This window comes from Panicum virgatum, unplaced genomic scaffold (genome assembly GCF_016808335.1).
Source record: "Panicum virgatum strain AP13 unplaced genomic scaffold, P.virgatum_v5 scaffold_5141, whole genome shotgun sequence".
Classification (NCBI taxonomy): domain Eukaryota; kingdom Viridiplantae; phylum Streptophyta; class Magnoliopsida; order Poales; family Poaceae; genus Panicum; species Panicum virgatum.
The window spans coordinates 1-53,595 of record NW_024376479.1 but is presented as its reverse complement, the minus strand read 5'-3'; the positions used below and the strand labels follow the sequence as shown (position 1 = coordinate 53,595).

The following is a 53,595-nucleotide window of genomic DNA, read 5'->3' as shown; positions in this document are numbered from 1 at the left end:
GAAGTATATTAGTACCAATCGTCAAGAACAAGGGAGATATCAAAAGCTGCACTAACTACTGAGGGATTAAGCTAATGAGCCATATGACGAAGCTATGGGAGAGAGTTATAGAGCATCGTTTGAGAAGATTGACGTGTATTACCATGAACCAATTTGGGTTCATGCCAGGGAGATCAACCATAGAAGCAATTTTTCTTTTAAGACAAGTTATGGAGCGGCATAGGGAGCTAAAGAAGTCCTACACATGGTTTTCATGGACTTAGAGAAGGCTTATGATAAGATACCAAGGAAGGTTATGCGCTGGGCTTTGGAAAATCATAAAGTCCTAACAAAGTATGTGGCCTTCATTAAGGACATTGAAAGTGACCGGACGCCTAAGAGGGGGTGTGAATTAGGTCTTTATCTAAATTTTCGCTCACCTAAGGGCTACTCAAATTCACACCAATGTCACACTAAGCAAAACCTAAACATGATATGAACGGTGCAATGACGGTTTTGCTAAGTGTGTCTACTCTACCAAGAGCATACAAGCAACCTAATAGCAACTCTAGAATATTTCTACTCTAGACAAGCATACAATCAATTGCAAGTATGAGATGAGAGTGCAGAATATAAATGCGTAGAGTAAAGAGAGGGTTTGGAGAAGCAAACTCCCGGAGTAGATGACACGTGGATTTATCCCGTGGTGTCGGGGAGGCAATCAATCTCCCCACTAGTCCAGTTATACAAGTCCCTCTCGAGGGCCCCGTGACTTGAACCTCCAATGGAGATCAAGACAACCTTGTCCTCTCGAGGACAAGGACACCGCATGCGCCCGAGGTGATCCTTAATCAAGGATCAACTTCGCGTCCGGGAACCGCCTAGCCACCCAAAGCCTTGGGCCACGTCTTCCCGGTCAGCTTCCTAATGTAGAGCTTCGGACAAATCGCCGAGGGCCTCCCTCCCTCTCACAAGTATGGTGGCGACCCCTCCTCCCGAAGGACCTCGCAAGATTACAAACACACACTACAAGTCTTCGTGCTCTCGAGCACGGATAAGCTTTGAGACATGCAGGTCTCAGTGGGTGTAAGGGTGTTACAACTCACACTCTAATGCACTAAGGCTCTAGAATGCTAAGGGGGGTTCTTTCCTAGCTTGGATGAGTATTTCAATGTGTAGTAGTGAGCTAGGGGTGCTTGGAACCAAGGAATGAGTGCAACAGCACTTGGGTAAGCTCAGGGGTGTCAAGCACACAATGGAGGCCGACCATGGGGGTATATATAGGCCACACCTCGAAATATAGCCATTGGGGGAAACTACACATTTGCAGTGAACGACGGTCCGTCCGTCGTGTATACAATGGACCGTCCGTCGTGTGTTAGGCACCGCCCCCAAACTAGCCGTTGGAGTCGACCGTTGGACTTGTCAGACGTTCATTGTGAACGGTCCGGACGGACCGTCCGGCGTGTAGAGTTGCTTTGCCCGCTATCTTGAATATCTCTCGCTCCTTGTCGTCCGTCGTGTAGCGACGAACCGTCCGTGGTGTATACGACGGACCGTCCGTCGTGTGTAACTTAGCCGCTCCTTCCTTCCTTCGCATTCTCGGCCGCTGTAGTCCGTTGTGTAGCGACGAACCGTCCGGCGTTGCACGCCGGACCGTCCGTCGTTTGTAGACTTTGTCGCCGGGTTGTTGTCAGATGCCGTGCAGCCGCAGGTCTATGGACGCCAGACCGTCCGCCGTTACACGGGGGACCGTCCGTCGTGTGCATGTTGGTTCTGTAGCTTTGTCCTCTCACCGTATTTTCTTTGCCGTGACTTGGGTCTTTGCTTCGTCTTCACTTGTACCTCTTCTATAGCCTTTGATGCCTTTCATTGAGGTGTTTTGCACACCAAGCCATCATCTTCATCCCTGGGACATAATCACATACAACTTGACACAATCTTAGTCCATTGGTTAATGTTGTTATCAAACCCCAAAACCTTTAAGGTATAATGGTTAGGGGGCCATTTTCCTTACAGACATGTACAACAAGGTTGTGACTAGTGTTCGAAGAAATGACGGTGACACAAGTGACTTCCCAATCAACATAGGACTACATCAAGGATCAGCTTTGAGCCCTTACCTTTTGCCTTGGTGATGGATGAGGTCACAAGGGACATACAAGGAGATATCCCATGGTGCATGTTGTTTGCTGATGATGTAGTACTAGTGGATGAAAGCCAAGCAAGAGTAAATAGGAAACTAGAGTTGTGGCAGCAGACTCTAGAGTCGAAAGGTTTTAGAATTAGTAGGACTAAAACTGAATATATTGAGATGTGACTTCAGTACTGCTAGACAAGAGAAGGAGATATGAGTTTGGAAGGTTAGGTAGTGCCCAAGAAGGATACTTTTCGATACTTGGGATCGATGCTACAAAAAGATGGGGATGTGATGAAGATGTTAGCCATAGAATCAAAGCGGGATGGATGAAATGGCGTCAAGCATCTGGTGTTCTATGTGACAAGAGGGTACCACAAAAGCTAAAAGGCAAGTTCTATAGGATGGCTATTAGACCTGCGATGTTGTACTGTGCAGAGTGTTGGCCCACTAAAAGAAGACATATTCAACAACTAAGTGTTGCGGAGATGCGTATGTTGCGTTGGATTTGTGGGCATACCTGTTTCTAAAGAATCCAACCCGTGCGAGAGCCTGGATCGACGGTCCAGGGCAAGCCTAACTTAAAACATACAAGTTAAAATAATCTCTAGCATTGTGGTGCACGAGAGTGCCACTAGTACACAAACGCACTACAGAGGCGGTCCCAGAGGCCACAGCAGAGGCGGTGGAAAGATCCGCTGCTGCGCTAGTGTTGCTACTAACCCGAAGCTAGTAGCAGCGGTGATTCGAACCGCCTCTGCTATGTACTTAGCAGAGGCGGTGGACTCTGTGCACCGTCTCTGCTATTTGGTCTAGCAGAGGCGGTGGGTTGTACCCACCACCTCTGCTAAGTCTGTAGCAGAGGCAGTGTAATGAATTTTCCACCGCCACTGCTAATGTTTGAATATTGGCGCAACGTTTGAATGTCCTGCTCTATTTATGTTTCCCGCCATTTTAAAAGCATTTGGTTCCCGCTATTTGTGATAGCATTTGCTGTTTGATTTGAAATGCAGGTATTTAGTATTTTCGAAACACATCGACAAAATGGGATCACCGGTATTGTAGCACACCTCGAATATATAATTGAAATGCATTTTCGTTGCTTTTTCTCTAACACATGCGATAATAAAGCTGTGTGACAAAGTTAACACACATTTGTTATCCTATATACATCCAGCTTCACCAGATATACATATATATATACATATATATATATATACCATATATATACACATATATACAAACATACAATATATGCACAGAAGGCTGCACAGATATAATTAATACAAGTTCATTAAAATGAATGGTGCCCCCAGTCGATAAGCCGTTTGAATTTGTCGTCGCGTGTTAGGTATGACTCTGGATCAAAGAACCGACCTTGCCGGTTGCATACCTCGTGCATTGTGAAACGGCAGAGGTCGGCCACGACGTTCATAAGATGCCTTTCAGTTAGGGGCCAACAATACATAGGGATTTTAGGGATCTAATAATTGATAAAGCAAACATTATTAGTGATTTATACATATACGGAAACGTTGTGTATTGCATTATTAATTGAGATGTTTCATGGAGCACTTACGTCTTCAGGGTTCGTTCTATACCTGACTCGCAAATATTTGCAGGCGTAGTATCCACAGTATCCAGACCCTTTAGGTTGCCGGTGGACCTATCACTACTGGAAACCGTTTTTCCCTGTCGGTGATGAAACAATTTCCTTGACGGTTTTTCAAAAACTGACAGGGAAAATATATTATCCCTGTCAGTCCAAGCACTAACCGACAGGAAAATATATATATACTAGCAAGTAAATAAGTATTTTCCTTGTCGGTTTAGGAAACCGACGGAAAAAAAACATAATACCTACAGGAAATAGGTATTTTCCGTGTCGGTTTCAGGATACCGACGCGAAAAAAACAGAACACCGACAGAGAAATTAAGTATTTTCCTTGTCAGTTTCACGACATCGACAGAAAAATAAGAACGCCAACAGGGAAATATGTATTTTCCTTGTCGGTGTTACGTGCACCCACAAAGAAATTATGGCAGCCATAGTGAAATAACAGAGTGAAATTTAGCCGCGACACATTTTTTGTTCATCCGCATCGGAAAAAATAAAACCCCACCAAAACGCTGCCGCCCAAAAATACAAAATTTGTACAAAGTTTATTTTGTACAATATTTATCTTTACTAAATTTATTTATACAGTAAATCATCAATAGTGCAATTAAATTCATAAAAATATTGTATTGTTGACCAAAATTTGCAAATAAGTTATCTAGTTCAATAAATATGCTATACTAAGGTAATCTCAAGCCTCCACATGAAAAGTATAAATTCAACTATGGATCATGTTGAACCTTGGATGATTCTACCGACTTAATAAGTGACCCACGTTATGAGTGGAAGCCATATGAAAGAAACACCGGCAACATATGAAGTTTCTTGTCCAAACTTTTTTAGGGATGCTATATAGACATATGTTGCCCCCTCCACCAAATATATTTATTTTCGAGGCTAATTGTGTATTATTAATTTCTTTTTGCAGTAAATTATTATTAATTTCTTTTTGTAGTAAATTATTAAAAATACAATTAAATTAATAAAATATTATAATATTGACAAAAAATGCAAATAAGTTATCTAGTTCAATAAATATGCTATACTAAGGTAATATCAAGCCTCCACAAGAAAAGGATAAAGTGAACTATGTATCGCGTTGAAACTTAGACGATGAGGCTAACTTCACAAGTGATCCACGTGGCGAGTGGAAGCCATATGAAAGAAACACCGGCAACATATGGACTTTCTTGTCCAAACTTTTTGGGATGCTATATGGACATATGTTACCCCTCCACCAAATATATTTATTTTCCGAGACTATTGTGTATTATTAATTTCTTTTTTAGTAAATCATAAAAAATACAATTAAATTCATAAAATATTGTAGTGTCGACAAAAATGCAAATAAGTTCTCTAGTTCAATAAATATGCTATACTAAGATAATAGCAAGCCCCCACATGAAAAGGATAAAGTGAACTATGTATCACATTGAAACTTAGACGATGAGGCTAACTTCACAAGTGACCCACGTGGTGAGTGGAAGGCATATGAAAGAAACACCGGCAATATGTGGATTTTCTTGTCCAAACTTTTTTGGGGATGCTATATGGACATATGTTACCCCTTCACCAAATATATTTATTTTCTGAGGCTATTTGTGTATTATTAATTTCTTTTTGTAGTAAATCATCAAAAATGCAATTAAATTCATAAAATATTGTAGTGTTGACCAAAAAATGCAAATAAGTTATCTAGTTCAATAAATATGCAATACTAAGGTAATCTCAAGCCCCCACATAAAAAAGATAAAGTGAACTATGGATCACGTTGAAACTTAGACGATGAGGCTAACTTTACAAGTGATCCACGTGGCGAGTGGAAGCCATATGAAAGAAACACCGACAACTTGTGGATTTTTATGTCCAAACTTTTTTGAGGTTGCCACATGGACATATTTTACCCCTCCACCAAATATCTTGATTTCCTAAGGCTATTTGGTTATTATTAATTTCTTTTTGCACTAAATCAACAAAATGTAATTAAATTCATAAAATATTGTAGTGTTGACCAAAAAATGCAAATAAATTACCTAGTTCAATAAACATGCTATACGAAGCGAACCTCAAACCCCCACATGAAGAGGATGAAGTGAACTATGGATCTTGTTGAAAATATTGAAGTGAACTAGGGATGGCAAAAGTTACTTCGCGTGTAACACACATGACGAGTTGAAGGAAACACCGGCAACATGTAGCGTTTCTTGTCCAAACTTTTTTGAGGATGCTACGTGGACATATGTTGCCCCTCCGCCAAATATCTTGATTTTCTGAGGCTATTTGTGTATTGTTAATTTATTTCTGCACTAAATTATAAAAATTCAATTAAATTCATAAAATATTCGGTGTCCACCGCTGCTGCTAATGGAGTGGGTCCGGCCACCCTCACTTACCAGCAGCGGTGAATTTTTCCAACCGTTGCTGCTAAGTGCCTTATACTTATTATATTTATTCTATAATACATTTCTCCAACCTGCAACAAGAATACATTTCTTCTATATTTAATTCTTCTATTTACTCCTTTACTTCTGTTTATTTCTTTTATATTTAGTTCTTCTATTTACCCCTCTACTTTCATATATTCTTGCAATATCATACCTTAAACAACGAGAACACATTTGCCATGCACTCATGTTATAGTCATCTCAATGTGAGCTGAACACAACAAGAAATAATAAAACATAAAAACTGAAATAATGATACATAAAAGCTAACAGCTTACATCTCAGCAAGCATTTTCTCCACAACGATAAAAAAATGTCAACGTACACACAATTTATCCACTAACTTGATGGATTTGCAACCGTCTTTGTAGAACTTGCAGGTGGTGTACACCTCAGCAAGTATTTTCTCTGCCGGTGGGTAGGACTCATATTAGCTGAGATGTACACCACCTGCAAGTTCTATAAAGGAGGGTAGGGCAGCTGCAAGGCAACTGGTTATGGAATAAACCCATTAGGATTTTTCCACAACCTGGAACTCCCACCGGAATAGTTGCATCCGGCGAGAGATTAGGATTTTTCCACAACTTGGAGTTTGCATTACATGCAACCTATCCCAATAAGCAGAAAGGCAAGGAAGGAGGAGAAGAATATGTGAGACATTGTTTCTACTGATGTAGCTTGGCAAGAGGTGGGGGGCACTGGAGGGTATTTATAGGCCCAAGAGGAGCAAAAAAACCAAAACAACTTTCGGTGGAGGGTCACAAGAACACTGTTTAAAAACTGAAATCGATGTTGAAAAAAATATGGGACACTATCAGAATCGGTGAACGTAATCCACCGCTGCTGCTAACATATAGCAGCAGCGGTGGATAAATTGTCCACCGCTGCTGATAAGTGGAGTGGGGCGGGCCGCCCACAGTTATAGCAGCAGTGGTGGACTTTCCAACCGCTGCTGCTTAGTCACACTTAGCAGCCGCGGTGGATAGCGTCAACTGCTGCTGCTAACTTATTTATAATTTATAATTTACTTATTCATATTTTCTTGTTTTATATAATCTTTTATTTACTTCTTTTATACATAATTATCTTATATTTACTTGTTATATCCCTTATTTTATATTTACTCCTTTTCATATTTTCTTGTTTTATATTGTCTTTTATTTACTTCTTTTATACATAATTATCTTATATTGACTTGTTATATCCTTTTTTTTATATTTACTCCTTTAATATTTACTTGTTTTTGAACAACAGAAGACAAATTTTGATCAAACTCAAAATATTTGACGTGCAAAGGTTACAATGTGAAATTAAATAACAGTAGTGCATTAGGCGGTTACAAATCTTGGCTCTCCATCGAGCCGTGACCATGGTTTAACATCCTTTATGCTTGCTTCTACAATCTTGATCTTGGTTGGTAGATCTGTGGAGACCTGCATGTCATCATAGTCATTGAAGGCCTCCACATCGTTCACACCATGAACCCCGATAATAGTCTGTTTGTCCGAGGCAACTATGTGCTTCTCGTTCTTCTGGCTTGGGTCGAGGACATATACAACCTGTGCAACTCATTTGGCGAGTACCCAAGGGTCATCTTTGTAGCCAACTTTGGCCAGGTCAACAATCGTCAGGCCGTAGTTGTCCACCTCTACACCTTGTGGGTGTTTGACCCATTGGCACCTAAACACAGGAATCTGTATGGTCCTTCCATAGTCAAGCTCCCATATGTCCTCTATAAGGCCAAAATATGACCTTGTTTCCCGTTGTGTCATCGTCTATCCAAACTCCACTGTTTTGGCAGACACTTTTCTTATCCTTGGCAGATGTGTAGAATGTATACCCATTAATATCATATGCCTGCCATGTCCTGACCTGTGCAAAAGGACCCAAAGCCAGCCGTTTCAATGTGACTCCCTCAACAGTTGTTCCCTCCTCTATGTTTTGGTCCATGAGCCAGGTGGTGAATCGTTGTTTGTGCTCCTTCATGACCCAAGCCTCTGATCGGCTGTTGCTTTCTGCGCGAACAATATTAAGGGGCTGCTCGATGAACGGAGACATAATCTCCAACTGGTGTAGGACACTGAAATGAGCGCTTGCCACTTTATGGTATGCCCTATCAACAAATGTTTTCCTCCCCCTCGTTCCTTTCCCTTCTAACTTCCCCGTGTGATGAGATGTAATCACGCCAATACCTTTCTTGTCCACCAAGTAATCCTGATAGCATTCTACAATCTCTTTGGTGCAGTAGGCCTCTATCATGAACCCCTCAGGACAAGCACAATTGAGAACATAGCGGTTTAGAGTCGCCATGAAACGCTCGTATGCTCACATTTCATGTAAGTAGGTATGACCAAGTGCACGGATCTGGTCGACCATATGTACCATGAGGTGTCGCATTATGTTGAAAAGTGATGGAGGAAAACGCATCTCTAGCTATGCCATAGTCTCCGTGCAGAACTATTGCAGTGAATCCAATTCATCTAAACGAATTTCCTTTTGCGAGATTTTGCTGAAGAAGTAGACCATCCGAGTTATTACCATACGCACAAATGCAGGCTTGGCAACCCTTATAGCAACCGCGAGGAATACCGTTAGCATCATGTGGCAATCGTGAGCGTTGTATCCGCTTAGCGATAAATCTTTCATGGATACTAGCTTCTTTATTTTAGATGACAGCCCGGTTGGCACTTTTAGACGACTTAGACATAGGCAAAGTTCCCTTTTCTCTCCTAATGTCAGGTTGTAGCTAGCGGCTGGCAGCATAATTTTCCCATTCGCATGTTCCACGAGGTGGAGGTCACTTCTTATTCCCATGTTTACCAGGTCCCAACGTGACCTCAAGCCATCCTTTGTCTTGCCTTTTACATCCATCAACAAATAGATAGTGCTATCGAACACGTTCTTCTTTATGTGCATAGCATCGACGGCATGTGGAACCTCCAAGTCCTTCCAGTATGGCAAATACTTAAAGAACATTGACATCTTCTTGAAAGGCACGCCCTCTATAGGGGCTTTAGTTATCTTGATCTTCTTGCCATAGCTGACGTTAATCTTCCTTACCATATCAAAAACATATTTGTTGTTGTGTCTTCTTATTGGTATTGAACCTGACTCTGCCTTACCATCAAAGAGGGCGTAGAACACCTTCCTGCGGTATTTGTGCCTTTCAACAAGGAACCGGCGGTACTTCAGATACACAAATTTTTTTTGAACCATCCAGGTACACAAACATCGTGCCATCCAGCCATACTAAACATCCCGTCTTTCCTTTGATCTGTCTAGAGATCGAGAACAATGCAGGGTAGTCATTGATGGTAACGATTATAATTCCTCTGCATGTGAAGTGGTCCTTAGCATACTCGTCCCACATTCGCACACCCTCATTCCAAAGCTTCACCATATCAGCCATCAATGGCTCAAGGAAGACATCTATATCAATGCCCGATTGTTTTGGCCCTTGTATCAGAATACACAACATTATTAACTTCCTCTTCTGGCAAAGCCAAATCGGTAGGTTGTATATGGTCAATATAACTGCCCATGCGCTGTGTATGCTGTTTCTTTCCCCAAAAGGATTCATTCCATCTGTCCTTAGTGCAAACCTCACATTCCTTGGGTGTGAAAGCTTACCCTCGTCTTGAATCCGCTCTTCATGCCACCAACACATCAGCTTTCCTTCTCGAGGGTTTGCAAACATACGCCTTAAGCGGTCGATTGGATTGAGGTACCACATAACCAATTTGGGGAATCTCCTCTTGTTCTCGTCTATGCCTAAGCATGTATCTTCTTCGGAAGGTTCAGGCACACCCTTTTTCTTGCTCTTCTTCCTTTTGGAGGATGCTTGATCGTCGTCCTTGTAAATGTCATTCTGCTTGTAACGACTAGTGCCACATGTTGGACATTTCTCTAGTTTCCCAAATGTTTCCCCTCGATATAGTATCCTGTAGTTCGGGCAGGCATGTATTCTCTCAATTCCCATTGTGAATGGGCTAATAATCTTCTTTGCCTGGTACATGTTCTCAGGCACAAAGTTAGGCTTCGGAAGCAACCAGGATAAGAGTTTCATCAGATCGTTGAAGCTAGAGTCAGACCATCCGTACTTGGCCTTCAGAATCAACAGCTCGAGTACAAACCGTAGCTCAGACCAATGAGTTGGACACCCCCTTTCTCGTACATGCTATGGTGTGCTGCATCCTCTACCACCTTGAAATGCTCTAACCCTTTCGCGCTCCCAATAAGGACATCCGCCTTAAAGTGCTTCAGCATTTGTTCCAGCTCATCTGCATCACTATCATCATCACCATATTGGCCTTCTAAACTCCCCGAAGGTATGCTTATGTATCCACCACCGCCGTCATCATTTCCATCAACATGAGAACACGTCATGTGAAGGTCGGCATCGAAGAATGTTTCACTATCATCCGCATCTCCACATCCTATAAACCCGTATGTTCCTTGATCGGTTACTGGTAGTTCCGAAGGAGTGTCATGCTCTCCATGATGGATCCAAGTGGAGTAGTCATCAACAAATCCTTCAATGATCACGTGTGACCTGATGGTGACTGCGTCTGCCCAGACCTTCAGATTTTTACACTTCCTATAAGGGCAACATATACCGGAAACCCCCTTGATCCTCGCATCCATCTTCGCAACATCAATGAATTTATCCAATTCAACACGGAAAGCCCTCTCCGTCCTTTTCATGGTATACATCCACCGACGAGCCATCTACAAATTAAATTTTCACAAAACATTCCGTGGCACATCTTGAGATAATAGACTATTGATCTCGTAACAAACTTACATTATTTGACTGGTACAAATACATGTGCTTATAAAAACATATGTTTAAAAAACTTGAATTTCGTACGTTGTAAACGTACACCTATGTTGCTTGGTTCGATTAAAATATATATAGACGTTAAACACATGCTTGGGTTTTCTTAAGATCCAAAGACAGTACATATATAAGAGTATATCCATATTGGAGGAATACATCTGGCGATTGCAGGTGGCATAGCCAGAAGCAGCAGATCTGAGCTCCTGGTACATGTTTTATCTGTTTTAATCAATGACATCTCAAGTCCTCTGTTCATTTTTTCTTTCTCCAGCAAAGTTGGTCGATTTCTTCTCCCACGATCAATGAATATACACATTCTGCTTTCGCTGCAACTGTTTTGAGCAAACAAAACTGGTGATTGTTCTGCCCATTATCAGGTACTAGGGGCAGGAAACTCAGAAGTCATATATCATAAGTACAATACGTAGCCAGAGGAGAGGACGAATACGTTTGAGCTCAGCTGGTACATCTTCTGTTCTAACCAAGGACAGCTCAAGTCCTCTGTTTAGTTTTTCTTGCTCCATACTCCATTGAGGTTCATCAATTTACAATCAACATTGACACCTTCTGCTCTGAATGCAACTATTTTCAGCAAACAAACACTGATGATTATTGATCTGGTGGCTATTGTCAGGTACTGAAGGCAGGATACTCACAAGTCATACATCACAAGTAGGAAACTTACGTGATAATGCTTGGTTCTTCTAAGCTAGAGGCTATTTATCTTCAGAGACTAATCGACCACATCGTTCTCCCAATTCTCATCTACGGAAGGCTGAAAGCTCAAAAGGCATAAATCATAATTACAGCACAAGATCCTATTCAATTGCTTTGTGAGTTGAAGCTACGGTATGTTAATCTTAAACACCATTACTTTTCTATTTGACATGCTCAAAAGTCCTAAATCTCCTCATACATACATATGTACATATGCATGAGAAAATGCGCGTACACGCATCTGATTCTGTTGCTGCTGACCACGCATCTCTGCAAAACACCAGCCGACCAGCATCTGTCCCATGGACGCACGTCTGTCTCTGCAAAACAAAGCGCGACGCACGCAGCATGCGTTTATCGGTCCCATGTGCTTATTGCATGGCAGCCTGTTGCAATAATTACGTTTTGCGTACAAGCTAAACAAACAGACTTGCCAAGTTTTTAATCTCCTATTGCAGCCATAAAAAGATAGGCAGAAAATCGTGTGACCCATGTATGCTAGCTACAACTAGTCTATATTTCTTCTGTGCATATAGTTGCAAGTAACTCACTTAAAATTAGGCAATACTAGTCCACCAACCCGTGCTCCTCCACGGGCTAGAACTATAACAAATATAAACATTAATTAGGTGGTTGTGGATAAATTTAATACATACAACTAATAAAAATACTTATATTTGTTTTTTTCTTTCTCTGTCATCTGTCCACGCGCTCACATTTTCTAACTGTAATAATGCTTTCTTAGTTTGTATTCTATATTGATTGTGATAAACTAATAATTAATTATATAACTTTTATCATCTACGTTGATAGTTTCTCACCCTTCAAAATGTGTCCTTAACATATTATTTTACGATTTAAAATTTGTCCATAGGAACTAAAAGTTAGGAGATTAATAACATAAGGAAAGTGATCAACATAGGTAACACGTCAATAAGGGGACACATGTGCCTTAACTCAACCTTACTAAATTAAACTGTATGAGAATTTCTAAAACATAAATTATCATGGAACATAGGGAGTACCTTGAAATCTATGTTTAAATATGTCATCTACTTTTTTATCCTTGTTGTGGTGATGTACGAATCCAGATTTCCTTTTAAACTTTTGTTAATTTAGTTACTTTCTATTTATCTATTTTCTAATAATAGCTAATACTGGTAAATGTAGATGTAGTTTTTTAATTTTAAAATGACATAGATGTCTAATTTATATGAATATATTGGGTGTGTAGATTATTTACTATAATATATAATATGGTTTTCTATTTAACTTTATAAGATTATATTAAAGAAATTAAACATGTGTGAAAAATTACATGTAGATTTTAGGGTTGTTTTAAATAATATTTCATATTGTAAGTGGGTAATTCAAATACAATTAAAGGGGTTACCTTAAATCATCTCTTATAATATAGATAATTTGAATATATAAATTTACTGTGCTTCTTTAAGTTCTATTTTATAGGGTTGTTTGTGAATTTGTTTAAAAATAGAATGAATGCAATAATTATTTCTATAGATATATGTTTTTTAAAATATTTAATACTTACTCTATCGGTCTAAAACTATAAACCACAACTAACATTTGATTCAATGTTTGGTTGTCTATTATATTTAATAAAATTGTATGTATAATATTTATTTTGTTGTGTTTTTCGTTCTTTCTAAGTATTTTATGTATTATGTTTATTGAGTATTTTCACTAATTATTTTAATATTACTGGCTAGATGTTGTACCACAACAAAAAAGTAAAACTTTAAATGGTCCTCCAAGATGTATCAATGCATGGATTAATTGAAAGTTAATAATAAGAAGAAATAGAAAAAAAGATTTTTAATGGTCCTCCAAAAAGTATGGATTTATAGGTTGAATACAGTGGGACATAGGTTAATAATAAGAAAAAATAAAAAAATAAATGATCCTCCAATCGATGCATAAATTGATTGAGGTGGGAGGTGGTTTAATAATACGTAAAAATAAAATAAAAAAATTAAATGTTCCTCTGTGAGGAATCGATGCATGGATTGACTGTGGTGGCAGGTGTGTTAATAATAAGGAAAATATATAAAGAGAATTTAAATGATCCTCTATGAGGAATCGATGCATGGATTGATTGCGATGGGAGATGGGTCACCTTTGGCTACTAATAATCATGGATATAATTAGAAGGCCAGATGTTTCTGATTATTGTGGAATTTTCTAGACTTTTTTCTCTTTTTCTAGAGCGCTTCGTAAGCCGTGCATCCTTTTCATCTCCAATTAATAATAGTAAGATGTTCAGTTGCAGTTGTTCTCATCCACAACTACAAACTATTTCAATGTCCCAGTTACAACTAGATCATTAAAACCGTTGCATCTAGGACCGACGAGGCGATTGCAATTACAACTAAGCAATATACTCAGTCGCAATTGGCCAGATCCCGTGCGTGACTGCAACCGCTTCACTGCAGCCAGTAATTACAACTAGGATCTTTAAATCGGTTGCAACTAGGACCAATAAAGCGATTCCAGTTACAACTAGAGAATATGCTCAGTTGCAATTGGCCTGACACCACAATTACAACCGCTTCAATACCCTGGTTACAAATATGATTATTAAGCCTGTTGCGACTTAGCTAGGACCAGTAAGACGAGTGCAATCTGGCTTAGTTAGTTACATGACAGAGAGTAACTAAAAAAGTAATTACTCTCATGCAACTAGCTTACTATCCTAGTATATGTTTTGTTCTAACCAAAGACTACTCAAGTCCTTTGTTTTGTTTTTTTCTTGCTCGATCCATACTCCTGTTAAGTTCGTCAATTACCATCAACATCCACACTTTCTGCTTTCAGTGCAACTGTTTTCAGCAAATAAAAATGTATTATTATCCTGCCTATTGTTAGGTACTGAATCCAGGAACTCAGAAGTCACACATCACAAGTAGGAAATAAACGTAATTAGAGTTGATTCGTCCGAGCTAGAGGCTATGGTATGTTCATCTTGAGGAACTAATCAGCCATCTGTTCGAGATCCTCATCTGCTCCTTTGTGAATCGAGGCTATGGTACGTTAATCTTAAACACTGTTACCTTTCTCTTTTACATGCTCCAAAGTATGAAATCCCCTCGTATATATAATGCTTCTTGTTTCATGTGATAACAGGAACAAGAAGGCTAGACGAGACTGTTTGCGGCCACAGTTGTGCAGCTCAAAGACTAAAAGGCTAAAGAGCTCAGCTTCAGGCTAGCAGTCTACCTGTTTTCCCAGGTCAGACATCAATATCATCAACTACTGTTTCATATAGGTCTATCAGATGGTGCCAGTCATACATCATGTTAGCAAAGTAACAAAGAAACAATCATGCATGAAAAAGTGCCATAGGATTCAGTTAGTTTGGAACATGCATAACCCATAATTTATTGAGAGTACAGCTAGTTTGTGCAGATCATTTTTTTTTGTTTCAAAAGTAGCAGCTCATGTTCAATTTGGTCTGCAGGATTTTTGGGCAAGGAGACACTTTCAAAATAAATGATGGCCAGTATCGAAGGTGCTGCTGTGTCTGCAATTTTGAAAATTTTGGCAAACAAGTTAGCTCCATTGATGATGAAGCAGTACAGCTCTATAGTGGGTGTGACAAAGGATCTCCAGGATCTCAAGGGTCGATTTGAGGATATCAGCTCCTGGCTAGAAAAAGCAGGATGTAAAACTACGGATAATGATCAATTTTTCATCAGACAATTGAAACACGTCGCATACGACGTTGATGATATTGTTGATGAGTTCCATCTAGAGGCTGAGAAGCACGAAGCTGAAGTTGCCAACAATATTGTGTCAAAATGTCTCTGCACAAAACCAAAATCATATCTGTTTCAATTCAAGGCAGCCCTCAAGATCAAGGCTATAAAGAAGAGATTTGATGCAATAGTGAAGCAAAGAACTGACTTCAGTGCAATAGTAAACAGTTTGCCGGAAGGATCATCCTGTTCCACACATGAACAGGACTGCCAGGGCAATTCCAACAGTGCCAAATGTTGCTGTGGCATCAATAATATGTGGAAGTGAGCGAGAAAAGCAGGAAATAATATCTAAACTAGTGGACAAAAATAACCAACAGATAATCAAGATAGTCTCCATAATTGGGCTTGGTGGCTCTAGGAAAACTGCCTTGTCTAACCTTGTTTTCGGTGATGGTAACACCGTAAAGGATCATTTTGAAGTAAGAATATGGGTTCATGTGCCTCAAGAATTTGATGTCTAAGAGCTTATGATGAAGATGTTTGAAGCCATTACTTATCAAAAATCTGAACATCATTCCATACAGAACATAATTCAAACTATAGCAGATACGTTGACTGGAAAGAGGTATTTGCTTGTATTAGATGATGTCTGGACTGTGGGCCGAAGTCAATGGGAAGATTTTATGTTATATATAAAGAGAGGAGCACCTTGAAGTAGTATTTTGTTGACAAGTCGCAATAGAAATGTTGCAGAAGCAGTGGAATCAACAGATCTGTTGAAGTTGTTGTCCTTGTCTAAGGATGATAGCTGGACTGTGTTCACTCAGATCATTGGTGAGGACATAAAAGGTTTGGACTCTGAATTATTGGAAGTTGGGAGAGAGATTGTGAATAAATGTGGTGGGGTTCCACTTGCAATTAAAGTTCTTGCAAATGTCCTTCGTGGCAAGACACGTATAGAACAATGGAAGGCCGTGAGAGACAGTAATCTACTAGATGCTGAGGATAAAGAGCATAGAGTATTAGCAAGCTTGATGTTGAGCTATTCCCATTTACCATCCCATCTGAAACGGTGCTTCACAATATGTTCATTGTTTCCTAAAGGCCTTCCGCTCGATAAACAACAATTGGTTGACCAATGGATTGCTCACAATGTGATTAGTTTGACTCATGGTTACAATTGCTTGGAGGATGTTGGCGACGAGTGCTTCAATTCACTTGTGCAAGTTTCTTTTCTCCAGGATGTGAAGGAATATTTTGGGAGAGTGTGTTGCGAGATGCATGATTTGCTTCATGATCTTGCCAAGTTCATCTTGGATGAGCAAATTTCAACTAATGTGCCAAAGGATGCAACCAGTTCCACAAAATACCACAGATACTTTTCCTTAGTTCAACAGCCAAAAAAACCTTTGCCTAGAATGTTTTTCAAGAATGCACGTGCTATATATGTTGATGGTGGTGATTGTGATGATATAATATTCAACAAGGCCAAGAATGCAAAGCACTTGTGCAGTATCATTGCAAACAATAATCTATCGACAACAGTGCTCACTGCCATATTTCAGACAAAACATTTGAAATATCTTGAGATGTCAAGATTGCAATGTGAATCACTCCCTGAAACTATGTCAGATATTTGGAGCCTGCAAGCTCTGCATCTAGAATGTAGTAGCCTTCTCGAGTTGCCCAAATCTATTGGTAAGCTGCAAAAGTTAAGAACACTGAACCTATCATGGTGTATGAAGCTAAAGTTTTTACCAGATTCAATTGGTGACTGTAATATGCTTTCAAGCATTTATCTTTGCCAGTACATGGAGCTTGCAGCCTTGCCAAATTCTATTGGTAGAAATAAAAAGCTAAGAGTTCTTAAACTAGATCATACCAAGATTAAGGAGCTACCTGTAGTTATAACAAAATTGAGAAATCTACAATGTTTGAGTCTACGTAATTGTTATAGGCTGGTAGAGTTGCCCAAAGGCATCGGAAATTTGGATAAGCTTCAAGTTTTGAACCTAGAATATTGTGTGCAGCTGGTAGAGCTACCTAAAGACATTAACAACTTGGAGAAGCTTCATGTTTTGAACTTGGAAAATTGTGGGGAACTGGTAAATCTACCTGAAGGCACTAGCAAGTTGGAGAAGCTTTAAGTTTTGAACCTCGAAGGCTGTAGGAAGCTGGTAGAGCTGCCTGATGGCATTGTCAAGTTTGAGAGGCTTCAAGTTTTGAACCTGAAAGATTGTGAAGAATTGAGAGGGATGCCTGTAGGCATTGGACAATTCAGCAGTCAACTACAAAAGTTGCCCTTATTTGTTGTGGTAACGGTGAAAAGTTTGCTGGAATATCAGAGCTCGCAAATGTAGGTAGGAATAGTGAAGGTCTAATTATCAGAGGTATTTCACATGTGTTGGAGAAAGATGATGCACATAAGGCATGCTTGAAAGAGAAGACAAATTTACAGAGGTTGAACCTAGAATGGAAGATGCATCAGAAAGGTGAGGTGAACACTGAGTTTTTCTTTAATGAAAAGGTGGACACTATGTTGGAGGAGGCTGTACTTGATGGCCTAGAACCGCCAGCTGGGATTAAAGAGCTAGAAATTTGTGGGTACTCAGGCGAGAAATATGCATGGTGGATGCATAATCAGGTTGTTGGTACTGAAGTAAAGGGGCAAGCTTGCTTCCAATTTTTGAGGGCGATGAAGCTATCTGATTTCCAAGGATTGAAGCATCTACAAGGGCTTGTGGAACTTCCTTGTCTGGAGGAGCTTGAGCTGCACAAGATGCCTTCTCTTGAGAGCATAAGCTGTGGCCCATTTCCTTCACTGGTGAAGTTATTAATGGATGATCTACCTAGATTGGAAGAAGTGTGGTTGGTAGCAGAGAGGACCATGTCTGATGGAGAAGAGGGAGGAAACTGCAGCAATTGTGCACCTCACTCGGGACAGGTCCGAGTTGGTAATTGCTTGACATGTCTGAATATATCAAATTGTCTTACATTGAAGATCAAGACATTCCTACCTTTGTCTTGTCACCTGAAGCATTGGAAGTTCTCCGAGTGTGCTGGGAAGTGGATCACAGAATCTAATTACCACAGCCAATTCCATTTCGAGAGGTCCAATTCATACTTCTATCATAGCCACCTACAAAACACCGGACGTGAGTGGGAGGTGGTGCAACACATGACAGCATGGGAATTATTGAAGACTTTTCTCATTGATAATGCGCTAGGGGAGCTTCGATATCCACAAGAGCTAAACATTCTGAACTGCTGTCGCCTTAGTAGCCTTCCTCAAGCAATGGGGCAACTCACATCCCTCCAGGTGCTACGGATAGGAATGTGCGACGGACTTAAGCAGTTGCCGGAATGCTTGGGCGAGCTCTGTTCTCTTCGAACTCTACATGTTGAATGGCTGCCCAAAATAAAGAGCCTTCCCCAATCGCTGCAGCATCAGCATCTCACATCACTTGAGGATCTCAGGATTCATGCATGTCATGCACTTCATGAGCTGCCTGAATGGCTGGGAGATCTCTGTGCTCTATGCAAACTCCACATTTCTGGGTTGGATGGGCTGGCTTGCTTTCCCGAATCCATGTGCCGGCTCACGTCCCTTAAAGAGCTATGCATCGACAGCTGCCCACTCATCACATCCTTTCCGCAGGGGATGGAAAGCCTGGCCTCCCTTGAAAAGCTATGCATCTCTAGGTTAGGAGGAATCGGATCCTTGCCAGAGGGCATAAAAGGTTTCACCGCTCTGAAGAAATTGGAGATCATTGACTATCAGGGAATAAAATCCTTGCCAGAGGGTATAAAATGCCTCACCACTCTGAAGAAATTGGTGATCAAGAAGCGTCCTGATCTGGCGAGGCGCTATGAGGAAGGAAAGGGGAAGGACTGGCACCCCATTTCGCACATCCCTGATGTGCGGATTGATTGAGGTGTGTCATGGGCCCTTTTTTTCTACTCCCTCCGAATTTAAATATTTGTCGCGGTTGACTTTTTTTGCAACTTTGAATCATCCGTCTTATATATATATATATATATATATATATATATATATATATATATAGTATCACTATTTAGCTCCTGGGGTGTTGAATAACTATTCAACGCACCATCCAACAGATTCAACCACCCGCAACCGTAAAATCCTCCCGCAGCAGTAAAATTGCCTCTCATCTTATCTTCTGCATGTCCACCGCCCCACAACCGGAAAATCTTTAAACAGGATTGTAAAACTCTAACTAGTTGTCATGCACGTGCGGCATGCACATGTAAGAAAATTATTTGAATATATGACAATGCATATGCTATATAAGTATCAAGACAATAAAAAATGTACATAATATTGAATCATTGATAATCAAACTGGTTTCTAAAACTGTCAACAAAAGTGGCCAATAACAGCTAATTTGAGTTGGAGAAAAGATATGCTTTCTTGCGGTCAAGGTCATTATCACAATCCACATTTCATTTATACATCAGGGTAGAACCTATTCTCACAGTCCACATTTCATTTACATCTCGCAGCACCTATTCATTAACAGTTACCTGCATGCTTTACGGCCACTAACTTAGATACCTAGTCTCCTACCATATTCCCATTGTAATCTTCATGCATTCACGTAATTTAGTGTGGTGCTTGAATGATCCTCCGTTCACTGCTGCTCAACGTCGCAATATATCCCAAGCTTCTCCAGGACCCGTGCAAGCCCTGCGGCAGCTATTCAATTTGGCACCCTGTAGACAAAAATAACAGTCGCATTTAGGCATAATATCATGAACTATTTATGTGGAGGCAATTACAATTCACAGCATATAAATTGGCAATATAGCTACTGGACTGGGTTCTTGAGATAACAATTATCACAAAAGGCCCTGTTTGCATACTAATAAAAGAGGACACAAAAATTGAACCAGGCTACACCAAATTTAGCAAATGGTAAATCATAACAGTTTGATTTCCTGATGGCCATAGACCGTAGGGGGTAATCCACATTTCTTATTTTGCAATTGTTTTAAACGGCACTACTTTTAAAGGACAGAGTTAACATTGCAGAGTTGTAAAGATATGCATCTATTCTGTATATAGATTTGAAATGATCTGAAATAACACAACAATCTGAGAAGAGGAACAATAACAAAAGATATACCTTGCGGCAAAGATTTTAGTTCTAACATACTCACTGAAGATGAGGAACTACAGAACCTTATGGTTTGACATGCAAATCATTCCAAATTGGGAATTACTTCCAACAGGTTCTAGGAACACTCCTTCTGTCTTAATTGCAAATTTGGCACAGAGTGAAAGGAACCCCCACTGTAATGGAATGGCAAACAATAAAAATATCCGTGATATCAAGAACCTCTTTAAACTACAAGGCCAACTTCAGAGCAATTTCAGTCAGACTTATTTCGACCTTCTCGATTCATCCTCAAATGCAGCGATCGTGACAAGAGTTAGTTACCTTACAAGATGTGGTAGTGCAATGACTGAAACAACAGGTATCGATCTTCCTGATGCCAACAGTGTGCCGCAGGTTTCAACTGGGTGCCAAGTGCCAACAGTGTGCCGCACAATTAAACAATAATGGTGCAATTGTCTTCATTATAAAGAAAAATCCTCCTCTATGGATTCTTCAACTGTCAACTAATTAAGTGCCTCAATTTTTTTATGATTTTTTAGTTTTAAGTAGTTGACATCCTTATTTACAGATCATCTCCAAGTTAGAGAAATAACCAAATATTAGATGTTTACTCAAACAACTGCAAGAATAAATGACAGCTTGGACCATCGTAATTGCAGGTTTAAAGACAAAGGGTATGAAAATAAGCCAAACAATATAATATAAAAATGATTTAGGCTTTCAGAAATGGGTGACATGCTATAGTGATATCACAGGCATCCTAGTAGGCTCCAAAAAACACTGAACTGCACACAAACCAACTGAATGTTAGCATGTCCGACCCAAGCCATGACCTTGCAGTCTAAAAGATATGGAACAATATAACTTAGAATACCAAAGTAAGAAAAGATATGGAACAATATAACTTAGAATACCAAAGTAAGAAAAGATATGGAACAATATAACTTAGAATTTAGAAAAAAAATAAACTATCAGAAGCAATTATGCTATATACTTATGGTTAGTGAACCTAGCAATCCCTTGCTGCTGTTGCTAGAAAATAGATTCTAGAATTGAGCATTACCTGAACCCAAGGTTAGTTTGTGGCAGTTCCTGAACAGAGGCAAGAGCTGCTACCGCTGAAACCGGAATGAAGCACTGTAAGTCAAAGAAGCAACAGATCAGATGATATGCAGACAGCCGACATAAGCAACCTGCAAAGGCAACAATAAACAAGCCGCTAGGCCACCGGCGTGAGCTGCTAGGACCAGTGAAGATGGCACGAAGGTCAAGGGACCAGATCTTGTGGGCGCCAACCAGTGCTGCCGCTTGCCCCTGTATGTGGCCGGCTAGCGTGCCAGTTGTAGACCTCGCGCATCGAAATGTGGGATTCTGAAACTTGGAGGGATGAGGGCATGGAGCAACAGGAAAGAGGAGATTGGTGAAGGGATTGTACTCTGAGGGCTCTAGATGTCGGCCATAGTGGCCTGAGCGCCGAGGATACCGGTGCCGCGCCCTCACCCTCGCCTGAGCGGAGCAGGAGGTGGAGCAGAGGGCGGATCTGAGGGGCCTCCCTCCATGGCGGAGAGCAGGTTCTCCACCAGTGTTTGGTTCAGCACACGCGCGATTGCGAGGAGGGAGAGGGGAGGAGCAAGGCGAGCGGAGTGCGGAGATCGGAGGCGATGCGCTGCAAGTTGTGGCTGGCTGCTGGCGTGATTGATGGGCGGCGGCGCAGGCATCCATGCGGTGGAAGGAAAACATGCACCTGATTTACGGACGTGTGAGAGGCGCGGGTATGCGGGCGGGTAGGCGGAGCAGATCGGTTTGAAAAAAATCATCAAATGGCAGAAACATTTTCTATCTATCGGTTTTCACCACTTTCGACTCCTTTCCGGTCCCTTGGGCCAGCGCAGTGGATTAACCAAAACTCACTCTTTTGTAGTGTAGATTAAAACCGTAAAATAACATTGTAGATATATAAAGGAGTCCAACCCTAATTTTCGCCTAAATTTTCTCTCTCCTCTCATTTAGATCCCCCCGGCACCCACAAGAGGCGGCGACGGTGCTCCTCGGGTCCTCCGTTCCCCGGCATCGAAGCGGAGACGGCGGCGGTCCTCTCCCTGCTGCGGCAGCGTGAGTCCCCGGCGGCGGCGCTCTTCTCCTTCGACCGCGCAAGTCCCCGGCGGCGGCCTTCCTCCGTGACGGTGCGCTCCTCACCTATGGCGTCCAGGCAGCATCCCAGCAATGGCCGGCGGCGCGAGTCCCCGGCGGCAGCGCTCGCGAGTCCTATGCACACCGATCTGCAGGTCAGTCCCCTCCGCACCCCCTCTAATTTCTAATCTATGTGCCTGTAGCGTTGGAGGAAATCCCGTCATATAGGAATATATTGTTTCGATTTGGTTTTGATTTACTGATTTCTAATCTCCAATTTCACTTCCGCGTGCATATTCTAGATAATTGTTGAGTATAGATCCAATTTTGTTGGATATCAATAGACCAAAATCATGGACTACATCGGCTAATCTAATTGCTCATCTGATGAACATGTCAGTCAGTTCTCCCTTCCATGCCCACAGCAGATGCTACGGGGTAATTGCCACCGGCCCGCGAATTGAGGATGCATCCCGTTCTTCTTTTCCTTTTAATTAATTCCTGTAACATATAGTCCTAATTTCCTTTCTCTGTTCAAACTATCTTTAACAAAATATCTCATGTTCAAACTATCTTTAACGATAAAACTAATCATAACAAAATAAACGATAATTTCTACGTGAATTTTAATTACTGCTTGCCTATTAATTGAGGGTTAAGCGGGAGCCCTGATCAGCCTGTCGGTCAAGATGAAAGACCTGCATCTGCATGGGTGAAGAGGTAGATCAAGATCTTGACGCTGTATGACGTCAACCAATCCATCGCAACCTTTGAAGTTGATTTCGTCGAGTGGCCTCTGCTTTGCCACAAAGAGATGCACTGGTTAGTTTTCTGTCTAACTACTTCGATCCTGCCTGTGTACTCAAGCAGGCAGCCTGCGAGAGCTTCCTTTGCTGCCTCGCACCATGAAGCAATCTGCTGAGCTGCACCTGCACGGTTTGTTCTCCATATTCGGTTGTTTGTATTGTACTGTATCCACCACACAGCCCTGTTTTCTCAGATCCAGCGTATTTGCTGGAACAAGCAGTGCTTGTTTGGTTTCATTCACAAACAATATTTCATTGCGGTTTCAGAAAAGAGGGAGAAAACATTCTTCTCTGCTTGCTCGGTTACAAGCTAGCTAATGGATTATGGATGCTCCTGGAGAGATGGAGCAAGCCAGGGGCGACCAGCCTCGGACTTGCCGGTTGCCGCCTCTGCCATGGCGCGGCCCGGCGTCTGCGCGTGGTGGCACAACTATGCAAGGGTGGTCACGTCTAGCCATGGTATGGTGGGTGTGCCAAGGCATGGCTAGGTGGCCGCGTGAACACGGCAATTGGCGATGCACACCACCTGTTGGGCGAAATGTGTGGCCGGTGAGACATTGTTCGGATTTCACCTTTATATCTTTTCCTTTTCTGTTTATCTTGAATTGATTCTGCTTCTTCTGCATTACGGTTGGTTTTGAACCCCAAGACGGAAGAAGATGGCCGTGGCCGAGGCATGGACTCATCTAGGTGAAGGGCGACACCCACAGCCAAAAGTACGTCGACGAGGCCACCAAGAAGGAGGTCAAGGACATCTTTCGGCCGCTATGACCGCACCCTCCTCGTCGCCGACCCCAGGCGCTGCGAGCCCAAGAAGTTTGGTGGGCGCGGAGGTACCAGAAATCGTGTCGTAATTGCTAGATCATGTATCAATTGGTGTTGCGTGTTCTGGTTCTATACCTAGCTACATCTTTACATATATGCAATGGGAGTTTAGAATTTTAAGCCTAGTAGTCTGGTACGTTTTTGAATAATCTTACTATTACTAATTAGAGGTCTAAAAAGATGCACTGTTTACGAGACGCTTTAGAAAAAAAGAAAGAATCTAGAAAATCCCACAATAATCAGAAACATCTGTCCTTCTATTTTAAACCATAATCAACCATAGCCATTGGATTAACATCAGCCACCTAGCCTTCTATTCCCGCATAGTTGATCCACTAGCAGATCCAACAAGGATCAATACACAACTTGGACACTTTTTTTCCTTTTCTATTAAAATATGTAGAACCATACGCGGATACACCCCTAAGCAACGGGCAACTAAAAAGTGTACTACAGCATACTAAAATATTGCTACCCCTACAATAATCACGCCTGAAACTCTTTATTTTTTTCCGGGTTTTCTCTCCGCGAGCTTTGGTGACCAAATGTTACGTTCGGTACGGGGCTGATTAATGTGGTAAAAAGAGACTACTAATATTATGTGATAACGAAACTTGATTAATGGTGACGAGGTTTCATATCTGACTGTGTTACAAAGACGAACATGCATGGAAATTCTACTTCACCAGTTTCTCTACTTCTGCCTCCTTTATCAATGAGTAAAATCCATCTCCGGTCCCTAAACTTGTCACGCTATGTCATCCCAGTCCCTAAAGTCTCAAAGTGACTATCCCAGTCCCTAAACTATGTTTGGGTCTCATCGAGGTCCAAACGGGCATAGGGCAGACTCATTAGCTAACGTGGCACCGGACTCCACAATGACATTAGCTCGACCTACTCTGAAATTCGGCAGTTTCTGCCCAAATCTGAGTGTCAAATAAACTTCCTACAAATAGAAGCATGAAACAATAAAATAAAATCTGAGTGTTAAATTAGCCTCTTTATCTCTAGCAACCGTAATACCCATCAATTGCTAGAAACAATTATGATAGAATGAAAAACACGACAACAAAACCATAAATATAACAAGTGAAATTACTATGAATTGTAGTAATTATTTGATTTCTGCGAATGTATAAAGTGAAAATACACCGGTATTTGACACTCAAAGATTATATTAATTTCCTACCGATACATCAATATTTCACACAGGAACATCATCAAATTGACGGTAAGTAACACGTTGAATGGTTGTTTAAACCTATAAGGATTACAGAAGCACTGTTTGCACACTTTCAATCCTTTTTTTTTTGAAGGGGCTATTGCAAAACTACCCTCATTTCGTCCTCTGATTGCATGTTTGCCCCCCTTTTTTTGACTTCGCATGTTTGCCCCCCTTTTTTTGAATCTGAAGCTTCCAGTTGCCCCTATTCTGTTAAGAGCCGGTGACGGTATTAAATGGCAGTTGAAAAGACACATATGCCCTTGTGGGACCCACTCGTCAGCAGCAACAAAGAGTCAAAGACATCCGCTCACTGGCGGAGGATGAGGCGGCGCTCTACGACGCTCGTCGGCGTGGGACTGGGAGGCAGCTGGCCTTGCCCAGCGCTGCCGCGCGGGTGTACAACTGGATGCTGGAGGAGCGGGCCCCAGTGCGCAGCCTCACCCACGCACCCCTCAACGACGCCGTCGCCCCGCGGGACCGGCCCGGCCGCTGCGGCGATGACGGCGGCGGTGGCGTCGCTGCCTTCTCCGCCCTCGCGGGCGACCTGCGCCACCGCTTCCGCGTCGCGCACGGCCGCCAACCTAGGTCCTTCACCGCCGGCGCGCTGGCATTCAGCAGGGGCGCTGGCGGTCGAGCTCCGGACCTCTGGCGGCGTGCACTGGCAGTCGCAGAGCAAGCTGCTGGCGTCGAGCGGGAAGACCAAGGTGCTCGGCGGGATGGCGCGCCACCTCCGATCCTGCTAGCCGCCATCAGCGAGGAGGAGCGGGCCGGGCCCACGGCCGGCGCCATGGGCCTCGTCCCTGTCTTCACCCCGACAGCGGCGAGGCGGGAAGAGGCGGAGAGGCGACGCTCACCAGCGCGGGACGAGGGTGCAGGGGAGGAGAGAGGAGATGCTCGCCGGCTGCCACGGGCTCCGCCCGCTCCTCCGCGCCGCCGGTGGCCACGGGCTCCGCCCGCTCCTCCGCGCCGCCGCCGGCCATGGGCTCGGCCTGCTCCTCCTCAAGCCGGCGGGCGGGCGCGGCCTCCCGGCCCCCGCGCGACGCCGGCCGCCCAGGCAGCCCCACCCACTCCCTTCGCCCCTCCGCCTTTCCCCAGCGCCTCAGTCTTCTGCCACCTCCGCCGGTCCTCCCCCAACGAGAGAGCCAACAGAGCAGGGGTAGGAGAGACATTTCCTATCTAGATTTTCCATATTTCCTTTTTCTTTATTTGCTGGAAGCTGCCTCGGTGGACGCCATTGGAAATCAGGGGCAAACGGATGATTCACACTTGAAAAATAGGGGCAAACATGCAAACCTTAAAAAGAAGGGGCAAACATACAGTTGTAGGTACAAACGAGGGCAGATATGCAATTTGCCCTTTTTTAAAGTATTGCGGCCTTAAGGATTGAAGCTATAAACAGAACCTCAAATTTAGTTACTAGATTGAAAAGTTGACCAAGTAACACATACTACTAGCGTGTTAATCCTGGCAAAAACAAGTGACCTACTCCTGCAAACAATGAGTGGGCTAAGTATCACAAATTAAAATTTTTATTGCTATTTTACCTTATGATCTATACTTCCTACTATACTGTAACTTTCAGAGCATGCAAGCTGATCCCAAAGATATCAAACAACTGAGCAGAAGACCACCTGATTGAGTGCCATCTATAGTTCTATACATGTAGCATGTTGCTTAGCATTTTGGTGCCATCTTAGCATTGTGATAGTTAATCTTTATATCTTCATGGATGTTGGTGATATGCCCAAGAGCCCATCATCACAATACGGTTTAAAGGCCCAAGTGGATATTGATCCAAGAGGGATTAGGGTTACTAATGGGCCTATGAGATAGAAGCCCATTAGTACGCCCTATATATATGAGGGAGGGGCTAGGGGGGGCGATGACCTGAGCCGCGCCACCTCCCTAGCCGCCGCCCCTCCCTCTCTCTCGGCCGCCGCCCTTGCCGTGCGTGCGGAGCTAGCACACCGACGCCTGGCGTTTCATCCCCTGTATGTGTGGACTCCGTGGAGGCGCTGCTGCGACTGCTGCGCTGATCGGCTGCTGGGATCAAGTACGAGGAGCTCGGTTCGTGGGACGTGATCGACTACTTCCTCTACATCGACGCGCGACTTCTTCCGCTACGCTGCGCGTCTAGTGGTAACGATCTATGATCTTCTACTCGCAAGTATCTTGGGTTTATGCGGTAGTGATGCTAGCGTAGCCTACCCGTTTCCCTACAGTGGTACCAGAGCCATCTTGCGTAGTTTTTGGTCTGGATCTTTTGCATATAGGTGATATGTTGTTGTAGTAGATTGGATCTATTACTTTTGCACGGTTTGATTAGATCAATTGGTCATAAGGGGTTAAAACTGGAGCGAGTTGATTGCGCGGCATATGACAAAAGATTAGTTTGTGTTCTTTCTCTGTTATGCATACGACATGTCCCTACCGGCTGGAATCACCATCGGGACTAACTGTGTGCATAGTCAGCAGATTGAACCAACAGATCAAGGTCATGTGTAGATGCAGTCTTCTCAAGTGCAAAGTTTGCACGGTCAAGGTGATTGACCTAGTGAAAATTGAGGCATTATGAATGGCTCGGATTTGAGGTGATGCGATCACTCTGATGAGATTTTCATAGGGATTCCATAGATGCGATCTGTGTAATTCTGTTGCTTTCTCGCTGTAGCGGCTTCTCAAGCGCTACTTTGGTAGAACACGTCGTACGCCTAACTTGTTTTTGCAGGGTGTGATGTGAATGGTATGGCCTCAATGTCATGTGATGATGTATGTGATGATTTGTCCGGCCTGCGTGTCGCAAGTTAACACAACCGGGTTGAGGTTGCACCATTATTGTATAACGACCTGCGTGTCGACTTGTGATGTTTGAATCCTCATGTAATTATTTCACTAGCTATTAGATGTAGTAGCTTAGTATCTTTTCATGGAGGCTTCAATCATGATGGCGATGATGATCACCACAAGACAGGACGGATGGCAATGGAGGTCACCTTGGAGCCATGGCGATGGTGCCCATTGTGATGCAAGAGGCCATACTATTCACAATATAATATGATTATATGCTTGTGATGTTTATTTTCCTGTCATACTATTCTTTCATGCTTTTACATATGGTGGATGCTTTAATCATGATAGAATAGCTTCCCTCAAAAAAGGTTGAGTTTTTGATGCCTTTTACCAATAGCTGCACCTATAAATTTTGATCGTTGTGTGGTAGGTTTACCAAAGTAGAGTACCCTCAGCTATCACTTTTGTATAGGGTGGATGTCGGACATTCACAAGCATAGTATTGGTTTACTCAGCAAAGCTATCAAAACAGTTTTGGGCTTTAAGGCATAGGGTTGGGGCCGGGGCATTGGATGCCACCCAACAAACAAGAGTCACATAGAGATGTGATTAGTAATTTGTTACTTACCTGTATCACTACTTTTCTAGCCGTGATGCTAAAGCTCACTAGAATTTTAGTGATTATGGATCTTGAACTACTATATGTCATTAGAGGGAAGATGACTTTGATATAGTAGGTTGTCTTTTGTTAAATCAGTTAATGAAAGTCTTTACATAAACTTAGTGCTGAAATCTTGCTTTACTTTAATGTTGTAGATCATGTCTGCCAGTAACAATTCCGCTTTCAATTTGCGTTCTGTTCTTGAGAAAGAAAAGTTGAATGGAACAAACTTTATTGATTGGTACCGCAATCTGAGAATTGTTCTCAGACAAGAGAAAAAGGAGTATGTTCTTGAGCAGCCATATCCTGATGATCTCCCTGACAATGCAACTGCTGCTGATCGCAGAGCTTATGAGAAGCACTGCAATGACTCACTTGATGTCAGCTGTCTGATGCTCGCCACCATGTCCCCTGATCTGCAGAAGCAGTATGAGCATGCAGATGCTCATACCATGATCGAGGGGCTGCATGGGATGTTTCAGAACCAAGCCAGGACTGAGAGGTTCAATATCTCAAAGTCCTTGTTTGAGTGCAAGCTGGCAGAAGGTAGCCCATTCAGTCCTCATGTGATCAAAATGATTGGTTACATTGAGACTTTGGATAGACTTGGTTCTGAACTTCACCAAGACTTGGCTACTGATGTTATTCTCCAATCGCTCCCGGCGAGCTATTAGCCTTTTATCATGAACTTTCAGATGAATGGCTTGGATAAAACATTGAGTGAGTTGCATGGGATGCTAAAAACAGCAGAGGAGAGCATTAAGAAGAATCCCAATCATGTGATGATGATTCAGAAGGGGAACAAAAAGAGGAAGCGTTGGACGCCTCCTAATCCCAAAGGTAAAGGCAAGGAAAAGAGTTCCGGTGGTGAGTCCTCAGGCTCTAAGCTAAAGCCAGCACCTAAGGCCAAATCTGGCCCTACTTCTGAAGATGAATGCTTCCACTGTCATGAAAAGGGACATTGGTCTAGGAACTGCAAGAAGTACTTGGAAGAAAAGAAGAAGAAGAAGGGAAGTGAGACTTCCACTTCAGGTATAAATGTTATAGAAATAAATATTGCATTATCTTCTAGTGAATCATGGGTATTTGATACTGGATCGATGATTCACACTTGCAAATCGTTGCAGGGTCTAAGTGAGACTAGAAGATTTGCAAGAGGCGAGTTGGACGTTCGGGTCGGCAATGGCGCAAAGGTTGCGGTGTTGGCGGTCGGCACCTACCACTTGTCTCTACCCTCCGGATTAGTTTTGGAATTAAATAATTGTTATTGCATTCCTGCTTTGAGCAAGAACATTATTTCTTCTTCATGTTTGGAAGAAGTTGGTGATTTTAAGATTGTAATTGAGAACAAACGTTGTTCTATCTTTTGCAATGGTATTTTTTTATGCTCATTGTCCATTGGTGAATGGATTATATGTTCTTGATCTTGAGGATAAATCTGTCTGTAACATTAATACTAAGAGGCTTAGACCAAATGATTTGAATCCCACTTTTATTTGGCATTGTCGCTTAGGTCATATAAATGAGAAGCGCATTGAACAACTCCATAAAGATGGATTGTTAAGCTCATTTGATTTTGAATCATTTGACACATGTGAGTCTTGTTTGCTTGGAAAGATGACCAAAGCGCCTTTCACTGGTCAGAGTGAGAGGGCGAGTGACTTGTTGGGACTTGTACATACCGATGTATGTGGACCAATGAGCTCAATAGCCAGAGGTGGTTTTCAGTACTTCATTACTTTCACTGATGACTTTAGTAGATATGGCTATATCTACTTAATGAGGCACAAGTCTGAATCGTTTGAAAAGTTCAAAGAATTTCAGAATGAAGTACAAAATCAATTAGGCAAGACAATTAAATTTCTGCGATCTGATCGTGGAGGAGAATATTTGAGCCTTGAATTTGGTGATCATTTGAAGCAATGTGGAATTATTCCGCAGCTAACTCCGCCCGGAACGCCTCAATGGAATGGGGTATCCGAACGGAGGAACCGAACCTTGTTGGACATGGTTAGGTCCATGATGAGCCAAGCTGATCTTCCATTGTCATTTTGGGGTTATGCTCTTGAAACTGCTGCGTTCACACTGAATAGGGTTCCAAGTAAGTCTGTTGAGAAGACACCATATGAGATATGGACTGGGAAGCGTCCCGGATTATCTTTTCTCAAAGTTTGGGGATGTGAGGCTTATGTCAAACGTTTGATGTCAGATAAGCTCACTCCAAAGTCAGACAAATGTTTCTTTGTGGGGTATCCTAGGGAAACCAAAGGATATTATTTTTACAATAAGGCGGAAGGCAAAGTGTTTGTCGCTCGCAATGGTGTTTTCTTAGAAAAGGAGTTTCTCTCAAAAGGATTTAGTGGGAGCAAGGTGCAACTTGAAGAAATTCAGGAAACAACCGAAACTGTTTCAGCACCCACTGAAGATCCACGGGATGTGCAAGATGTTGCACAACCCGTAGTTGAGGCACCAGCCCCACGAAGGTCTATAAGGGCACGTCGCGCTACTGATAAGCTCAACCTCCTTATTACGGAGGAGCGCCATGTATTATTGATGGAAAATGATGAGCCCTTGACCTACAAAGAAGCAATGATGGGACCCGACTCCGACAAATGGCTTGAAGCCATGGAATCCGAGTTAAAATCCATGCATGATAATCAAGTTTGGAACTTGGTCGATCAGATTGACAGTGTAAGACCTGTCGACTGTAAGTGGATTTTAAGAAAAAATTAGACATGGATGGAAATGTTCACATCTATAAGGCACGATTGGTGGCGAAAGGTTTCCGACAAATTCAAGGTGTTGACTATGAGGAAACCTTTTCGCCCGTCGCAATGCTAAAGTCTGTTCGGATTCTCCTAGCAATTGCCGCATATTATGACTATGAGATATGGCAAATGGATGTCAAAACCGCTTTTCTTAATGGACATCTAAGTGAGGATGTGTATATGACACAGCCTAAAGGTTTTGTCGATCCTAAAAATGCTGGGAAAATATGTAAGCTTCAGAGGTCCATCTATGGATTGAAGCAAGCATCTCGGAGTTGGAATATTCGTTTTGATGAAGTAGTCAAAGGGTTTGGCTTCATCAAGAATGAAGATGAGCCTTGTGTTTACAAAAAGGCTAGTGGGAGCGCACTTGTGTTTCTGGTCCTATATGTGGATGACATATTACTGATCGGAAATAATATTCCAATGCTTGAAGCCGTTAAAACCTCATTGAAAAAGAGTTTTTCGATGAAGGATTTAGGAGAGGCGGCTTATATTCTGGGTATTAGGATCTATAGAGATAGATCAAAAAGGCTAATTGGATTGAGCCAAGACACGTACATTGACAAGATATTGAATCGGTTCAATATGCAAGATTCCAAGAAAGGTTTCTTGCCAATGTCACATGGCATTACTCTAAGCAAGAGTCAGTGTGCTACGACACCTGATGAGCAAAAGAGGATGAGTACGATTCCTTATGCTTCAGCCATAGGGTCGATCATGTATGCTATGCTTTGCACGCGCCCAGATGTTTCCTTTGCTCTAAGTGTTACGAGCAGGTATCAGTCAGATTTCGGTGAACCTCACTGGACAATTGTAAAGAGTATCCTTAAGTACTTGAGAAGAACTAAGGATATGTTCCTAATATTTGGAGGCGAAGATGAGCTCCTTGTAAAGGGTTACACCGATGCTAGTTTTCAAACAGACAAAGATGACTCCAAATCGCAATCCGGTTTTGTTTTCTGCCTCAATGGTGGGGCAGTGAGCTGGAAGAGTTCCAAGCAAGATACGGTGGCTGATTCGACGACAGAGGTATATTGCAGCTTCCGAAGCTGCAAAAGAAGCTGTTTGGATCAGAAAGTTTGTTTCTGACTTGGGTGTTGTTCCTAGTGCGTCCAGTCCAGTGGACCTCTATTGTGATAATAGTGGTGCCGTTGCACTAGCAAAGGAGCCTAGAACAACTAAGAAGTCCAGACATATACTGCGAAAGTATCACCTCATCCGTAACTTTGTTGAGAGAGGTGATGTGAAGGTTTGCAAGGTGCACACGGATTCAAACGTTGCTGATCCGTTGACGAAGCCTCTCCCACAACCAAAGCATGAGGCGCACATGAGATCTATGGGTATTAGATACTTACATCAGTGATTCTAGTGTGCGTGGGAGATTTTGTGTCATGAGTATGTTTATGTAATGATAAATAATTGTTATTTGTTCCATGGATGATTATTTTACATTGATTATCAAGTATGTGACTTGTTCGTGAAACTCTTTGTTGAAAATGATATGATTCTAAATTATCCCTAGTTTATGTCGTTGTGTGGGACAACAACGACGTTGAGACTAGCACATGCATTAATTGATGATCATGTTTCACGGATCATGGATATGGAGATATCGGATTAATGATGTGGACACATGTTGGTGAACATGGTGTTGGATTGACCCACTCCAAGACAATGTTGGGATTGTTATTTTGTATGTGCCATCAGTTGTTCTTGAGTGTTATACCTACTGAATCCTTAGACCTGAGATCGCCATTGTTTCTCACTGTGTGTAGTGGTGCATCTTGGGGCTGCTAAACGCTACTCCGTGACTGGGTAGTTACAAAAGCAGCTTACAGGTATGTCATGAAACATGGAATGGGATGTGAGCGGATCAAGATGGAATTTGCCCCTCCTAGATAACGGGAGAGATATCTCTGGGCCCCTCGAGATAGTTGGATTTGAAAGTGCATGGCCATGCCAAAGTGATTAAAGAGTTAATCATGATGACTAAAGGTTAGTTATGAATAGAATCCACTATTAGATCGAGAGAATGGTCGAGCTATCACAAAGGTGGCACGCATCTCGCTTTGAGCTTGACTGGTATCGTGTGGCAAAGGGATCGGTGTATGAGTATATCTATGGTTCGGCCGATATGATCTTTATGTGTATTTGTGAGTCACTATGCCCTGCTAGGTGCCGCTATTGACTTGTGATTCGGAAATGATTTCCGATCACGACCACCTACACATGAACCTAACGGGTCACACACTTAAGGGGTTTGGAATGTTGGAAAGCTTGCATGTATGATTGTCTCTAGTGCAAGTGGGAGATTGTTGGTGATATGCCCAAGAGCCCATCATCACAATACGGTTTAAAGGCCCAAGTGGATATTGATCCAAGAGGGATTAGGGTTACTAATGGGCCTATGAGATAGAAGCCCATTAGTACGCCCTATATATATGAGGGAGGGGCTAGGGGGGGCGATGACCTGAGCCGCGCCACCTCCCTAGCCGCCGCCCCTCCCTCTCTCTCGGCCGCCGCCCTTGCCGTGCGTGCGGTGCTAGCACACCGACGCCTGGCGTTTCATCCCCGTACGTGTGGACTCCGTGGAGGCGCTGCTGCGACTGCTGCGCTGATCGGCTGCTGGGATCAAGTACGAGGAGCTCGGTTCGTGGGACGTGATCGACTACTTCCTCTACATCGACGCGCGACTTCTTCCGCTGCGCTGCGCGTCTAGTGGTAACTGATCTATGATCTTCTACTCGCAAGTATCTTGGATTTATGCGGTAGTGATGCTAGCGTAGCCTACCCGTTTCCCTACAATGGATTGGTTCACTCTGGTACTTCACTTTGATAAACACATTTTCTTGCTAGGGGTCGGGCGAGATAGGCCAACAAGTGCACTTGAATGCTGGATCTAGGAAAATGCTTCCATACTAGGAACAACACTCTAATGAAACATCGAGTTGCTCCAGAACAATAACAATGCACAAGACGGAATTTTCTGACCCAAATCTTAAGCTGGCCATCAGTTTTTAACTCAGGTGACAAATTTACCTTTTTATTATTACACAACATTGTCCTTTTGCAATATGATCATCCTACGTATGCAACACCTAACTATATACTCAGAATAGGCTATGGAACCATTAAAACATGGGATTAATCTGTTTTTTTAATGAACCTGCAGGAGAGCTGCATGTTATATTGAAAAGTAGGAAACGCCCAGAGGGGCGAAGGTAAAATTTACAAGGCAGAACAAGAAAAACGGAGCTCCAACAGCTGCCAAGTGGGATTAATATGTTTGGTCTTGCTAATATTGACAGTGTACTGGCAAAGCCGCGCTGTGTTTCTAGTATATACTTATTATCATTTGAATGGACAACACACAATCAGGAGCTAGCACAAGTGCACAACTATCAACTACTGCGAATAGCTACGTCAGTGCACTAATTAGTTGGACGATCCTTCAAGTTCGTGCTAGTGCACCTTGTTTGAAATCTTTCTTCCCTTTTCCTGCTTCTCTTATGAGTGGGAAGACTGCTGTTGATGTATGCAGATGAGTCGCAACTCTTCAGTCTCTCAATCTTTCTGCTTGTGTGCCGTGTTTGTATACTGAATTCTGGGTGAGCTTTTTTCTTTGGTCCTGGTTCTGCTTTCTGTATATAGCAGTGCTGTTTTTTCTGAGAGGAGATGGTGTGATGATCAAATTGTTTCCCTATTGGTTTTATTGGCCACCATGATGGTTCAAACTGTATTAGCTCTATCTGATCATTTCCTTCACAATCTAATTTTTTGAAACCGTTGAAGCCTTTATTTTATCTCTGCCGTGTTGTTTCAACGATGTTGTTTCAATAATGCCGGTCCCAAGCCCGGATAAAGGAGGAGGGTTGTGTTAGGCGTGGCGAGCCAATGTAGAACCCAGCTACTCTTATGGAGATGAAACCCAAGAGAAAACCGTTGGGGCGTAACCCTCTTAGCGGCGCGCCATATCGCAACCCGGGTATGGTGTTAAATGAGCAAGGGCGGGGCCGTCACCCCCTTGGTGCCGTGCCGTATCGTGATCCGGACGCGGTGTTAAGTGAGCAAGGGTCGGGTCGTCGCTTCCTCAGTGGCGCGCTACATCGTCTCCCGGGTGTAGTGCTAAATGAGCAAGGGTCTTCGCACCTGACTCGGCAGGTGCGAGGGGTAAGGAAGCTAGTCGTGCCAACTAGGATCCATCTAGGTAGCTGGAATGTAGGGTCCCTCACAGGTAAGTTAAGAGAGTTAGTTGACACAGCGATTAGGAGACGTGTAAATATCCTATGCGTCTAGGAGACGAAATGGAAGGGTCAGAAAGCGAAGGAGGTGGAGAACACAGGCTTCATGCTTTGGTACACAGGAACAGTTGCAAACAAAAATGGAGTGGGCATCTTGATTGACAAGAGTCTGAAAAATGGAGTGGTGGACGTCAAGAGGCTAGGGGATAGGATCATCCTAGTCAAGCTTGTTGTTGGTGACTTAGTCTTCAATGTTATAAGTGCGTATGCTCCCCAGGTAGGCCATGATGAGAGTACAAAGAGGCAGTTTTGGGATGACCTAGATAGCTTGGTTAGAGCGGTACCCACCAGTGAGAAGCTTTTCATAGGAGGAGATCTCAATAACCATGTAGGGTTGTCTAATGCAGGTTACGAGGTGGCACATGGAGGGTTTGGGTATGGTAGTAGGAATAAGGAGGGAGAGGAAGTCTTAGACTTTGCTATAGCTTACAATCTGATGGTAGCCAACACCTTCTTTAGGAAGGTGACCTTCTGTAGTGGCCATCACGCTAGTCAGATTGACTTCATTCTCACAAGAAGAGAGGATAAGAGGACATGCTTGGATTGTAAGGTAATACCGGGAGAGTGTGTTGTGTCTCAACACAAGCTCATGGTGGCTGATTTCCACTTTCGTCTGCGTACCAGACGGGATAAACAAGTCAAAGCCGTGAGAACAAAGTGGTGGAAACTAAAAGAGGCGGCGTCGGAAGACTTTAAGAGAAGGGTTATCACGGAGGGCTCTTAGGAAGAAGGGGAAGATGCAAACAACACGTGGGAGAAGATGGCAACTTGCATTAGGAAGGTGGCTGCGGAAGTGCTTGGTGTTACCAAAGCGAGCAAAGGTGCAACTAAAGAGACTTGGTGGTGGAATGAGGATGTACAAAAGGCCCTTAAGGAGAAGAAAGAGCGATACGAATGCGTGTTCTATGATAGGAGTACAGAGAGGTACAAGGTGGCAAAGAAGTTTGCAAAGCGAATAGTGAGTGAGCCAAAGGGCAGAGCATATGATGACCTTTACCAAAGGCTGAGTACAAAGGAAGGAGAGAAGGACGTCTATAAGAAGGCTAGGGTTCGTGATAGGAAGATAAGCGACCTCAATTAAGTCAAGTATATTAAGGATGCGAGGGATCAACTCTTGGTTAAGGAGGAGGACATCAAACTAAGGTGGCGTGTGTACTTTGATAACATGTTCAATGGGGAGAGTGAGAGCACATCCATTGAGTTGGACGACTCCTTTGATGATGGCAATAGACACTTTGTGCATAGGATTCAAGAGTCTGAGGTCAGATAAGCCATAAAAAGGATGAAACGGGGCAAGGCAGTGGGCCCTGATGCGATCCCAATTGAGGTGTGGAGATGCCTAGGAGATATAGCTATTGTTTGGCTAACAAAGCTTTTTAACCAGATTGTGCGATCGAACAAGATGCCCTAAGAGTGGAGGAGAAGTATATTAGTACCATTCGTCAAGAACAAGGGAGATATCAAAAGCTGCACTAACTACAGAGGGATTAAGCTAATGAGCCATATGATGAAGCTATGGGAGAGAGTTATAGAGCATCGTTTGAGAAGATTGACGTGTATTACCATGAACCAATTTGGGTTCATGCCAGGGAGATCAACCATAGAAGCAATTTTTCTTTTAAGACAAGTTATGGAGCGGCATAGGGAGCTAAAGAAAGACCTACACATGGTTTTCATAGACTTAGAGAAGGCTTATGATAAGATACCAAGGAAGGTTATGTGGTGGGCTTTGGAAAATCATAAAGTCCTAACAAAGTATGTGGCCTTCATTAAGGACATTGAAAGTGAACCGGACGCCTAGGAGGGGGGGGTGAATTAGGTCTTTATCTAAATTTTTGCTCACCTAAGGGCTACTCAAATTCACACCAATGTCACACTAAGCAAAACGTAAACATGATATGAATGGTGCAATGACGGTTTTGCTAAGTGTGTCTACTCTACCAAGAGCATACAAGCAACCTAATAGCAACTCTAGAATATTTCTACTCTAGACAAGCATACAATCAATTGCAAGTATGAGAGTGCGGAATATAAATGCGTAGAGTAAAGAGAGGGTTTGGAGAAGCAAACTCCCAGAGTAGATGACACGTGGATTTATCCCGTGGTGTCGGGGAGGCAATCAACCTCCCCACTAGTCCACGTTATACAAGTCCCTCTCGAGGGCCCCGTGACTTGAACCTCCAATGGAGATCAAGACAACCCTTGTCCTCTCGAGGACAAGGACACTGCATGCGGCCGAGGTGATCCTTAATCAAGGATCAACTTCGTGTCCGGGAACCGCCTAGCCACCCAAAGCCTTGGGCCGCGTCTTCCCGGTCCGCTTCCACTAATGTAGAGCTTCGGACAAATCGCCGAGGGCCTCCCTCCCTCTCACAAGTATGGTGGCGACCCCTCCTCCTGGAGGACCTCGCAAGATTACAAACCACACACCTACAAGTCTTCGTGCTCTCGAGCACGGACAAGCTTTGAGACACGCAGTTCTCAGTGGGTGTAAGGGTGTTACAACTCACACTCTAATGCACTAAGGCTCTAGAATGCTAAGGGGGATTCTTTCCTAGCTTGAATGAGTATGGCAATGTGTAGTAGTGAGCTAGGGGTGCTTGGAACCAAGGAATGAGTGCAACAGCACTTGGGTAAGCTCAGGGGTGTCCAAACACACAATGGAGGCCGGCCATGGGGGTATATATAGGCCACACCTCGAAATATAGCTGTTGGGGGAAACTGCACATTTGCAGTGAACGACGGACCGTCCGTCGTTTGTTAGGCGCCGCCCCGTCCGTCGTTTGTTAGGCACCGCCCCCAAACTAGCCATTAGAGTCGACCGTTGGACTTGTCAGACGTTCATTGTGAACGACAGACTGTCCGGCGTTGCACGCCGGACGAGTTGCTTTGCCCGCTGTCTTGAATATCTCTCGGTCCTTGTCGTCCATTGTGTAGCGACGGACCGTCCGTCGTGTATACGACGGACCGTCCGTCGTGTGTAACTTAGCCGCTCCTTCCTTCTTTTGCGTTCTCGGCTGCTGTAGTCCGTTGTGTAGCGACGAACCGTCCGGCTATGCACGCCGGACCGTCCGTCCTTTGTAGACTTTGTCGCCGGGCTGTTGTCGGACGCCGTGCAGCCACAGGTCCGTGGACGCCAGACCGTCCGCCGTTACTCGGAGGACCGTCCGTTGTGTGCATGTTGATTCTGCAACTTTGTCCTCTCGCCGTATTTCTTTGCCGTGACTTGGGTCTTTGCTTGGTCTTCACTTGTACCTCTTCTATAGCCTTTTGATGCCTTCATTGAGGTGTTTTGCACACCAAGCCATCATCTTCATCCCTAGGACTTAATCACATACAACTTGACACAATCTTAGTCCCATTGGTTAATGTTGTCATCAAACCCCAGAACCTTTAAGGTATAATGGGTAGGGGCCCATTTTCCTTACAGACATGTACAACAAGGTTGTGACTAGTGTTCGAAGAAATGACGGTGACACAAGTGACCTCCCAATCAACATTGAACTACATCAAGGATCAGCTTTGAGCCCTTACCTTTTTGCCTTGGTGATGGATGAGGTCACAAGGGATATACAAGGAGATATCCCATGGTGCATGTTGTTTGCTGATGATGTAGTACTAGTGGATGAAAGCCAAGCAAGAGTAAATAGGAAACTAGAGTTGTGGTAGCAGACTCTAGAGTCGAAAGGTTTTAGAATTAGCAGGACTAAAACTGAATATATGAGATGTGACTTCGGTACTGCTAGACAAGAGGAAGGAGATGTGACTTTGGAAAGTTACGTAGTGATCAAGAAGGATACTTTTCGATACTTGGGATCGATGCTACAAAAAGATGGGATGTCGATGAAGATGTTAGCCATAGAATCAAAGTGGGATGGATGAAATGGCGTCAAGCATCCGGTGTTCTATGTGACAAGAGGGTACCACAAAATCTAAAAGGAAAGTTCTATAGGACGGCTATTAGACCTGCGTTGTTGTACTGTGCAGAGTGTTGGCCCACTAAAAGAAGACATATTCAACAACTAAGTGTTGCGGAGATGCGTATGTTGCATTGGATTTGTGGGCATACCTGTTTCTAAAGAATCCAACACCCGTGCGAGAGCCTGGATCGACGGTCCAGTGCAAGCCTAACGTAAAACATACAAGTTAAAATAATCTCCAGCATTGTGGTGGGCGAGAGTGCCACTAGTACACAAACGCACTACAGAGGCAGTCCCAGAGGCCACAGCAGAGGCGGTGGAAAGATCCGCTGCTGCGCTAGTGTTGCTACTAACCCGAAGCTAGCAGCAGCGGTGATTCGAACCGCCTCTGCTGTGTACTTAGCAGAGGCGGTGGACTCTGTGCACCGTCTCTGCTATTTGGTCTAGCAGAGTCCGTAGCAGAGGCAGTGTAATGAATTTTCCACCGCCTCTGCTAATGTTTGAATATCGGCGCAACGTTTGAATGTCCTGCTCTGTTTATGTTTCCCGCCATTTTAAAAGCATTTGGTTCCCGCTATTTGTGATAGCATTTGCCGTTTGATTTGAAATGCAGGTATTTAGTGTTTTCGAAACACATCGACAAAATGGGATCACCGGTATTGTAGCACACCTCGAATATATAATTGAAATGCATTTTCGTTGCTTTTTCTCTAACACATGTGATAATAAAGCTGTGACAAAGTTAACACACATTTGTTATCCTATATACATCCAGCTTCACCATATATATATATATATATATACACACACACATATATACAAACATACAATATATGCACAGATGGCTGCACAGAAATAATTAATACAAGTTCATTAAAATGAATGGTGCTCCCAGTTGATAAGCCATTTGAATTTGTCGTCGCGTGTTAGGTATGACTCTGGATCGAAGAACCGACCTTGCCGGTTGCATACCTCGTGCATTGTGAAACAGCAGAGGTCGGCCATGACGTTCATAAGATGCCTTTCAGTTAGGGGCCAACAGTACATAGGGATTTTCGGGATCTAATAATTGATAAAGCAAACATTATTAGTGATTTATACATATATGGAAACATTGTGTATTGCATTATTAATTGAGATGTTTCATGGAGCACTTACGTCTTCAGGGTTCATTCTATACCTGACTCGCAAATATTCTAAAGCATAGTATCCACAGTATCCGGACCCTTTAGGTTGCCGGTGGACCTATCACTACTGGAAACCGTTTTTCCCTGCCAGTGAAACAATTTCCTTGACGTTTTTTTCAAAAACTGACAGGGAAAATATATTATCCCTGTCGGTCCAAGCACTAACCTACAGGAAAATATATATACCGATAGGTAGATAGGTATTTTCCTTGTCGGTTTCAGGAAACCGACGGGAAAAAACATAATACCGACAGGGAAATAGGTATTTTCCTTGTCGGTTTCAGGATACCGTCGGGAAAAAACAGAACACCGACAGGGAAATTAAGTATTTTCCTTATCAGTTTCACGACACCGACGGAAAAATAAGAACACCAACAGGGAAATACATATTTTCCTTGTTAGTATTAATACCGATAGGGAAATTACATTTCCCTATCGGTTTTTACAATTACCTTGTCGGTGTTACGGGCACCCACAGAGAAATTATACCAGCCATAGTGAAATAACAGAGTGAAATTTAGCCGCGACACATTTTTCGTTCATCCACATCGGAAAAAATAAAACCCCACCAAAACGCCGCGCCCAGAAATACAAAATTTGTACAAAGTTTATTTTGTACAACATTTATCATTACTAAATTTATTTATACAGTAAATCATCAATAGTGCAATTAAATTCATAAAAATATTGTATTGTTGACTAAAATTTGCAAATAAGTTATCTAGTTCAATAAATATGCTATACTAAGGTAATCTCAAGCCCCCACATGAAAAGCATAAATTGAACTATGGGTCACGTTGAACCTTGGATGATTCTACCGACTTAACAATTGACCCACGTTATGAGTGGAAGCCATATGAAAGAAACACCGGCAACATATGGAGTTTCTTGTCCAAACTTTTTTAGGGATGCTATATGGACATATGTTACCCCTCCACCAAATATATTTATTTTCCGAGGCTATTTGTGTATTATTAATTTCTTTTTGTAGTAAATCATTAAAAATACAATTAAATTCATAAAATATTGTAGTGTTGACAAAAAAATGCAAATAAGTTCTCTAGTTCAATAAATATGCTATATTAAGATAATAGCAAGCCCCCACATGAAAAGGATAAAGTGAACTATGTATTACGTTGAAACTTAGATGATGAGGCTAACTTCACAAGTGACCCACGTCGTGAGTGGAAGCCATATGAAAGAAACACTAGCAATATGTGGATTTTCTTATCCAAACTTTTTTGGAGATGCTATATGGACATATGTTACCCCATCACCAAATATATTTATTTTCTGAGGCTATTTGTGTATTATTAATTTCTTTTTGCAGTAAATCATCAAAATGCAATTAAATTCATAAAATATTGTAGTGTTGACAAAAAAATACAAATAAATTCTCTAGTTTAATAAATATGCTATATTAAGATAATAGCAAGCCCCCACATGAAAAGGATAAAGTGAACTATGTATTACGTTGAAACTTAGATGATGAGGCTAACTTCACAAATGACCCACGTGATGAGTGGAAGCCATATGAAAGAAACACCAGCAATATATGGATTTTTTTGTCCAAACTTTTTTGGGGATGCTATATGGACATATGTTACCCCTTCACCAAATATATTTATTTTCTGAGGCTATTTGTGTATTATTAATTTCTTTTTGCAGTAAATCATCAAAAATGCAATTAAATTCATAAAATATTGTAGTGTTGACCAAAAAATGCAAATAAGTTATCTAGTTCAATAAATATGCTATACTAAGGTAATCTCAAGCCCCCACATAAAAAGAATAAAGTGAACTATGGATCACGTTGAAACTTAGACGATGAGGCTAACTTCATAAGTGACCCACGTGGCGAGTGGAAGCCATATGAAAGAAACACCGGCATCTTTTGGATTTTTATGTCCAAACTTTTTTGAGGATGCCACATGGACATATTTTATCCCTCCACCAAATATCTTGATTTCCTGAGGCTATTTGGTTATTATTAATTTGTTTTTGCAGTAAATCAACAAAATACAATTAAATTCATAAAATATTGTAGTGTTGACCAAAAAATGCAAATAAATTACCTAGTTCAATAAACATGCTATATGAAGCGAACCTCAAACCCCCACATGAAGAGGATGAAGTGAACTATGGACCTTGTTGAAAATATTGAAGTGAACTAGGGATGGCAAAAGTGACTTCGCGTGTAACGCACACGATGAGTTGAAGGAAACACCGGCAACATGTGGCGTTTCTTGTCCAAACTTTTTTGAGGACGCTACATGGACATATGTTGCCCCTCCGCCAAATATCCTGATTTTCTGAGGCTATTTGTGTATTGTTAATTTATTTCTGCACTAAATCATAAAAATACAATTAAATTCATAAAATATTCCGGTGTCCGGCAGAGGACGACAGAAGAATACCAGAAGCTCAGCACACTAAACTAAGAGCTGGCAAAGAAAAACGTACACAGCCATCGTCTAGGCCCGAGTGGGTACTAGGCACAAGTGGAGAAGTGGAAGAAAGAGAGGGAGGACGCGATCGCCAGAGGGGAACCCGACCCATATGAGGGCCTGGACGAGCGTTGCTTCAACTGGGTCAAGGTCCGGGAAGTAAAGGATTCCACGGGGACCAAAAGTATTGCCAAGCCCAAGACAAGAGAAGTCGTGGGAAACATTAAAAGGTTTGCAGAGGCACAGAAGGCAGGAAAATTCGTGCCTGACAAAGAGAAAGACTCTCTGGCCGTAGCCTTAGGTACAAAGGAGCATTGTGGCCGTGTCCGAGGCATCTCCTCCAAGCTGAACTGGAAGGAGGGGTTCGCTAAGGACTTAGATAAATATAAAAAGCATGACCGCTACAAGGAAGAGATGAGAGAGATGAACACCTGCTCTACTTAGCAGGGGCTCACTCCACATAGCAGCAGCGGTTGACTCTATCCACCACTGTTGATATATGTTAGCAACAGCGGTAGATAGGGTCAACCGCTGCTGCTAACTGGAGTGGGGCCGCCCGCCCACAGTTAGCAGCAGTGTTGCACCTTTCGAACCGCTGCTGCTAAGTCTCGTAGCAGCAGCGGTAGTAAATGTCCACCGCTGCTGCTAATGGAGTGGGTCCAGCCACCCTCACTTACCAGCAGCGGTGAATTTTTCCAACCGCTGCTGCTAAGTGCCTTATACTTATTATATTTATTCTATAATACATTTCTCCAACTTGCAACAAGAATACATTTCTTCTATATTTAATTCTTCTGTTTACTCCTTTACTTCTGTTTATTTCTTTTATATTTAGTTCTTCTATTTACCCCTCTACCTTTATATATTCTTGCAATATCATAACTTAAACAACAAGAACACATTTGCCATGCACTCATGTTATAGTCATCTCAATGTGAGCTGAACACAACAAGAAATAATAAAACATAAAAACTAAAATAATGATACATAAAAGCTAACAGCTTACATCTCAGCAAGCATTTTCTCCACAACGATAAAAAAAATGTCAACGTACACACAATTTATCCACTAACTTGATGGATTTGCAACCGTCTTTGTAGAACTTGCAGGTGGTGTACACCTCAGCGAGTATTTTCTCCGCCGGTGGGTAGGACTCATATTAGTTGAGATGTACACCACCTGCAAGTTCTATAAAGGAGGGTAGGGCAGCTGCAAGGCAACTGGTTATGGAATAAATCCATTAGGATTTTTCCACAACCTGGAACTCCCACCGGAATAGTTGCATCCGGTGAGAGATTAGGATTTTTCCACAACTTGGAGTTTGCATTACATGCAACCTATCCCAATAAGCAGAAAGGCAAGGAAGGAGGAGAAGAATATGTGAGGCATTGTTTCTACTGATGTAGCTTGGTAAGAGGTGGGGGGCACTGGAGGGTATTTATAGGCCCAAGAGGAGCAAAAAAACCAAAACAACTTTCGGTGGAGGGTCACAAGAACACTGTTTAAAAACTGAAATCGATGTTGAAAAAAATCTGGGACACTATCAGAATCGGTGAACGTAATCCACCGCTGCTGCTAACATATAGCAGCAGCGGTGGATAAATTGTCCACCGCTGCTGATAAGTGGAGTGGGGCGGGCCGCCCACAGTTATAGCAGCAGCGGTGAACTTCCCAACCGCTGCTGCTAAGTCACTTAGCAGCCGCGGTGGATAGCGTCAACTGCTGCTGCTAACTTATTTATAATTTATAATTTACTTATTCATATTTTCTTGTTTTATATAATCTTTTATTTACTTCTTTTATACATAATTATCTTATATTTACTTGTTATATCCCTTATTTTATATTTACTCCTTTTCATATTTCTTGTTTTATATTGTCTTTTATTTACTTCTTTTATACATAATTATCTTATATTTACTTGTTATATCCTTTTTTATATTTACTCCTTTAATATTTACTTGTTTTTGAACAACAGAAGACAAATTTTGATCAAACTCAAAATATTTGACGTGCAAAGGTTTCAATGTGAAATTAAATAATAGTAGTGCATTAGGCGGTTACAAATCTTGGCTCTCCATCGAGCCGTGACCATGGTTTAACATCCTTTATGCTTGCTTCTACAATCTTGATCTTGGTTGGTAGATCTGTGGAGACCTGCATGTCATCATAGTCATTGAAGGCCTCCACATCGTTCACACCATCAACCCCGATAATAGTCTGTTTGTCCGAGGCAACTATGTGCTTCTTGTTCTTCTGGCTTGGGTCGAGGACATATACAACCTGTGCAACTCATTTGGCGAGTACCCAAGGGTCATCTTTGTAGCCAACTTTGGCTAGGTCAACAATCGTCAGGCCGTAGTTGTCCACCTCTACACCTTGTGGGTGTTTGACCCATTGGCACCTAAACACAGGAATCTGTATGGTCCTTCCATAGTCAAGCTCCCATATGTCCTCTATAAGGCCAAAATATGACCTTGTTTCCCGTCGTGTCATCGATGGCGTCTATCCAAACTCCACTGTTTTGGCAGACACTTTTCTTATCCTTGGCAGATGTGTAGAATGTGTACCCATTAATATCGTATGCCTGCCATGTCCTGACCTGTGCAAAAGGACCCAAAGCCAGCCGTTTCAATGTGACTCCCTCAACAGTTGTTCCCTCCTCTATGTTTTGGTCCATGAGCTAGGTGGTGAATCGTTGTTTGTGCTCCTTCATGACCCAAGCCTCTGATCGGCTGTTGCTTTCTGCGCGAACAATATTAAGGTGCTGCTCGATGAACGGAGACATAATCTCCAACTGGTGTAGGACACTGAAATGAGCGCTAGCCACTTTATGGTATGCCCTATCAACAAATGTTTTCCTCCCCCTCGTTCCTTTCCCTTCTAACTTTCCCGTGTGATGAGATGCAATCACGCCAATACCTTTCTTGTCCACCAAGTAATCCTGATAGCATTCTACAATCTATTCGGTGCAGTAGGCCTCTATCATGAACCCTCAGGACAAGCACAATTGAGAACACAGCGGTTTATAGTCGCCTTGAAACGCTCGTGTGCCCACATTTCATGTAAGTAGGTAGGACCAAGTGCACAGATCTGGTCGACCATATGTACCATGAGGTGTGGCATTATGTTGAAAAGTGATGGAGGAAAACACATCTCTAGCTAGGCCATAGTCTCTGTGCAGAACTGGTTCAGTGAATCCAATTCATCTAAACGAATTTCCTTTTGCGAGATTTTGCTGAAGAAGTAGACCATCCGAGTTATTACCATACGCACAAACGCAGGCTTGGCAACCCTTATAGCAACCGCGAGGAATACCGTTAGCATCATGTGACAATCATGAGCGTTGTATCCGCTTAGCGATAAATCTTTCATGGATACTAGCTTCTTTATTTTAGATGACAGCCCGGTTGGCACTTTTAGACGACGTAGACATAGGCAAAGTTCCCTTTTCTCTCCTAATGTCAGGTTGTAGCTAGCGGCTGGCAGGATAATTTTCCCATTCGCATGTTCCATGAGGTGGAGGTCACTTCTTAATCCCATGTTTACAAGGTCCCAACGTGACCTCAAGCCATCCTTTGTCTTGCCTTTTACATCCTTCAACAAACAGATAGTGCTATCGAACACGTTCTTCTTTATGTGCATAGCATCGACGGCATGTGGAACCTCCAAGTCCTTCCAGTATGGCAAATACTTAAAGAACATTGACATCTTCTTGAAAGGCACGCCCTCTACAGGGGCTTTAGTTATCTTGATCTTCTTGCCATAGCTGACGTTAATCTTCCTTACCATATCAAAAACATATTTGCTGTTGTGTCTTCTTATTGGTATTGAACCTGACTCTGCCTTACCATCAAAGAGGGCGTAGAATGCCTTCCTGCGGTATTTGTGCCTTTCAACAAGGAACCGGCGGTACTTCAGATACACAAGTTTTTCTTGAACCATCCAGGTACACAAACATCATGCTATCCAGCCATACTAAACATCCCGTTGATCTGTCCAGAGATCGAGAACAATGCAGGGTAGTCATTGATGGTAACGATTATAATTCCTCTGCATGTGAAGTGGTCCTTAGCATACTCGTCCCACATTCGCACACCCTCATTCCAAAGCTTCACCATATCAGCCATCAATGGCTAAGGGAAGACATCTATATCAATGCCCAGTTGTTCCGGCCCTTGTATTAGAATACACAACATTATGTACTTCCTCTTTGTTGATGCTGCTTAAAGACGAATATTTTATATCATTTTATATTGATTTTCACTGATTTAATGCATCAACTATGCCTTTTACTACGATTTATCACCGATTATTATGGATTTTGCAATATTGCCTTGGGGAAATTGTATTTCTATTTATTACAAGTTTTAGGGCAATTTTTCGCAATTTTCATCATAATCCACCTCGAGTAATTAAGACCTTCAAGATGGGGTTTTCCTGAAGACAAGTGATCAAGAAGAGGCTTGAGTGACTCACCCCTACCTCTGTGTCAAGTCAAGGCTCCCAAAGGTCAGAAGCTTCATGAAGATTCCAAGAGCTACGGGAATATAGAAGATTATCCAAAGGGAATACTTCCAATCAAGTCAAAACTAGAAGATTTCGTCAAATCTCGGAGAATATCGAAGATTCCAGAACCCCAAGAGTCCGAGAACCCCCGTTGGTGGCACGGCTGGAGGAGGTGTGATGATTGATCTTGCGTACCTCCTCAAATGAAGATAGCACTTGGTCGCTCTTCTCTATTCTGCACTCACGAAATGTTGGTGGGCATGGTTTCAACCTCAAGTACGTAACTCCTCCACCACACCTTCTTCAGCATAGTATGCTGTGCTCCACTCCTCCAAGCCTTCCATGAATGATATTTTGAAGTTTGAGAGCCGACGGAATGCTCCTTTGCCACCACAAAATTCCCAGCCTGTTTTTGTAATGCTAGGCCAACGATCGAGAGACAGCTCTTCTAGGTGTGGCAACGAGAAATGTCGTCCATGACCCAGCCTGGAAAGCCGGTACTGCTGTAGCCTTCTAGAAACAAGTGTTCCAGAGTTCTTGGTGGCACTAGCTAGTTGTCCCAACAAATCGCTGTCCTCTAGATGCCGATCCACACCGACAGTCCAATCCAATGTTAACTCCGAGAGATTGTGTTTGTCCGCCAACTTAGCTTTCCTTGCTTCTTCTAGACACCTTGCATTTTCAAGAGAAAGTATTTGTAACTCACTGATGTGATGGGCACCCTCCAGCAAATGAAGCTTGCGGCAACCACTGACGTCATCAGCAAGAACCTCGAAGACTGGTAATGTTCGTGAATAGTGCACCAGTGAACTGGCCTGATCTATCGATTCAGACGATCGAGCAGCACTCCATCCGTAAAGACTTTAGCCCAAGTGTACCTATACTGTCAGGTAGGGACAGAAGTTTTTTGACAATAACTAAGATTCAACATCTGTAATCTTTTGAGGTTACCAACGCTTTTTGGTAAACACACAAGAGGATTCCCGGATAGGTCAAGGCCCTCCAGGTTGGTAAGGTTACCAATAAAGTCAACGGCATTTACTTTGCAGCATACTAATCTCAACTTCTTGAGATTGGTGAGGTTTCCAAAATCAACAACTGATTCTTCATGAGAAATAATCGTCCATGACAGATCCAGGTATTGTATTGCGGTGAGGCCACAGAGACCTCCCTAATACTAACCACATCTCCATGCCCCCGCACCCTGAAAGATCTAGATGCAACAAATTGTGGAGTTTCATCATTGACTCGGGTAGTTTCTTGATTTCCTGACACTCTGACATATTTAAATACTGTAAATCAGCAAGGTTGCCAATAGCTTCTGGTAGCCATTGAAGACAATTACAAGATGATAACTTCAAGTGTTGGAGCTGTTTGATGCCACACAACGATTCAGGTAATTCTTGGAGACTGGAGCAATTAGATAACTTAAGGTGCTGCAAATTCGCAAGCTTACCAAACGATCCTGGCAGGACACATATCCTACAACAACCGGACATATCAAGATGCACCATACATTTTTAGTCCCCAAATGATTCTGGCAATCTTGGTATACGAGAACATCTTGATAAACCTAGACATTCTAGACACACAAGCTTGCAGATTGATTCTGGTAGTGTAGAAACTTGAGAAGATTCACTTATGTTTAGGTACTGCAGTTTTGCTAGCTCAGTGATACATTCTGGGAGACTCTCATTTTGCATTCTTTAAGCAATAAGACACCTCAGCTGCTTCAGTTGGCCAATAGAGTCTGCCAGCAATAGAGCAGAGGTTTCACTGAGATCCAAAGTACGCAGATTCGCAAATGAAAATGCACCACTAGGTATATCCAGTTTGCCACAATCTGATAAACGAAGTACCCTCATCTTTGACGGCAAAATATTTGACAAATTTGTTGTCCCATCATATTTTCTGAGCAATGAGTAGCGACAATATCTGTGTGTACGGGCATTTCTCTTCTGTGTAACATCATAGACAATCAGCTCGTCAGCCATGGTCAATCTTGTGAGGTCAATCTTGTGCGCACCAGGTCGTGAATGGTGTACCGCACCACATGCTGTTCAGATGTCTGAAATGATTATTATATAGCACACTTCATTAGAGATACCTACCACATAATAATATAATCCTACTTTCACATCTTAATATTACTAATTAGAGGCTCCTTTTGAAGCATCCACATTAATCCTCACGAGACGCACTAAGAAAAAAAGATAAAATCCTAGAAATTCTCACAATAAACAGAAACATCCTACCATCGATTAACATATTGGATATTAATAGCCATTAGATTTGTTTTCTAAGTAATTACCCACCTCTGCCATTATGATAGGTTTGAGTTCAACTCTCAACGTACAGTTTTTTTTGAATGTTGATTAACATACTTTATAAATAAATCAATGAGTCAAAAATATTGTACATTTAGATCTAATCCCAACGCGCATATACATATCTAACGGAGTGCCTGAAGAACATACGCATGGACCTATAGAGGATGTATTGGATCTTGAATCCCAATGATCATATGGTGATGCGTCTATAGAAAAAAAAAATCATATGTGACGTGTTGGATCTTGCATCCCAATGATAATACATGATAATACTCACCGTGCCATTAAAAAGATGAATTAAAGTAAGCCTTAAATCTACATATAAATTAACCAATACACAATCATAAAAGATAAGTTAAAACTAATTTCCAAATTTGCACGTTCACCCTCAAACGTCATTACGAAACATGAATTAAAATAATCACCTCTAATATTACTAAGGATTGAATCTATATCTGCTAATAAAACTCTAACCCGTGCTGAGAGCACGGGTTGATGAACTGGTACATATAAACGTCGGACACCTAATTTACTTACGACACATAAACATAATCTATTACCCTCTCTATCCCAATTTATAGCCCGTTTGAATCTTTTGACACCAAGTTTGACTTGCTCGTCTTATTCAAAAAATTTCACAATTATTATTTATTTTCATTATGATACATATTTATGCTTATACATAAAATATTTTTACCAAGTATACTCATGTATGCATTTAAAAGCTAAATATACATATTTATACATGCAGTCAACCATTCAATTATGCATATTTATGTACATGTATGATATAAGATATAAACATTTGTGCATGAGAAAACAAAATTTCCTTCAACCCTCACCAACTGCCAGTCCGTCCTCTGCCCTGCACCATGGCGGGCAGTGGCCTCCTGCACTACAGAACGCAATTGGTGAATGCGGACCGTGGCATTCCGGCAGCTGCGGAAGGTGGCGCACAGTGCCGGCGGGAAGTGAAGGTCGCATCCTGCCGCCTGCGCCCCTGCGCACGGACAGGCAAACTACTCCCTGATCCCTTTGGTTTCTGTCCACTGCATGTCCCAAATATTTGTCAGTGGTGGCATGACTTGACACGGCTAGCTTCTGATCTGCACACATCCAGTCCGGGCATGGATTCACAATTAGATCACCTGCAATATACTTCATAAAAGGTTTTACGGTTCATCCTGGTACCTCCCAAACCTATCAAAAGGGGTCTATGAGGTATGGCCTATGAGTCTTAGTTCCCTGGTCAATATTTGTTAGTGGCGGCATGACTTGACATGCTAGCTTCTGATCTGCACACATCCAGTCTGGGCACGAATTCACAATTAGATCACCTGCAATATGCTTCATAAAGGTTCTACGGTTCATTATGGTACCTCCCAAATCTATCAAAAAGGGGTCTATGAGCTATGAGTCTTAGTTCTCTGGTCAGAAGTCTTGTAACTAGAAAATACTAGGATCTAGAGGGAGATGACTCCACAACAATTAAGTTATACTAGTCCATCAACCCGTGCTTCCGCACGGGTTAGAGTTCTAGGTATGTAAATTAAATTCTGAGGAGCTATCCTGAAGAGGGTGGGCCTCATGGCTCCTAGAGAGATGAGTGATTGTCAACGCAAGGCTCGCCACCTGAGAGGGGGTGAATGGAGGTCGCCACTGAAAAGTGGTGAAGGCGTCACTGAAGAGTGACGGAGAAGTCCCCTGAAGAGGGACCGTCCTGAAGAGGGCGAATGGGCTGCCGTAGTGGGCGCCGGTGTTCAACTCAGGTACACGGAGGGCGGTTAGCGGGCTGAAGAGCACTGAGGCTGTGGTGTCCAATCCGGGTGCACGGCGACGGGCGCTTTGGCGGTTTCGGTGCAAAACCGTCACCTATCCGAGAAAGCGGAAAGCTTCGGCGACTACTTCGGAAGGCGTCGAGATGGACGGGCTCATGGGCTGACAACGCTCATGGGCATCACAACAAGAAACAGGTTAACTTCCGTTGGCCGGGTACGCCGCCAGTTTTGGCTAACTCCTGTCGGTACCCGGCCGAAGGCAGTTATTCGACGGGGGTTTAAATAACTGTCGTCGGCCCCCATCGGCCACAATCCGGCCAACAGCAGTTAATCTTGCCACGTCAGCCCTGGCCCCCCGCGTTAACTCCCGTCGGCCGGTGCGAAGCCGGCGGCAGTTACTGTTGCCACGTCAGCCCTGCCGGCCCGCAGTAACTCCCATCGGCCGCTGCAGCCGACGGGAGTTAACCAATAACTCCCGTCGGCTTGACCATAGTACAGAATAACTCCCGTCGGCTATGTCAAGCCGATGGGAGTTAAGTGCCCCTCAAACAGCCCTGTTTCTCTCTAAACCACCCACAAACAAAGCATATACCATATATTTTCATTCAAGTTCACAAGCACATTCACATACACATTCATATATGTTCACAAGCACATTCACAATATAGATTCACATATCCATACAATTTTAAGTCTTCAAATCCACAAGTCACAAAACATGAATTACATACGAGGTCCACAAGTTAAGCTCTCCATACACAAATCCATAAGTTTAGTCAAACCGCTTCCTCCCGCAGCATGCATGGTTGGAGCCATGGCCGCTTCCGCTTCCTCCCGCCGGATCCTCGTAGTGGAAGAACGAGTCCACACAACCTCCTTGCCATCGCACTTCCAGCATCCTGGCTATCGTCGCCCTACGCACCATGAACCGAAATAATCAAAATTTGTACATATTAACTCCAGAACTCTAGTGTAGAGGTATAATACAAACCTGAGATCCAGGTGCAGGTAGATCTGCCGGCGGTATGCTAAATTGGGGCGGTGTAAGCACATGTCCCTATTCAGTAGATAAAAATAGCAAGTTTAGTTACTATTCATGTCTTATCTCATTTAGGAGCTCAATCTAAGTTAGAAGCTCAATCTCCTGCTGAAGCTAAAGCTAAATTCTCTAAAGCTTGTTTATATTGCGTAATTAGAGAATGGACATAGAATTTCTTACCAGAGGTGGAGGAGGGCCATAGGGATGAACGTCCATTGCGGAGGAGGCGGTGGGGGCACCCAGGCTATGCCCTGCTGCTGAGCTAGTAATATTAACCA

At 42.7% G+C, this 53,595-nt stretch overlaps 3 long non-coding RNA genes and 1 other non-coding gene across 5 annotated transcripts; 3 read left to right on the top strand and 1 right to left on the bottom strand.

Annotated features, from left to right (window-relative positions):
- Nucleotides 1-11,196: 11,196 nt before the first annotated feature.
- Nucleotides 11,197-15,676, top strand: LOC120694356. Its single transcript, XR_005683455.1, has 6 exons — nucleotides 11,197-11,224; nucleotides 11,396-11,481; nucleotides 11,653-11,867; nucleotides 14,622-14,781; nucleotides 14,880-14,984; nucleotides 15,214-15,676. It is a non-coding gene; the product is annotated as an uncharacterized LOC120694356 (long non-coding RNA).
- Nucleotides 15,677-19,788: 4,112 nt separating this feature from the next.
- Nucleotides 19,789-21,912, bottom strand: LOC120694358. The gene is made up of 2 exons (XR_005683458.1): nucleotides 21,662-21,912; nucleotides 19,789-20,191 (listed from the first exon to the last, which is right to left on the bottom strand). It is a non-coding gene; the product is annotated as an uncharacterized LOC120694358 (long non-coding RNA).
- Nucleotides 21,913-22,822: 910 nt separating this feature from the next.
- Nucleotides 22,823-35,146, top strand: LOC120694357. 2 transcript variants are annotated; one of them, XR_005683456.1, is made up of 5 exons: nucleotides 22,823-22,883; nucleotides 23,382-23,550; nucleotides 23,802-24,367; nucleotides 34,663-34,832; nucleotides 34,979-35,146. It is a non-coding gene; the product is annotated as an uncharacterized LOC120694357 (long non-coding RNA). The 2 variants fall into 2 exon arrangements; XR_005683457.1 differs by lacking the exon at nucleotides 22,823-22,883 and adding an exon at nucleotides 22,884-23,166.
- A 333-nt stretch (nucleotides 35,147-35,479) lies between these two features.
- LOC120694359 lies at nucleotides 35,480-35,565 on the top strand. The gene has a single exon (XR_005683459.1). It is a non-coding gene; the product is annotated as a small nucleolar RNA Z102/R77 (small nucleolar RNA).
- The last annotated feature ends 18,030 nt before the right edge of the window (nucleotides 35,566-53,595 follow it).